The 72,089-nt window shown below is 31.6% G+C and overlaps 4 protein-coding genes across 4 annotated transcripts; all 4 read left to right on the top strand.

Moving 5' to 3' along the window:
- The first annotated feature begins 11,952 nt into the window (after window positions 1–11,952).
- Window positions 11,953–12,333, top strand: LOC134717642 (ankyrin repeat domain-containing protein 34C-like). Its single transcript, XM_063580136.1, has one exon. It carries the CDS (start codon window positions 11,953–11,955, stop codon window positions 12,331–12,333), a length of 381 nt encoding a protein of 126 aa, XP_063436206.1.
- A 22,238-nt stretch (window positions 12,334–34,571) lies between these two features.
- LOC134717641 (ankyrin repeat domain-containing protein 34B-like) lies at window positions 34,572–34,952 on the top strand. The gene has a single exon (XM_063580135.1). The coding sequence runs from the start codon at window positions 34,572–34,574 to the stop codon at window positions 34,950–34,952; it is 381 nt and encodes a 126-aa protein (XP_063436205.1).
- Window positions 34,953–50,273: 15,321 nt separating this feature from the next.
- Window positions 50,274–58,236, top strand: LOC134717640 (putative ankyrin repeat protein RF_0381). The gene is made up of 2 exons (XM_063580134.1): window positions 50,274–50,560; window positions 57,819–58,236. Exons 1-2 carry the CDS (start codon window positions 50,274–50,276, stop codon window positions 58,234–58,236), a joined length of 705 nt encoding a protein of 234 aa, XP_063436204.1.
- Window positions 58,237–65,534: 7,298 nt separating this feature from the next.
- On the top strand, window positions 65,535–70,814 carry LOC134718565 (uncharacterized). The gene is made up of 3 exons (XM_063581171.1): window positions 65,535–65,892; window positions 66,887–66,951; window positions 68,227–70,814. The coding sequence occupies exons 1-3, from the start codon at window positions 65,580–65,582 to the stop codon at window positions 68,827–68,829; spliced, it is 981 nt and encodes a 326-aa protein (XP_063437241.1). The 5' UTR covers window positions 65,535–65,579; the 3' UTR covers window positions 68,830–70,814.
- The last annotated feature ends 1,275 nt before the right edge of the window (window positions 70,815–72,089 follow it).

The raw sequence follows: 72,089 nt of genomic DNA, 5'->3' as shown, positions 1-72,089 counted from the left end.
TGAAATTTCAGCACATTATTCTATTAACATTCAAATCTGAACTAAAGGTCTCATGATGATTATAACGTAATTCATCGAACAATTGGACATATGTTGTGATGTGTTCCAATAACATTTAAGGTTAAGATAAAGAAAATTCACACTTCAAAACCATAGGAAGATTACCAGAGCTTTAAAATTGAATTAGAAAAAGTGTTGAAATTTATGCTGATCCAATGACAAATATTTGTCTCTGTTATAACTTCGATGCAAAACAATGGCTGATTGTGATGAAGGAATGAATCTGTTGTTCACATTATTGACACAAACATGGAAGTATATGAAACCAATAATATTCATAAAATACAACCTGTTGATCATTAGTAATGCAAAACATGTAAATGACCCAAGTACCAACAAAAATATGTAAAATGATCAATCAATTTTAATCCAATTCTTGATTAACCGTCTTCCTAAACGCCCGAGAAACTAGGCGTTTTTTTTCATACGTGGTAAACGTTTTTCCACATAAAACTACGTTGAATTTCATGTTTATGAAACCAGGGTGTTTTTGTTACGTTTATTTAGAGAAACATTAATCTTTGGACTTCTTAACTATATTTAAGAACGATAATGAAATAAATAAAAAGTTTTACATAATTGTTTTTTTTTTCAATTCTGGATAACAGAACACTCGATATCGGGTCCTTTTATGCAAAGCATGGATACACTTTTAAATTCGATTGTTTCATTCGCTATCAGCAGTTCTTGTCTTCATTGTATTTAGTATATCCCATGCTGAAGGTTTTGTTAACTGCTAAAAATATAACTGCTAAAAGCCCATATATTTACCTGCACGTAAAGAAGTAAACACATCCCCGGACCAAAACAAAAAACCGCTGATTTGTCGCGACTCAATTGATAGCTTCACGAGAAGATACATTATCAAATATATATGTACATACTATCGGAGAGAATATGTTTAAGGTGGAATAGGTATCTGTTGTAGTCTGTTTCATCGTCTTCTTCTTTGTAAAACGTGAAACTAATGCATAATAATCGAATCGGTCGAAGAGTATTATAACTAAAAAGGAAATTAGAAAATTGTCAAATCAATATTAGGTCAACATACCTTCAAGGAGTTGTCACATTAATTTATTATTATTTCAAAACATATCAAAATATATTTTTTGAAAGGTCGTCATACATCATTTCAGTACCGAAGTATTTACTACTGAGGTGATGATACATGTACTATCGAGGACTGTTAAATACTTTTCTAAATTCTTTAAACAGGAACACTTGTGTTACAGAATTATTTTAGATAAGTGGAGGTTGTTTATATAGCGCACCTTTTTAAAAAAGGAATTGATATATGTTTCCTTGCATAAAATGATTCTTTATTTCACAGTCAATTTTTTATGTGCATTGATTGTTTAAAATCATCAAACTTAAACAATTAGCTTGTTGAGATAAATACGTCACATAGAACATTTGTTCTGGAAAAATGGATTGTCTTAACACAACTCATAACAAAAGTAATGACAACATGTCATATTTTATATTTGGCGTTGTCAGTTTTTTTTTCGATTGTTGAGTTTGACTGTCCCTCTGGTATCCGGTGTCCTCCTTTTTTTGATTATCATCTTATGGTTATAGATCCAAATTATCCGGGAAAGAAATTGAAAGTATAGAATTTTCCCACCTCAAGATTAAATGTCATTTGTAAACCATGCATTAATTTCACAAGAGGATTGTTAATTGATACAATGATATTTAAATATAAAAAAAAATATGTCACAAAAAAACAGTTTTCCAGTAAATGTGACCTGATATTAACATTTTGTTTGTCAGCCTCTAATTTTTTATGAATTAACGATAAAAAAATCATTGAACTTTAAGACATACCTTTTAGCGACATTTTCATAAAAAAGAAATGTCAAAGAATAACATTCTTTTTAGTAAAAATACACGAGTCAACTAATTGCGAATTTGTTGAAAATGAGTATTCAACTTAACATTTTGTAGAGTACACTTTAACTTTACAAAACGGATTTAAAGATTCTACGTTGTAATAATAGAGCTAGGTTTAGGGGAAAAAAGCATCTATTGATTTACACAGAAAGTAGTGATGGACTGTCATAATCTGGTTGATATTGACACATTAGAAAAAAGGGGATACAAATCATTAAAATGACAAAGTCCAGGTATATGATTTTATCTTCTTTCTTTCAATTTTGGCTTTAAATTCCGTTTCGTAATTGTTGCAAATTGGTTATGACTTGTGAAAATATGTTAAAAATGGTTTTGAAATAAAATTATAAGTTTCATTTAAACTAATGATGTGCTAGTTTTTTATACAGCCTGTAATAGCAAAGTAACATAACTAAACAAACATACACAAGGGTTAACATGCAATGAGTAATTTTTAACTGAATGAACAAAAAGGGAGAAGGTTTGGTACCATTAAAACGTTTAACCCCGCTGCAAATGTTTGCACCTGTCCTAATTCAGACATCTAACGTACAGTAGTTGTCGTTTGTTTGTTTGATTTATACGTGTTTCCCATTTAACTGAATGAACATAGGTACATAAGTAAGGGTTAGCATATACTAAGTAATTTAATACCAATAACTGTCAAATTTATAAGAAAATAGAATATTACCGTGTTTGGTGAACAACGAGAAAACAATCAACCAGAGACGACTTCAAGAAACACACATAAGCTATGGTAGACATGCACAACGATTTCTTTTAAAAACATGTTTTACACTAAACTGTCAAGTATTGAAGAAAAAATATTATTATGTTGTTTTGTATTCAACGAGTAAACAATCCAACAGACACATACATGGAGTAGATCACAACAATAGGTCACCGTACAGCCTTCGATACATTTTCATAATTACGAACTAGATGAGTGTCTGAGTTTAATGAAAATAAATAAATAAATAACTTGCGTTTATTAAAAGTATCACAATTAACAAATTACTTTTCCCTCATATTTACCATTTAACGACTGCTTTTTATCATAGTTTAATGAAAGTACCCAAAGAACAATGGTGACCCTCTGCCACTTTTATTTTTTACCAGGACTTCGATTTCGTGATTCTTCTGTTAAATTTTAAAAACAGTACGGACAAATGTTACCACCCAGTAACGTAGTTGTTCACTAGACAAATATGTCTCTGGAGGTAAAAACAAACAATTCATTCATTAACATTATAATTGGTATATCATGCATATGTTTTAACATCATATTTTGTTTTCAAACATGGGGGAAACAATGAGAATTAATCGAAACTAAAGCTGTTTTTTTATTACAGGATAAAAATTAATTTTTTGAACAGCACTTATTGGATGAAACATTAGATCTGACCTGCGCTAGGCAAATATTAGGAACAGTTGTTGTTATTTGTTTTGATCTAACGACACATACTAAATTCTGAACACATATCTCCGTCCTTTCATTGATACAGCACACTTGCTAATGCGAATGGAAGAAAAAGAAATATTTTATCCCTGCATCATTCTATAAAGGATAACATGTTAAACCCGGAATTTCCGTAAAATGACAGCCTTGTGATACTTATAACACATGTATTTATCGGATTTTTGATCACATAAGCAACACGACGGGTGCAACACGTGGATCAGGATCTGCTTACCCTTCCGGAGCACCTGAAATCACCCTTAGTGTTTGGTGTGGTTCGTGTTGTTTATTCTTTAGTTTTCTATGTTGTGTCATGTGTACTATTCTTTGTCTGTATGTCTTTTTCATATTTAGCCATGACATTGTCAGTTTGCGTTAGATTTATGAGTTTGACTGTCCCTTTGGTATCTTCCGTTCCTCTTTAATTGTACCAATTTACTATTAATCCATTTTTTCTTTTATATTTTAGTTTTTGTAAAATGCATCTGTGAAACTATAAGATAGTATATTAGTTTCAGTTCAAGTTCTTCTTAAGAAAAATACTGATGTCATATGGTATCCTTTTCTTATCTTTATCTAACGAGAAACGAGAAACATTAGTTTCTTGTTTATTGAACTATTTAAAAAAAAAATCCTGGAAAATAAAAAATAAATAAAAATAAGATGTTTTCTACTCAGTATAGATAAAATGACCTCATCCCTACAATTGAGCCGGCTAGACGCGTTCACTCAAAAAATATAGCATAGTTGCGAAAGATCTTTGTATATAAAGCCTGTAGATACGATATGAATTTGATTTATATTACAATATTAGCTAAAGCTTTGTTTTTATTCATTCTCTTTATTATATTGTAGATTTTATGTTTATTTTAACTAGACGTGTTACACCGTACCATATACTATGGTATTTCCCAATGGTTGAAACCGCTCTGTTGACCTAAGTGGGTTGATAAGAAAAATAGTCTCTGTCCAACAAAAATCACATCACGACCGATTTGTCTCGGCTAAATATATATATATCCTGATCTTATCGTGTAAATAGTGTAATTGTTTTATCATTTTCACTGTATTAAATTGAGCGCCACTAATGTTAACACTTGTACCCAATATGCGTCTTTATGCAAACAAATTCGTCTCGAATGGTTTTTGTTAGTTTAGTATCTGTTATTAGTTTTATGTCCTTAACTAGAATCGTTATAAATAATATGCAGTTACAATAACGGCAGTTGAAAGTAGAGCATGCGTTTGATAGAGCATGCTCTGCAACTTCCTACTGTATTTGGCCTTTTTAACTGTTTTAAATTTGGATTCGAGCGTCACTGATGAGTCTTTTGTAGACGAAACGCGCGTTTAATGTATATACAAAATTTAGTCCTGGTATCTATGATGAGTTTATTTAGAAGCCTAATTATTAGATTGCGTTATTCTAATAACATTTAAATATTACTTAGGTTTATTAAACAATTGCACAAAGGTGATGACTTTGTCTGTGAATCTGTGGATACATATACATGATATACTAAATGAATGTTAATGAATGAAGTGTTTGTTTTTACCTCCAGAGACATATTTGTCTAGTGACAAACTACGTTTCTGTGTGGTAACATTTGTCCGTACTGTTTTGAAATTTTAACAAAAGAATCACGAAATTAAAGTCCTGGTTAAAAAATAGAAGTCGCAGAGGGTCACCATTGTTCATTGTTCTTTGAATCCCGGTATTTCTTTGATTGAGGTTACAAAATACAATATCAGCCAATTATTCTATTAACACTCAACTATTAACTGAAGGTGTTAAAAAGATTATAATTTAATTTATCGGAAAATTGGTCACGTCTTTTGTGATGTGGTGCAGTAATCTTTAATGTTAAGGTGAAGGTGGTACCTAACACTACAGGGAGATAACTCTGTAAAGTCAGATAAACGTTTAAATTACTTTGAGTTGTAAAGGAAATAATAAGCTTCTCAGTGATTAAAATTTGTGTTTGCCAAACTGCTATAAAACCAGTGTAATTTTTCAGATAAAATGGTTGGTTGAATTTTTATTTTTTTTTATTAAAGTGTCTGGTTCCACCTCAAAATTACTTCATTTTGGCATAAAAGATGAAGTGTCCATTACACTAGAATCAGATCAATAAAACAGTCACACCACAAAAAAAACAACACAAAAAAACACTTAACAAGTTATTTCCGGAATAGACATCTGCAGTGTGGAACACAACTCATAAGAAAAATGCATTTTCCATAAATAGCAAACGCATGCCGCAATCTGAACAGATAAGTAAATACATGATATATAATTCTTGTGAGAAAATAAAGGATAAATGTACAAAATATCTTTAAAGCATTGATTTCGGTGTTCACTACTACTGCTTTCATATGAAGAATAGAGCTTGCGCCTCCTCTTAGAACAAAGAATGGCATATATATATAACACATAACAAAAATCAACCCATTTTCGATGAAATCTAAAGTTTCAGCTATCTAAAACGTAAATTGTATTGCACTTTTTTCAGTTCTGAGAAAAACTATACCTCACATGAGCATTACTTACGGAAAAAACAGTTTCCCGACTTACTAGTATAACATTGGAAAACGCTCATCATTTTTATAAATTTTCTATTTACAAAACTTTGAATTTTTCGAAATACTAAGGATTTTCTTACCCCAAGAGTAGATTACCTTAGCCGTATTTGGCACAACTTTTTGGAATTTTGGATCCTCAATGCTCTTCAACTTTGTATTTATTTGGCTTTTTAACTATTTTGATCTGAGCGTCACTGATGAGTCTTATGTAGACGAAACGCGCGTCTGGCGTATAAAATTATAATCCTAGTACTTTTGATAACTATCAATACAATTTACCTCAATTTATTAAAATTTCGTCCTGACGAGGACACCTTTAGCTTACTATACTGTATATATTTTGCTTATGGTTTAGTTTCCTATAACTCTTTGTTTTTATCAAAATAAGAGTAATTGACGAATTTCTAAAACGACATCGTCATTGCTAATTTGTTAGCTTTGACAATATCAAACGTATATATTTAATTACGATACTATTTAGTGTTTTATATTATTCATCACTGCTTTGGAATAGATACAGGAAGTTGTGGTATGAGTGCCAATGAGACAACTCTTCATTCAAGTAACAATTTAAAACATTCAAATAGGAAAACCGACGGTCTAAACTATAAAGAAACGAAAAGTGAGAAACACGTATGTACCATTTAAACAGACGACAACCTCAGAACATCAGGTTCCTAAATTAGGACCGGTGCAAAAACAATTGCAGCGGGATAACATGATAACAGGTTTAATTGTACCAAACCGTCTCCCTTTTCTGAAACCAATAGTGTAACATCACAATATAAAAGACACACTATAAAATATCAAACCATGCATGTAAATTTCCAACGGAAATATAATTTAAACATGACTTTTTAAAATTCAACACATTTGTATGGTATTTTATAGGAAATTTATTATATCTAATTAATTTAGTTCCCACTTATCTTCGTGACGTATTTAAATCTAGACTGTTCCTTTCATCCGAATTTAATGTGAAATGTGGAACGTTCATCTCAATTAGAAGTATAATGATCTTTGAAATCTATTTTTTTGGCATTACGTTTATGTATTTCTGTATTTTTTTGGGTGAATGAAAAAAATATAAAACTTTTCAACATAATTAGTTTATAGCGACACTCTCATTAAAGTTACAGTTTTCTAGTAAAAACATATGAGTCGACTAATTGAGCATTTCCTGCTAAACAAAAATCGGCACTTTTGATAAATTACTTTTTCAACATTTTGTGGAGTACAATCATTTTTGTTTTTAACATATTTAAATGATATTGTTATAAGAATAAAGATGGCTTTAAAAACAAATATCAATTGTGTTTATAAAAGTAGTAACAGTTTATCGCCTACTTAGTTTCAGCACATGAGGCAAGTATATTTCATAATTAGCCTGACTTTTTCATGTTTTTGTATAATTACAGAATAGAGTACAAAATTATTGTTTTTACTTTTTTTCAAAGTAAAATATGAAAATGTACTTTATAATTTACTTCTGGAAAAGTTAAATAAAATAACTCCGAACATTTGTATATTGTTCATACGACAAAACATATTTATGATGACATTCACATTTCACCACGCTTAGTAAGAAGTGTCTATTCGTCTGACAAGTTTATCATGTTTACTGACGATTTCTCAGAGGAGATCTCATGTTTGATCCATTAGTGACATTTAAGTTGAAATATTACACAACTTTCATATTTATCAAACATAAGATCTTATAATCTTCCAGCAAAGGTAAATCATCAAAAATAAAACGTAAAAACGCAGAGTTCCCATACAAAATGGACACACATATCTTATACGAACAGAAAATATTGTCGTATTACACTGACGCGTACGAAGAAGAATATTTAATATATTTTTTTTGTTATAATGACGATTAAGTTGTAGAAACAAAATAAAAAAAAGAAAAGTTAGCTGCACTAACTGAAATATATATACTGTCACTTTTATTTTATGATATACAAATGCACGTGTCAGATTGATACAATAAACAGGCATGTAGACAGTACATGTAGTTATTCACTAAATTCATTTGATATCATTATTACGAGTTTTCTGCTTTGAAAAAAAAGTTAGGAAAAAAACCTGTGTTAGGGGTTAAAATAAAAAAAGAAGGAAATAAGGGCAACAGAAGTATACCGCTGTTCAAAACTAGTAAATCTATGGACAAACAAAAATTGGGGTAACAAACTAAAACTGAAGGAAACGCATTAAATATAAGAGGAGAACAACGACACAACATTAAAATGTAACACACATAGAAACGGACTTAGCATTAGACAAAATCCGAAGAGAATAACAAATATAACATCAAAACCAAATACATGAATCTTGGATAGAAAGTACCGTGACACGTCTTATAGTAATGTGTATACAAACTTAATTATAAGAGAAAAGAGACGACACAACGTTAAAATTTTACACAAACGCACGGCAAAGTAAAACACTATAACTCAATTGTATGATGAAAATAATCAAGTAACATATGACGAAAAAACAAAATATTAAATCTAGAATCTAATTATTATACTTAATTATACAACAAAACCAGATACAGGAGAGGTAAAACAATACTTCGAAACTATCACAGGGAGTAAAAAAAGAAATGAATCTGAAAGCAATGCATGCGAGGGAAAAATTACGATAAGTGAATGCACAGAGGCTATATTTAAAAGGAAATTAATTAACATGATTACGGTCCTAGGTGTGGACGAACTAAATGTTGAGTTTTATAGAAAATTGTGGGAACAGATAAAAGATTTTGTATAGTACAGTTTTCAACTATTGCTCTGAAAAGGAAATTAAACCAATTCCCATAAAAATTGGAGTCATATCTCTTTTGTTCTTTGAAAAATGATCCCCTCTCCCTTGATAACTATAGACCTATTACATTAAACTATGATGTTAAATTACTAGCTTATGCTTTAGCGCAACGACTTAAATCAGTACTACCAAAAATCAATCGCTCTGATCAAAGATGCTACATAAAAAACAGATTTATAGTATTTAACATTAAAAAAATCCAAGACATTATTGATTATTTTGAAAATTTAATGTAGATGGTGCAATTTCATTTTTAGACTTTACTTAAGCTTGAGCCTCATTTGAGTTACATTCGTATGTTTAAGAAATAATTCCTTCATGTCATGCTCTATGCTTATTTCAATATGGGTAGGCATTATATTTGTCGATATTTTACACTGAGCGTTAGCATGTTAAAATGAGCATAGAGCATGACATGAAGGAAATATTTCTATTCTAATAGGACAAATACAGTATTTTTATAGAATGAAGCGTACGAAAATACCGTAAAAATGTTAAGCTGTTCCCGTTTCCTCCCCGAGGAGTCTATACATTACACTTCATATTTGACAAGTTTAAAAAATACGAGCAGGAAAATATATGTTGTTCGATATAACATATATCATAAAAGTTTATGTTAGCTACTTGAATGTATATATTTTATAGGATAATGGTGGAAATTAATACGTTTAGCTGATTTTACATAGTTATTCCCCCGTAATGTTAGTTACCACCTTTTAACATACATATAACTAACCTTATAGATTATACTTTATTGAAAATTTTCCCTAGATATTTCAATAACTAATTTCAGGTATACTTATTTGAAGCTGTAGATTGGATAAATTGTTAATAGCAACAGTGCATTATTATGATTAATAAAAAAAAAAGAATATCTTTCTATAATGAAAACCCAATGGTGAGTTGAGAATAGAAATACGGTCAAAACATGTCTTCTTCCGACCGGCAGTGATATCCTTGTTTTGGCTGTGCTTGTTGTATCAAGTACACAGCCACGTCCGGTCAAAATGACGACGTTACATCCGATGCCTCGTATAGAGAGAGTGCAACACTCTTTACATGTTACGAACACTGCCAACAACTCTTTAAGTGGTCCATAGGTTGGCTGTTTCAAAACAAAGTTTCTGTACAAATATAAGTACCCCTCAATTTTTATTGGGAAGTCTTAATTTTCCCGACCTTCACCTCGACCGGACACAATAACATGACCTACCTATTGTCTTACTGGTTGCTTTGAACTTGTGGTGAACTTTCATAAAATAGTTGGAACTAAACGTAAACAATCCATCAATTTGTTTTGGAGCTTTCAGGGAAAACAAACAAAAAACATTTTTGGATTTATAGAGGGAATAAAAATATAAATGTACGAATATTTAATTATATAATTACGCTGATATTAATAAAGAAAGTTATATCCCATGCTCTTGAGGTGAATGTCTGAATATGATCTCTTTTCAAATACACATCAAATGTATTTAAAAAAAAATCTACAATTATTACAGTTCTAAAAAAAAAAACAAAAAAAACCTAATAAAATGGCATACTAAATATTTTACTTTTTCGAAAAATATAATAAAAATATGTTTCGTTTTTTTTTGTAATAAATGTAATTTGAATAAAATTCATAGGAAAAATAGCAAATGCAATATGTAATAAAACTTCTCAGATCATTTCTAGTTGATGTTTGCAAGGTGGGTGGAGTTAACACTACATTAGAAGCAACTGATGTGTATCAAGCGATTTTTCGATACACAGTTTGTACATTTTCTTTATGTAGTGTTGTCTTATGAATAGGTTGCAAAATTAATTGAATGTTTGTTATAGAACGAACACTAATTAAAAACAATCTGAGACATGGTTATAGAGGTCAAACTTGGGTGATCGAGAATCTATCAAACATGTTTATATATAAAAAAAGAAGATGTGGTATGATTGCCAATGAGACAACTATCCACAAAAGACCAAAATGACACAGACATTAACAACTATAGGTCTCCGTACGGCCTTCAACAATGAGCAAACCACATACCGCATAGTCAGCTATAACAGGCCACGATAAGACAATGTACAACAATTTAAACGAAAAAACTAACGACCTCATTTATGTAAAAAATGTTGAATGCTAAGAAATAGGACCAAAAGGGACTTTCAAACTCAACAAAATGTTTTTTGTTACTTTTTGGTTTGTACTTTCTGATATTACCAGCATCGCAAGATTGTCATTATATGTCAATTATTTGGTAATTAAAAATAAAATTGAGAATGAAAATGGGGAATGTGTCAAAGAGACAGCAACCCGACCATAGAATAACAACAGCATACGGTCTCCAACAGGTCTTCAATGTAGCGAACCGCAGTCCTTCAGCTAGCCCCTAAACAAATATATACTAATTTAGTGATAATGAACGCCATACTAATTTCCAAATTGTACATAAGAAACTAAAATTAAAATAATACGAGAATAACAAAGGCCAGAGGCTACTGATTTGGGATAGGCGGGAAACTGCGGCGGGGTTAAACATGTTTATGAGATCTCAACCCTCACCTATACCTCTAGTCAATGTAGAAAAGAAAACGCATAACAATACGCACATTTAAAATTCAGTTGAAGAGAAGTCCGAGTATATGTCTTTCGGTATAAATTAAATCAGATTCTACGTGTGCTTAATTTTTGTAATCATGTGGATTTGTTTTCTTCAGATTTGATATGTGGCATTGCATTGATAAAAAAATTCAACACTTTTTTATGAAGCTCAGCATATGCTATGTGTGTATGCAGGTGGAAACTCTTATAACCTTAACACATGTATGTGAAATCATAAAAAAAGGTGAATGCAATATGCAACGTCTCCAAACATGGAGGCGTTTTGAAAAAAATGAATTAACGCTGCAAAGGTTGATTTCAATTATTGGTGTCTTCTTTAACGTCAATCAACAGAATAAAATGACGTCAAATCAATTAACACACCTCTTAGATACATCCTGTTGACCGGCCTTGCGTTCAGGGTAATGTTAATTAACACTTTTCAAAGTATTATAAAGCATTGATGAGAAACGTATATTTTCTTTCCAAAGATTATCGTAAGTGATCATCACCTAACTGTTTTTACTGTCTTGTGCAATAAATAGAAATGGAAAACAGGCTGATGCGAGCACTAGAGCTAGGGGATTTTAAATTAGCTAGAATCATAATAAATGGTGGACATGACTTAAACTTTTGTACAAATTCTGGGACTTCACCGTTGATGCTTGCTTGTAAATTTGCAGCATGTGAAAATAATATTAGCATGAAGCTTGATATCATTTGTACACTCTTGGGGAAGAACGCTAACATAAATGCAAAAGATAACAAAGGACGAACAGCGTTGGCGTATGCCATGCATTCCAGATGTAAAGCAACAATACAAATGTTAAAAAAAGAAGGACTTGTAATAACAATAGATGCCAAAATCAATAGAAGCAAAGGTAACAACAAAATTATCTGGGATAGTTTTGACTTAGATGACGAGTAAGTGTCATCGATGCATTAATGACTCAAATGAACAATTTGAACATGATATTCTACATGGATCATTTTGAACATCAGAATCTGTATACATGATTTCAATTTTCAAAGTATACACACAGAGATTAGTCATCGACCATTTATACGACTGTCATACAAGTGAGAGGTTTAGTTACATAAAAAACAAGTTTTTATCCACCATTTTCTACATAGGAAATTGACTGTTCTAAGTCAGGAATATGACAGCTGTTGTCCATTCGTGCGATGTGTTTAAACTTTAGATTTTGACATTTGATTAGAAACTTTCCGTTAGGCCTTTTTCTCGGAGTTCAGTATATTTGTGATTTTAACTTTTACGTGTTTATTTGGAATCTGTCTTGTTTTAATAAAACTAAACTCCTAGTAGTTTTTCTCATAAATAATTTGAAAGTTTTTATAATCTTTATGCATTTTAAGAAGGCAGTAAAAATATGCAACCAACGAAATACATCTTTATATAACATATATAATGTATTACTAGATACACTTGCAACAGGCTGAGAAAATGAAATATTCTGTAGGATTCAAATTCTTTCAGATTGTTATTTGCTCTTGTGTCGTTTGATTGTCTCTTTAAATATTACCTCATTTCCATTCTCAAGGTTGTTGTTTGTACTACTTCTAATTCTGGATTCACATGATCATGATGATCTTGTAAATTCAAGTACAAATAACACTATATAAATTTCAGAGCAAATTTTGTTTAATGTCAGAATACGTTTTTGATACTTTAACACATAAGCATTGTATGCATCCACGGAGCACCAAAAGTACGCCAGGCTTACGTTACAAAAACACCCTACATACGTACAAGTAAAAGTCCATATAAAAGTCGAACGTTCTTGAGGCGGATACAACATGCCCTAAGCCTATCTCACACTTACAATGTATCTGTCACGTTTTGAACGGGCTTGTAATGTGCGTTGTAGGGAACGGAAATATGTTTGACAAACGCTAGAGCTAGATGAAAAAAGTAAACGCTGCATAAATAATTTTTGGAGTTAAAACGTTCACCTTTGAATTTCGACGTACTTCAAACTTATGCAACACACGTCTAACAAAACCTTATCATTCCTCTTGCGTGCACCTGCCTTAAATGTTCTCTATACGTCTGTTGTACGTTGGTATATACACCCATGTTTGACGCCAGCATTACGTTTATGCTTTTGAAATATAAGCAAGTCAATTGCAATTTAAAAATGAAGAACACCTTATTCTAAAAAATAAGATGTAGTATAAAGAATTTGTTCATTCAGTGTATGCGTCAATAGTATACTAACTTTTTTCCGAAACAGTCATTTTGAACTGAACTGCGTTTTAAAAACTGAATAATATATTTACAGGCCATTTACAGTCTTTCAGGTAGTTTGCAGGCTTATATATGTATTCACGGCGGTTAATTTATTACTTCTTTTCAGACAAATGACTTGTAGTCAATTGAGAACTGTTATGTCACTGTTAAAAACTTCTGACAACGTACTGATTATGATCATCGCTTTGTGACTACAAGCGAGTTTTTTCAACAATATTAAATAAACTGCAGTAAGTCTGAAAGAATGAACTTGACTTAAGGTAGATTGATGGTATACCGCCATCTTGGATTGTACAATCACAGTACAAAATCGGTCTAGTTATTTGTCTAAATCTGCAAATTTGGAGACAGATTTGCAATTCAATGGTTAGACTGTTATTTTTCTATTTAGGGAAACTTGTTAATTAATCTTATTATACAAAATATTTTATCAAATATAATTTGTTTTGTTAAAAATCATGTTTCAAATGAGCCATTTAAGGGGAGATAACTCTTTTAGTACAAAATTTATACTGGGCTAATAGGAATTTTTTTTATTTTTACAAGAAAACAAGTTCGGTGACACCATTTTTTCTTTTTATTTTCTTAAAACTTATTATGAAACCTTTCTTCTCAAAATTTATTTCAAAATTCTATCTCATAGAATTTTTTGTTTACACACTAATGTGTTTTTTCATGAACAAACAAACCAAATTTTAGCAATTTTCAACGACTCATAACTTGAAAAATAGCACGGTGACCCATACGTTTTACTAAATTTTTGAAAAGAACATAGTAAAACCTTCATTTTGGCAAATTATAAAAAAAATCTTTCTCAAAAAATATATACTGGTGATCTAACTTAAATAAATGATAGTGCAGAATTTTAATATGATGTTCAGGTAAGAATGTATAGATGAAAGTTTCGCCAGTTCTGACACAGACCATTACAAATAGTTGACGATGATAGAAACAGGAAATAAACTTTAATAATGAATACCGTCTGAAATGTTAGATGTGATCCCTTCGTATAATGTACATACACAATTGCATTCAAATAAAATATTTCAAGTAATACTAGTCGTCCCAGTTGACTTAAACAATATTTAAATACGTGCGCATTTGATATTATGAGTGTAAATTATTCTTAGATGTTACTTTCAAACATGGATTATCAATTTGATTCCCTTCGAGAATGTTAATATAAATTCCATGAAATAATCAAGGTTAAACTGGGAAATTTCGTTGAAATAAATGACTTTCAATAACTGTTATTTAAAGGAATAATAAACCTTAAGGTCGATTGCCTTCCTGTGTTAGATACCGTACATCACACAACGGAGTCAAAGACATCTAGCCAACACACAATTTTATCTGGGCTGACGTTGTGACTAACCTTTCGTCAATTCAATGCTATTTAACAGGGTACTATAAAGCATTGACGACAGATATAAAATTCATTTCTAAATAAAACACTACCAGAATCTTGTAACTATGCACTTTACATTGAGAATGGAAAACAGGCTGATGAAGGCATTGAAATCCGGAAAGTTTAAATTGGCAACCATTTTGATGCAAGGAGGACACGACGTGAAGTTCTCGTCTAACAAGGGTATTTCGCCACTGATGCTGGCGTGTAAATTTGAAGCACTTGAAGATGGTATCAACCCAAAGCTTGATGTAATTCAGAAACTACTGGAGAACAAAGCTAACATACATGCAACAGACAACGAAGGAAGAACAGCGCTAGTTTATGCCATGCATTCAAAATGTAAAGCAACAATCACAATGTTAAAAAAACAAGGACTTGTGATAACTATAGATGCTAAGACGAAGAAAGGTCACAACAAAATGCTGTGGGATAGTTTTGATTTGGACGAGGAGTAACTCTCATCAACATATATATGGAGACCTAAAACGTGGAGTTGTAATGCTGGTTCGACAAATCCTTTGTGTCTGTCAGAAATGAGTTGAACAGAAAGTTAAGACTATAGTCACCAAATTTTCTGAGACCATTACCAAACATAAGTAAGAAGAGGATCTTTAACGCCCGACACAACGACATGATGTCCTGGGAAGGAAGAGAATAAAGAACATATATTTCATGACATTGAATTTAATTTAGCGGTTAACATCAGTTATTCTAATGCAACAACGTTTGTAACGTTCATTTTGATTGGATAACGTCACTTATTTACGTCAATTGATGCTATGGAAAGTACGCGCAAGCGCAGACGGCATACATGTTTTAACGTTGTTTTCTGTCAGTTTCATTAAAATGGAGATAACAATATTGTATTTTAAGCTCCGACGGCATCAATTGTGGATTTGATGGTCGGAAATACCCGTTTAATGTCTCCGCTAACGCGTCGCCAGAAAACTTAATTTGCGACCATCAAATCCTCAATTGATGCCGTCGGAGCTTGAAATACAATACAGTTATCTCCTAATTCATCCACACGAGTGCTATAAACACATAAGACGTTGTAGATCTTTTTTAAACAAAACAAATCTTGATAAGATAAACGTTTGAAGACTATCGATGCGATTTGAGAGACTGAAATATTCCGAACATTTTAGTGGATACAAAACGAGGCAAGTTTGATCCGAAGAAATAGAAATGAAAACAGTTTGTCATTTTTTAACCAATTAAACTATTCATTGAGATGTGGTTAAATTGTTATTTTCATTTGATATTATATTATTGTCTTATCAATAATCATTATTTTGTTTTTTGTTTGTTTCTAAACGTTCAATATAGCTAGGATTGCATTTGGATATTGCCCTTGTTTGGTGTTTCAATTGTAATCAGAAATCGTCAATTACAAACATGTTAAAAATGTATATAACAACGGAAACATGCAGTTTTGAACCTCGATATGATGTTGTCCAGCTTTAATATTACTTACCATCATTTTGCCATGAGTTTAGATTGTTACAAATACATTTTCTTGGATAAAATGAAAACAAAACAAATTTTACCAAAGTAACCTTTGGTGATACATGTATGATTTTCAAGCAATATAAACAAGACGCTCCCAAAATACAGTATTCGAATTTATTTATCATTCAGGTGCGTGAGAGACAAACAAAGATAATAAAGTATAGCCAATAGCATAGGAATGCAGAAAAAAACACATTTAAACAGATTAAAAAAATGGTGGAAAAAAACATAAATAAAACACAAAACACATCAACAGATCAAGATAGAGATATTTCCCGATAAAATAAAATTGAGAATGGAAATGGGGAATGTTTCAAAGAGACAACAACCCGACCAAAATAAAAAAATACAACAGCAGAAGGTCACCCTTAGGTCTTCAATGTAGCGAGAAATGCCCGCACCCGGAGGCGTCCTTCAGCTGGCCCCTAAACAAATATATACTAGTTCAGTGATAATGAACGCCATACTAATTTCCAAATTGTACACAAGAAACTAAAATTTTAAATAATACAAGACTAACAAAGGCCAGAGGATCCTGACTTGGGACAGGCGCAAAAATGCGGCGGGGTTAAACATGTTTGTGAGATCTCAACCCTCCCCCTATACCTCTAACCAGTGTAGAAATGTAAAAGCATAACAATACGCACATTAAAATTCAGTTCAAGAGAAGTCCGAGTCTGATGTCAGAAGATGTAACCAAAGAAAATAAACAAAATGACAATAATACATAAATAACAACAGACTACTAGCAGTTAACTGACATGCCAGCTCCAGACTTCAATTAAACTGACTGAAAGATTATGATTTCATCAAATGAACACTGTATTTAGTGAATTTGTGCTGGCGTTGTGTAAATTGAATGAATACCCTATTATTTTAATTAAGATTGGCACGAATTATATTCTTTATTTTGGAAAATTAAAAAAACGAAACAATTTCAGGATAGTTTATCTAAAAAAGACAACCGTCTTTAAAGATGTATTAAAAATAAATAAAAAACTTTTGGCAGCCCTATCCCCAAAAATATTATTTAGACATGAGCATCTAGTCTTAAGTGAAAGGTTAATATTTTATTATCTGTATCATATCGGGTGAAATAGATGAATGGCAAGTTCATTTTACTATCCGTTATTGTCAGGAATTGTTTCAATAAAAACCGGAGGTAAACATGATTCCGCTGCAGATGTCACCTTCCTTAATTGAGATGCTCTCTCATTACCATATAATTCACAGCCTTTGGTATTCATACACAGTGTTAGTCAGTCTTGTCGGAACATATTGAATTCGTATTTGCGTATAAATGGTAATATTTCCCTAATATTATGGAATTTATGTTTTAAAATTCTTTACATGATTGCTAGTGAAGTCACAACATAGAAGGCCACAAGATACAACACATTCGACTTTCTTCTCTAAATATCAAATCAGAAACATTTGAGAAGAATCAAAAACATTTTTGCCAAAGTTGAAGTCAAACTTATCATACATATCAGACGTGTATCACATACAAAAGATACATTTGGAATCGTCAATCAATTTTAAACTACAAAAAAAGTGATTGTCTCATTAAAACCGTGATCCCGATGTCCTTTTATGATGCATTGAACGTTAACGCCTAATATATGTACGTAAAGTATACAATAGAAAAGAAAAGTATAAAAATAGAATAGAATAGAACATGATAGAATATTTTATTAATCCAACATGGATCCTAGCGTGTTTAAATTTTAAATTTTATACAATGGTTACAATGATTTTTTATACGAAAATGAGATAATAATAAAATGAAATACAACACAATAGAACACTGACTAATTATCGTATGACATGGAAGAGAAACTTTATATGAGAGACAATCAATAAAGTGTATGGTTTATTCCCCTTTAAACAGTATGCAGACATAGTGAAGAAGTGTGTTGGTTTTCTCTTACATGTAATTGGGCAAAAGTATAACTAGGAAGATTTGGACAATTGGGACTTAGAAATAAATCAAGTTCAGACAATATATTTTAAGTGATAAAGTGACAATTTGTTATCCGTCTATCTAACCTTTTATATTTCTTTGTGTTTAATTAACTCCATTGTTATATACAAATGTATGTTTGTCGAAACTAAAATCACTCTGACGATGACAAGTTAATGCGTTGGACACCAATCGTTTGCTATAGAAACTGTTTTCTATACATGCTTTTGTATGTTATTTTGTGGTCAGTTTAGGTCTTAGGTCTAATACTGTCCGGACCTTGCTAATAAAGTTTAAAGTATTGGTATTCCGTCTTTGAATTATTATAACACGGAAAACGCCCGGTTATAAAAGGATGGTGACACATAACCAATAGTATGTTTGTATCAAAGAACATCACTTGAACCTGGTTTGATAGCTAGCTTAACCTCTCACTTGTATGACAGTCACATCAAATTCCTTTATATTGTCAACGATGCGTGAACAAAACAAGTACTCAGATCTTTACTGTTTCTGCTTTTTAAAGTCCACTGTGTATACACCATGTATTTATATATGTATTTTTAACAGCTTGTTAACATCATTATGACAGCCGGATTCCTTACAACTGAAAGCCATTAATGGGTAACGTCGTAAAACAAAAAAGGACCATCATCAAATGATCAGCTTCATCTAGGTTAATCTAAGCTCGAAGTTCATGTCGTTATAAACTGAATTTTCAATTTCTTTTTGATAGAAATCCAGAAAAGTGTTTAAATATCTTTGCATGAAATTCTGCTGGTATTTTTGGAGTTGCATAAGATGTTTAAATGAAAAAGTATCATAGACATTTGACGTTAAGTGTGCGCTAAAACGCTGCTAAACAATTTAACACTTGAATGTGTGATTCAATTTTACCGACAAAAAGTCAACAGCTAAAACTCTTTTTTTGAATATATTAAATGTTAAATAATGATAATCGCACAATCAAGACTTTTTTTAGCTAGCAGATCAAGGATGGGAATTTTTGTTTTTACATATACCTAAAAGATATGTCGATAACATGTGAGTGACATTAAGGATGTACTTACTAGGTATTTTTTTTTAAATTAAGAAAATTAAAATTGATACTACGAGTCGAAAATGTTAGGGAACAAAATAAACTAGAAATATAATGGAGCACCTTCTGGAGATATTTTAATTTTTAATAAATGGCGGAAAAAGGCTGTATCGTACTGTTACCTAACATTTGCGTTGGTATTTATTTGGCTTAAAATCGAAAGAAAAGAAATTAAGTTTTTGCCTAAATTTTGATAAATACTTTTTTTACGAGTGATTGAAATCTTGTTTGGACAGACAAAATGGTAATTTGGGGCAGATTTGCTTTCCCTGTATTGCATTACATCTTAACAAATTTTTTTTTTTTTAAGTATTCTTTGATATCTATCTTTACCAGAAACATTGACACCCCAACGCAATTGACTTCTTAGGCTATCGAAGAAAATTTTTAAAAAGTTCTCCAAATAAATTGTTCTAGTTATACTTTGATTAACGATAAAGGTAACCTTTTTTCAAATATCTTTTTTCATTTATAAGTAGAGGTTGTAAGGAAATGTATAACTAACATAATGTTTGTAATTTATGAATAACTGACTCATTGGCTGATGATAATTTGGAAGTATAACAATTAACTATTGACGTTAAATATAAAGTGCATGAAAAAAGTTTTATAAAAAGCTACAAATAATATGTGTTCGAACTGCATAAATGCATCGAGATGTAAAAGGAATAGTTAAATCCAAACCAACTTTAAGTCAATGTCATACAAATACGTGTAACAAGCTTTATTACAGAGAAAATATCGTGTGTAATTACTGTAATTGTACTTATTTTTTGGCGGTGTCTTTATTTTTACGAATTTCGCGGATATTTTATTACTGCAAAAATAGATACACGCGAATCTAAATCAAACCTTTCAACTAAAGGCAATAATTATTAAATTGGAAAAATGCATACCCTATGTACCTGCGAACGTGTTTGAAATACACAATTCGCGAAAATAAGTACCCGCGAAAAAAAGTACAAGAACAATAACCAATTTCAACATTTTTTTGCTATTAATTTTCATATAAATCAAAGGAGTATTGCAGGAATTTATAATTAACTTCTGGAATGATGACACCGATGCTAGAAAATTAAAGTTAGATATGAGATACCAGGCATAAGATTACAAAAATTACCAAACACCGAAGAAAATTCTCAACGGGAAATACAGTAAACCAACTTATTTTCGCGAGCAATTTATTTTCGCGACTTTCGCGAGTAGAAAAATAACGCGAAAATAAATCGTCGCAAATATGTAAAACTCTGTTGTTACCTTATTAAAATAAACCAAGTCAGCTGGAAAATCCCGAAATTAAATAGCCGCGAAGTGGACTAGAAAGGATAAAACGCGAAATATAGTATTCGCGAAAATAATTTGGTTTACAGTACATTATCAATTGGTAAAACCAAAAGCTCAAACATAACAACTGTCATATGTCTGACTGGGTACAAGCATATGTTTATGTAGAGAAGAGTTTTTCGAGAAAGGGTTAATTTTACGGTTACCCTGATGATTTGTTTTCTTTCAGAAGTGTGTCACTGTCATCGTAGGATGATTTCTATTCTGAATAATAAATAAATACATAGTTATGCTTTTATGTCCAGCTTATATCGGCCAATACAGCAGAAATACAAAAATGCCATCCCTGATCCCTTAAGAAATATCTCTATAGATTTTAATGAACAATTCTTTTGAGAATTATCGTGATCATAACTTCATTATTGTCTAAATAGAATGTCGGTATATTCGACCAGCTTAAAGTGTTGGAAGGAGTCGTAGTATATAAGAAGTTAATGGCCTTTATATAACTATCAAATACCACCACAAAAATACATAATTTCCAATAAGTTTTTTAACAGGTCTCAATCTATATTATTGTGGTCAGCAATTACCATTTAACTTGACTTCAACGTGAAATTATGATGACAGACACGTTCATGATCGTATGTGATTGTAGTTTGCATGCACTTGCCACTTGTTTGACAAGTGAATATGACGGAGTGTTTTGGGATGAAGCTTATTGTATTTTATTGACTTGTATTGAGAAATTTAAACTCTATGCAATAAATGCATGTTTAACAATAACACGATATTAGTTTCCTCGAGTTGAAACAAGGGATGTTTGCCTTGTATTGTCTTGCGAAGTTCAAATTTGCCATTGTGTCTCAATCTGTGTACTACAATTTGTTGTGTTTCTTATGATTTCACTACCAAAAAAATTGTACAATTATTGGACAAAATGTTGGTCTACAGTAATGATTGTCAATATTCATAATATTGTGTTGCAATTAAAATTGTTTTTAGCGATCAGAAAAGTGAGAATTGAAGTTTCATATTAATCATCACCCAGTAGAAAAACCCATTAAGAATAGTTTTTTCGTCAGACACACATAATCACACGTTTTTCATTGTAAATATCAACGTAAATGCCAAATGCAAGGTGATAAGTATTATGCTTCCTGTTTATGACTTTGAAATTTGTTTAGCACAATTAGCAGTTATTTGCAACTGTGGAAATCATCATACAAATCCTTTTTTTATGTTTGAATAATTGGTTTTGAGTATGTGCTGCTGATGCTACTAAAAATTTTACACAGCATATGTGCTAACGAGGCAACTTATACACTTTACACCCTAATGTGTGATTAAATTTTAGCGACAAATAGATAACTTTTTTTTTAAATATTAAAGGAAAAATTATTTCGAAAAATCTGACTTTTTCTTTTCTTTAATTAACAGTTGAGGGACAGAAGCTTTCTAAATATCAACAAAAATGTATGTCGAGAACATGTGATATCATTTATCTTACCGATAATTGTTAGTGATAATAAGAGGCCAATCATTTGATATTCGGGAGAAGGAGATAGGGGACTGGAGAATATTGAAAATAAATAACTTCGTCTTAATAATTACAAAAATGAATAGTTAGTTCTGTTTGTTTTCATAGCGAGCGTCTTGTTAGAAGCAAGTTCTATCCATCTGATGTAACCTGTTTTTCGGGATCCAGGTTTCTAATGTGTTATGATTAGTGTTATTTGTCTAATGTTTGTCGCTTTGATTTTTAACTGTTCCCAGGTTTAAGGTTTTATTTTCTTTGATGGTACTGCTTCATTCCCTTATTGTTGCATTAATTTATTAATTTTGTTTAAAACTCATGGGTTGTATTCTATTTAAGGATCTTATATCTAATTTTACAAACTCCCTTTAAATATATTAATCCCAAATAGGAAATTCTGTCAAAAATATAAAGATTTGGTTTGACATTTGGTTGTTTTTAATTTATTTCAAACCGGAAAGCATATTTTAATTTGTACGGAAATGTTCCTTACCGTGCACAGAAATATAGAAACGATCCTGGTAAACTAAAAGATCCTTTAAATTAATTCATTTTAAAAGATTTCCGATTCAACGCCGTAATTAGATCCTTGAATATTGATTTTGTTATCAATAAATTAAAAGCAAACTAAATATTATTGTTTTATACATAAACACTTTCATTTATCTACAATACATCGATACCTCTACCTTGCAATGTAAAAGGTCATGCTTTTCTCTGACTGTTTATGACCTCTTTATAGTAAATCCATTGGATGTTGGATGTATACAATTGGTTAGTTAGTCTTATAGTCATATTTTCGTTTGTTAGTGGCTTTGAACTAGCCAGTAACTACGAGTATTAAATGATCTGTACTTGTGTTTTTTGTTGTTGTGATATACCCGGCCACTTGCACTCTGTGTTATATTTCTATTTGTATCAATCGGATGAATTTAGCCGTTTTCAACTGATTTTTATCCTTTAACACAATTGTCAAAAGTTAAGAGAGGATTGGTACCCCGCTAAAACATGCCTGCCCCAAGTCAGGAGCCTGTAATTTAGTGGTTGTTGCTGTTGACAATAAGCGTTATTTGTTTATGAGTATACGATAATGCATCCTTTTTCCAGAACTTCTTTTGACTTTCAGCAGCCTTCAACATTCCTCGCCGAAAATGTATTTTTTTTACATTATTTGTTAACGAGGCTAGTTTAAACAAAAGTTTGATACCCTATGCGTATGCAGGATATGCATGTAAGAATTAAGAATAATAACTTCTAGGGGATGATGATTGATTCTGTTAAAATGGTACATACTGAATTGACTAGACATATATCATTTAATTTAGAAAAAAAATTGTATTTTCAAATATTAAAAATTTAATTTTGAAAATAAATAAATAGTTCCTTTATTAAATGAAAAGGAAAATCATGTTCCGACAATGCAGAATTTGAATAGTCTTTCCTTAAAGTCACCAAAAATAAATAACCATTCCCAAACAAATCCTTCTGACATATCCCCCCCAAAAGGATGTCATATTTTCGTCCACTAAGTAAATAATGTACATTGTCCACATTTTGTAGATCTACCTTTAGCAGAAACATTGAAATCATAACGCAATTAATAGTCAAGGACTCTAATCACTAATTGAATGACTGCGTTGGTACTAGAAGATTAAAACATCAATGATACCGAACTTAGGATTTGTCGAAGAGGTATTATTGAGAAATCGTGATACCTATTGGTGGTCACAAAAACGAAAACGTTGTCGTAAACCCGAATGATTCCAACGATCGTTTCACCAGGTTTGATACGCAGTTTTCTTCATTAGAAAATGTTTACACCTAATCAATATTATGACAGTTTTTTATGGAACGCCGGAACTGTCTTATAGTGTAAATATTTAATGCGTTTTGTCGCTTTGCCTTTACGTCCTGTCATTTCTTCTTTATGTTATGTGCTGATGCCTTTATATCCTGACATTGCATCTCTGTGTTATGTCGAATTAGTAAATTGTTTCGTCAAACAATTGTATGAAATGTCATTGCTAAACCTTGTTGTGTAAAAAGTAAAATCACAAAAATACTGAACTCAGAGGAAAATCAATTTGGAAAGTCCATAATCACATGGCAAAATCAAAAAACAAAACTCATCAAAAACGAATGGACAAGAACTGTCATATTCCTGACTTGGTACAGGCATTTTCAAATGTAGAAAATGGTGGATTAAACCTGGTTCTATAGCGCTAACCCTCTCACTTTAATAACAGTCTCATCAAATTCCGCTACATTTACATGATGCGTTAAATAAACAGTCACAATTAATAAAATAGTCAAAATATGGGTACATCAGTCATCATCGTATAACAATTTTAAAAGGAACAATTTAACAGACACAAAAACATCTACTATCTACGAACACATGGATTGATTTGAGTGTCTGACGTCAGAAAAATTATATACGTCACATAAATTTGTCGTTCAATGTGCATACAAACAATTTTAAAATTTACATACTAGGCAATGTACGCATACAGGGTTAAAAAATCAAAAGTATGTAAGAATGAATTACAGAAAGAGCCCGAGATTCAAACTAGTCCAAAAGTTATACATAGAATTTATGAGAATCCAAAACTTTTAAAAGGAACAATTTAACAGGACACAAAAACATCTACTATCTACGAACACATGGATTGATTTGAGTGTCTGACGTCAGAAAAATTATATACGTCACATAAATTTGTCGTTCAATGTGCATACAAACAATTTTAAAATTTACATAGGCAATGTAAACTATGCATTACATTATGCTGTAACTACTATATATTCTGTGAATACTTCGGAGCTTTATGATCAACCACCTTGCGTCCTGTCTCAAGTGGTATTGTTATGTCAAATGTCCTTAACGTTTTGTTGTGATACACCATTGTTCTATGTAAATCTCATGATATTTTAGTCTTTTGGCGTTATGTTGTGTTTATACATATGTATCTCCAGTGAAAAACATAATACATCATGGTATAATTCATATGCGTTTTGCCGTACAGTTGATACTTTCTGTGATCATTCATTACGTCAATTATGTGCAAACAACTAATACGTTTTGTACAAACCTCGTTTACCTTATTTGCAAACATTGTTTACCTTATTTGCAAACATTGTTTACCTTATTTGCAAACATCGTTCACTCTATGTGCAAACATCGTTTACCTTATGTGCAAACACCTATTACGTTATGTGCAAATACCTATTACGTTATGTGCATATACCTATTAAGGTATGTGCATATACCTATTAAGGTATGTATAAAAACTACATCATTATGTGCAAGCACTTTTACGTTATGTGCAAATACCGCTTACAGTATGTGCAAATACCGATTACCCTATGTGCAAATGTCTATTACATTATGTCCAAACATCTATTACGCTAGGTGCAAACACCTATTACGTTATGTCCAAACACCAATTACGTTAATTCTAATCAACGCTTTTTTGACACAGATTAAAACAAAACGCAGCAGTGATATACACTTTGAAAATTAAGAAAATTACAAGTTTCAGCTTTCAAAAAAGCACTGAACTACTTCGCTGTATTCTTCTTCAAGGTAATATTCATTGGATGCTGAATGTGAACTGGTGGTAATATGTGTGCATCGGGTTGTTGATTTAGTATTGGAAATATAGTATTTTTATTTTATTTACATTGATATAAAAATGTTATATAAATATTTAGTTTTTTGTTCTTCTTGAAGAGTGTACGTTATACATCCATTCTTTTTATATTTTGTTCACTTTACTTGTTGAAAATTAAAATATTTACAAATATATAGACACGATTCTCGAGGTGTGTCTCTCTGGAGGTGTGCCTAAATTGACAAAAGTCATAAAATACATTTAATGTATTTTTGAAAACATTGTACAGGAACATTTTTAGCAAACAAATCGTACACATTGCAGATTAGCAATGCAAGTAAAGACGTATTAATGATTGAAATTTCAATTATGAATTTAAGTGTGTAATATATGCATAATAAAACGACCATGAATTAATAACATTTGATCTGAAATGTAATACACACAGTTAATTTTCAACAGTCTGTAACTATTTATCTCATTTAAGCCAGTTGCTTAATTTCAGTCACATCAGGAAGCAACCGTGCCCCCGTCTTAATCAAACTGCTTATAGAACCAACAAACGCAGCTCCATGATTTTCAAAAATTCTGTTTTCGCCACTGGTTATTGAATTAGAAATCAAAAAGAGAAAAAAAAAAAGGTTTTTTTTTTTAACATAAATTAATAATATGAAAATTTTGTTAAACTCGTTAGAAACATAAATAAAGTAAAAAATCTTTAATACTTATACACACGTACAGAAAATATGTGTTACTGCATGCGGAAGAATATCTCAAGAACGTTTGCGATATCCCATGCAGAGTTATCTGTCTTTGCTCCCTCTCTCTTCTTCGGACATTAAATGTTTTGCTGGAAAATATGAATGCCTACCCAAATGCAATCTTTTAGAAAAATCGAAAAATTACAGAAGAGTGTCCACCATTTACTTGCACAGCACTATAATTAATATAGTGCAATAGAATGATATATAAATGGATGAAAATTATATATACATGTAACTGTAATTTACAAATATTAAAATAATGTATAACGAGTTTACTGATTTGTATCACTTCTTCGATGAGGTTGAATTTATCATCCACGCACAGAAAAAATAAATATCTGTACTTTAACGTCATTTTCAGGTAAAGAGATGTGATTTGGTTTTCTAAGACAAGTGCTTGTGGTCATCCAATGTTCAGTACTTCAGTACTTTGATTCATATCTTTAACATAAAGATGTTCTCAAATAGTAATAAAACATAACAAGGGTTTTATATTTTTTTACAAATTTCTTATTGTCCTTATATTATCTTGATTCATTTTGAGAACTCAAATCGTATCAATGACAAACTGCACATTTAAAGATTTTTGAAAACTGGGAGTAAGCTGATAATTGATTCTTGGTGCTATAAACGGACGAACAAGAGGGTTCATAAATTCCAATTATACAAAACATGACAAGTGAACTTTCTTGATTTATAATCAGTTGTAGCAAGAAATCTACAGAAGAATTTTAGGCTTCCCTTTCGTATTAAAGTCTGTCATAGTTTTCTTTTCGTTATATAGGTGATTTTTTTTTAAAAGAATTTTGACTAAATATGTTGCGTCGATTTCAAGGCGAACAAGATTGCATCAATTCAAGATTGTTTCCGCACTTTGAGGATAATTTGATTTGAATCATATGAACTTCATGCCTCGCTAGCTATTTATAAAAAAAGTCCCGCTTTAACAGTAGCCGAGAAAAGATATATATCTGAAAATGCGTAAGGGTTCCGCGGAACCCAGTGTCTCGACTACTTTTACTGTTAATCGCAGGCTCAACAAAAATTAGGAAGAAAAACAATAAAAATATTCCTCTTGATACGATCTTTGACTGTAAGAAGCTTCTGTCTACGTTTGGTAAAAATACAGGCTAGTTTATGAATCTAATAAATGTTTTCAAAAAATTAACTTCAGACTGTAATGTTAACTGGAAGTCCATTCATAAGTAAAAAACAGGTACAAAATCTTAAAAAAAAATCTTTCCAGATACTAGCTTTTGATCACAAACAAGCGTCTATCCAAGTTTGGTACAAATCCAAAAGAGTAAAAGAAAGTTTTTAAGATTCTCAAAACATTAACCAGAGAGTGAATGTGTTGCTTCACATTGCAAATGTAATATTCCCTGGTAGAAAATATAAGTTCATTTATAAGTAAAATACGGAAAAAAGGTGTTTTAAATTTCAATTCTGGATACTACATTTATATTTTTGTATCTTATGATCATAAACAAGCTTCTGTCCAAGTTTAGTAGAAATCCAGTCTAGTTTAAGATAGTTTATATGACAATTTCAAAAATTTTAACCACGGGGTGAATATTTGTGGACGCTGCCGCCGACGACTACGGAATGTAGGATCGCTATGTTTCGCATATTCGACAAAAGTCGAAAGCTCAACAAAAATGGCAATATTTTACGGAAACTGTCAAAACATATTTCAGAATGATTACATTTACATGTAGATCCAATAGAATGTATTTGTATGAAATTTTATATTTTTTAGAATAAGATTTGTCAGAATAATGATAGGCAGCAAATTCCTTTTATGAACATTTGGCTTAATTGTGTATTTAGCTATATTTATCGATCCATTAGTGTTCATAACTTAACGCATCGAAGCTTACCGTTTATACCGTATATCCCGTAATAATATTCATTGAATTTATGACTCTCCGTTCGGAAAAAAGTTTATGTTTCTAATTTATACGACGATATTCGTTGAAATATTGAACAAAAAGATAAATGCATATCAACAACTGTGGAATAATGTATTGATTGTAGTTGTACTTTGTTGGTAAAAGTGACTGTCCCTTTGGTATCTTTTGTCCCTCTTTTATGTGTTCGAGCTTTAGAAACAGGACGAAAAGTGAGGCTTGCCGAATTTTCTCCTGTTTTGCAGCGGGAACTAATACATTTTATATTTATGACAATATACATATATTGTTTACAATTTACACCTGGTATTTAGTGAGAATAAGTTGTTCAAATCTTAACCATTGTCTCTGATTTTTACAATTATTGAAACGCGGACTCGAAGAAAACCCCAAAATGAACTATTACCAGAAAGAAATCCCCATTACCGATTGATCAACATGGAAGCGGGTAGCAGGATTTTTTTTTGTATTTGTACAAACAAAGCAAACCAAATTTTGTTTACCTGTTATTTGTATACAATACCTAGCTAATAGCAGGATTAAAGCGAAATTCTTAACTGTAACAATTGATTTTCAAAACTGTTGAAAAAATTAAATGGGTTAAAAAAATAAATAGATTAGCTGACTATGCGGTATGTTTTTTTTTGTTAAAGGCCATAAGGGGATCTATTGTTATTGATTTCTTTGTCATTTTGTCTGTCGTGGAGAATTGTCTCATTGGCATTCATACCACATTTTTTTTTAATAGATAGTCAGTATTTTCTGAAATTCAAAGAGAAAAATATGTTATGATGACCATTTTAGCAACGGAATAATTATTGATTTATTCAACAAAAGAAACGATATGCACATCACTTATAAAATAATAACAGAAGAAAACAATAACAATTTACTGAATTATGTATTTTTTGTATCGTTCTTGATGACACGATTCGAAAAACTACCGGACCAAATACGGATAAATGAAAGTCATTATCTGGAGTTTCAAGTTGCGGGATTAAATCTCGAGTATGGCCAGTGAAGGTGAAACAAGGCTGATAACCCTTTCTTTCAGAATAATATTTGCATGATTTGTATGGGTCATTTTTGTGGATTACAGGATAAGGCAGTTTTTAATATGAAAAACCAATAGTTTGTTTTAAAGAAAATGCAGCATTTTGTTACACCCGTCTACTTGTCTGATCCAAAATCAAATCAAATTTTTCCAACATCCCTGTGAGTTTTAAAACAATTGCCAGATAAGAGGGGCGGGTCACCTGACCAACCCTTTTCATGACACCCACCTTTTCAACAAGCCTTGTCAGGGACGGAGGAAATAATCAGTCTTAGAAAGGTTATTCAGAATAATATCCACAACTGTTAACATGTTAAAGGAAATAAACGAAAATAAAATCTTAAACATTTTGTAGGATTCCTTAGCTGCTACATGAATCGTGGGAGACGTCATTACATCTGTAGCATTAATCTAGTACAGATGAAAACCATACTGGGAGGGTAATAACAAATCATCCTGGTCTCTTGTGAAGAGTTGTCACACTGTCATTCGTACCACATCTTCTTTTTTTATATCGTTTTGTTCCTTTCGGTTGCACCTCTTTGAGAAACTAGAGTCGTGTCTGTATATTTGTTAATTTTCAACAAGTAAAGTGAACAAATTTTCAAATAAAACTGAGTAAGGAAATGGGGAATGTGTCAAAAGATCTCAAAGAGACAACAACCCGACCATAGAAAAAAAACCCATCATGGATGCATAACGCACACTTTTAAAATGGAGCAAACTAATTTCCCATAAAACTAGATATATAGTATGTATATAGCATTTTACACCAATCAATATAATTATGAAAATCCACAGTTTGTTAGAAAGGTCAAAATTTTAATTTTCTTCATTTTCAAAATGCATATCATTGATGCGGTTTTTTTTAAATCTGTGTCAAAAAAGCGTTTACCAGAACGTAACAGGTGTGTGCACATAACGTAATAGATGTTTGCACATAAAGTAAAAGGTGTTTGCACATAACGTAATAGATGTTTGGACATAATGTAATAGACATTTGCACCTTGGGTAATCGGTGTTTGCACATAATGTAAGCGGTATTTGCCCATAACGTAATAGTATTTGCACATAATGATGAAGTTTTTTATACATAACATGATAACGTAAAAGGTATTTGCACATAACGTAAAAGGTGTTTGAACATAAGGTAAACGATGTTTACACATAGAGTTAACGATGTTTGCACATAAGGTAAACGAGGTTTGCACAAAACGTATTAGTTGTTTGCACATAATGTAAAAGGTATTTGCACATGACGTAATGGATGATCACAGAGAGTATCAACTGTACGGCAAACTCATATGAATTATACCATGATGTATTATGTTTTTCACTGAAGATACATATGTATAAATACAACATAACGCCAAAAGACTATAATATCATGAGATTTACATAGAACAAAGGTGTATCACAATAAAACGTTTAGAACATTTGACATAACAATAACACTTGAGACCGTACGCAATTATTAACTGACTTACGTAAAAGAAGAATAGGCACAACATAGATAAAATATCAGAGAATGTAAAGGTGGTTGATCATAAAGTTCCGAAGTATTCACAGAATATATAGTAGTTACAGCATAATGTTAGGCATATTTTACACAACAAAGTTTAGCAATGACATATCATACAATTGTTAGACAAAACAAATTACTAGTTTGACAAAACACAGAGATGCCGTGTCAGGATGTAAAGGCATCTGCACATAACATAAAGAATAAATGACAGGACGTAAAGGCAAAACGACAAAACGCATTAAATATTTACACTATAAGACAGTTCCGGCGTTCCATAGTTTTTAACTATTCGATTGGTGTGTTTGCGCTTATGACATTTCCATTTGATTGGAGACTTCTCCGTATTTTTGTGTTTTCACTTTTTACAGAAGTTTGAAAAATCAAATTGCTCAACATTTGTTTCTATCAATGCTCTTCCACTTTGTACTTGTTTGGCTATATAACAATTTTGATTTGAGCGTCATTGATAATAGACGAAACGCGCGTCTGGTATATTTAATTATAATTCTGGTACCTTTGATAACTATTTAAACCTACTTTAGTCTAAGAGTAAATTATGTATTTAATACTATGATAATTGAATTTAAACCATCTGAATACTGCCACATTCTGTATATAACTGTACCAATTCAATTGTTTTCTGTCGTTTTTGTTTCCCGTTTAACGTTCTGTCACTACTCAATTTTGATTGAATTGTACATGTGTAACATTTGTTTTTGTCGGGCCCTTTTTGTATGCCAGCTATATGAAATTGGTTTTACATAATGTTGAAGGTTACGTGATTGACTATAAAAAATTTTGCTTTCACCAAAATGACTCTTGTGTTCATCTTTCTGCTTTTATCATGTTATATCTAATTTTTAAACATAAACCGTCTTAAATTGACAATAAGACTCTTCTAATTGTCCAAAATGGTTTAATGACGACAAATGCTTTTTTTTTCCTTTTTTTCTTAGAGTGTCATGTTAGGCATTAGCTTATACAAATTTAATATTTCTAGAAAATAAGCGCTAAAATACCAGCTAATAATTTAATTTACACATTTATCTACATTTTATAATTAGAAATACATATGTGTAAGCTAGAATTTTTATTTTAAGTAACATAAAACAAGTATACGGGCAATTTACCTAGAGATGGCGACCACTGCTAGTGTTTTCTCCAGTGTCATATAATGATTGAGGTTAAACAGATTGTATTCGTAAACAAAATTAATATTTATTTAGCTTAAGATATAGGTGTCAAAATTTGTATGTATCCAAAGATGTCAATTAATTAATTGCAGAAAACACAGTTCTAAAGAAATAAACAATATAATATAAAAAAATACAAAATACAAATGAAAAAAAACCCCAAAAAAACATGGTTTTTTTTTTGAATGGAAAGAAAAAAAATTTCATTTATTTACAAGGACTAGCGTAGGTTATGGATCCTAAGTTGTGAAATTTATAATCAGCCGAGTGATACAGACAATACCACTATGAAAAGCCACTACGTAATGAATCAGCCGAGTGATACAGACAATACCACCTAGAGCCGAGTGATACAGACAATACCACCTAGCGCCGAATGATACAGAAAATACTACCTTGAAAAGCCACTGCGTGAATTTGAATAACATACTCCACCTATACATTGGATTTGTTCGTACGTTCCTATGTTTTTATGAATTTCGTTGAGCGCTGGAGTCAAGAAAACATGGTGTCCTGTTCTAGTTAACGTAATTGTTTTGATTTTTATGCAATGCTCATTGGTTTGATATGCTAATGCATTGGATTAGTTTAATGTTTACATGGTTTATACTTTTGGAATATAAACAGTGCAAAATACCACATTAATATAAATGTATTTGCACATTCAGTTTATGCGTCAACAGTAAAACATTTTTTTTTTACAAAACAGTCATGTTGGTGTGAACAGCCTGTTAAAAACTGAAGTCAATTTGCAGGCTTATTCAATGCGGTGAATTCAACACTACTTTTTAAACCATTAGATTGCAGCCAATAAAGAACTGTTCCGTTTATATTTTGCTAAGTGTCAGACAAGCTACTGACTAGCACCGAATAATTGCAAGGGGTTTGTTTAAACAGCATTTAGTAGTCTATAATACTGATCATTACGAAAATCACTGATTGTGCAGACTTTGTTGATGATTTTAAGTCAAATTAATTTCTTAAGACTAAAATGTTTCACTTGTTTGTGGGTCACATAGATGCTCCACCAGTTCTTACAAAAGAACAGAAAAACAAGCAAAAAGTAAAAAACACCAAAAAAAACCTGAACTTAGAGAAAAATCGATTTGGAAAGTCCATAATCACATGGCAATATCAAATAAAAAAAACGCATCAAAAACGAATGGACAAGAACTCTCATATTTCTTAATTGGTACAGGGATTTTCAAATTAAAAAGGTGGATTAAACCTGGTTCTATAGCGCTTACCCTCTCACTTAAATGACAGTCTCATCAAATTCCGTTATATTTACAAGTGATGAAAAAACAAGGAGGCACTCGAAAATACAAGTCATACCGTCAGAAATGTTAGGAAATGATCCTTTCAATATTGTAAATATACAATTTCATATCTAATATAATATTTGAAATCATATTAGTTTTCCTACTTGGATATACATGATATAGAAAGATGTGGTGTGAGTGACAATGAGACAACTATCCATCCAAATAACAATTTAAAAAAGTAAACCATTATAGGTCAATGTGCGGCCTTCAACACGGAGCCTTGGCTCACACCGAACAACAAGCTGTAAAGGGCTCCAAAATTACTGGTGTAAAATCATTCATACGGGAAAACCAACGTTCTAATCTATATAAAAAAAATATTTAAGTACTTGAACATTTGTTGTGTACATTATTCGTAGATGTAACTTTCAATCATAGTTTATCAATTTGATTCCCTTATTCAAATATATTTCCGTGAAAAAAATCAAGGTTGAAATAAACGACTTTCAAAAACTGTTATTTAAAGGGCTTTTAAAGGTCAATTGCCTTCTTGTCTATAATAACTTACTTCACACAAATCAACAGAGTCAATGGCATCTAGGTAATCAACAATGTTAGTTACGATGACGTTGTTACTAACCTTTCCCTCAATTCAATGCAAATTAACGCTTTTAATTTGACTATAAAGCATTGAGACGAGAGATGGAAAACTCATTTCTTGATAAAACACTGCCAGAGTCTTATAATAATGCACTTTACATTGCAAATGGAAAACAAGTTGATGAAGGCATTAGAATCCGGAAAGTTTAAACTGGCAACCATTTTGATACAAGGTGGACACGACGTAAACTTCTCTTCTAACAAGGGTATTTCGCCACTGATGCTGGCGTGTAAATTTGAAGCACTTGAAGATGGTATCAACCCAAAGCTAGATATAATTCACAAACTACTGGAGAACAAAGCTAACATACATGCAACAGACAACGAAGGAAGAACAGCGCTAGTTTATGCCATGCATTCAAAATGTAAAGCAACAATCACAATGTTAAAAAAGCAAGGACTTGTGATAACAATAGAAGCTAAGACGAAGAAAATAAAAGGTCACAACAAAATGCTGTGGGATAGTTTTGATTTGGACGAGGAGTAACTTTCATCTACATATAATAAATCTATGAAGATTTAAGACGTGGAGTTTTAATGCTAGTTCGATTAAACCCTTTGTATCTGTCACAAATGATTGTACATAAAGTAAAGACTATAGTCACAGAGTTGTCTTAGACCATAGCCAAACATAAGTAAGATGAGGATACACAACGAGTTTATACCCTTGGAAGGATGAGAACAATAGAACATGTTTTTCATAAGATTGAATTAATTTAGCGGTAATCATCAGTTATGTGTCAGAACGAGTGAGGAATAAACATTTTGAAGTTGTCAACATTTTGAAGTTGTCGGTACACGTGTTATTTGAACATTTGAAGACCCGATTTAAAATTTAGGAAAGTATAAATTTCCCGAAAATTTTACTGTACACAATTCTTTTCTAGTTTGAGACCAAGAACATGTTATAGAAATAGTTTCTAATTTTATATTAATAAAATAATTTATTTAAATCTGTTTAGATTGTTCTTTTGATTGGATACTGCATTCTCTTATACAATATATTATAAAGTTATCTTTTTGTTTGTTGTGTTTTCAAAAAATCATAAAAGCTGAAATTGCAGCATAATATGGCCCTTGTTTTAGTGTTTAAATTGTGATGAGAACATCATTACAATCAAAAGATGTAAATTATATAGTTGTATAAAAACACATATTAAACGGATTTTATTTAAAAGGGCTAATATAAGAAACACTACGTGTAATAAGAGAAAAATAAATTGTTGATTTACACCTGTATAGAGCTCAAAAATGTATATATATATCGAGTGTAATACGAGGTTTATCCACTCTCGACAGTTACATTTAAATTTAAAACGCGAGGCTTGTCCGAGCGTTTTAAATATCTAAAATTTAATTGTCAGGAGTGGGTAAATATCGTATTACAAGAGATTTGGTATTGGAATCTGTTTCTCTTATGATTTTCTAACAAAAGTTACATTATGCAGGCAAACTTATTCCTGCTTTTCAGTGATCTGCGAAAAGATGTGTTCTTTCTATGTGACGTCATCAGGCATGGTCGCCTTTTTTCATGCCGTCACAGTAGGAATTTCAGAGAACAGCAAGAAAATTAGACATCACAATCGGATTTTTACCCATGAAGTACTGAGATCAAACGAACCACACGTTGATTTTATTTTTTAGAAAGGGATAAATTGACAAAGAATTAAATAAATATATAGAATATATATACAACTCGTCTAAACATCAACCCAACAATGTTAGATCTGTAAATTTGCTTTTGCAAATGTTTTGGTTTTTCCCTCGCCAGGATTCAAACCCATGCAACTGAGATATCGTGACACCACATCGCCTGCACTGTAGCCGTCCAGCTAGACCACACGACCACATAGGCTTCTCAATAATACAGCTCTCGGTGGCCGTGTGTTACCTTTCCTCGTCAGTTTTAATCTACAATTGATATTTCGTTCACTCACGATGTAGTATTTTTTTATTGGTATGTATACAAAATATTAAATTGTGGGAAAAACTCAACATTTCAGAAATCAAGCACACATAGTTGTTGGAATGAAATGATAATTTTTTTTTGATAAAATCACATGTACATACAAGATCTTTTAATACATTCTAACCTCACTGACAATATAACCAATTACACCAACAAAAAACATGAGCAATCAAATCGTCAGATATTTGAGTTTATCATTCTGTCGATTGATTTATATACACATATTCTTGAAACCACATTAAGAATCTCAAAAATACGCGCACTTTACATTGAGAATGACATTGTAGTCTTGAAAGTTTAACGGCGGACACGTGGTTTACTTCTGTACACACATGGATATTTCGCCTGCATTGCAACTAATACTGGCATGCTAATTCGAAGCATATGATGGTATGTAGTCATTAACAAACTCCTGTAGACTAAAGCCAATATCTAAGCAACAAACGACAAAAAACAATATACATTGATCTAACAAATTTCAGGTTATTTGGTAGTTTGATTAATTGCTGTAAAATTAAGGGATTTATTTAATAGGCAAAATTTAGTTTAAAAGTCCAATTTAATTTTTATATAATATGTTCAGTTTAGTCGTCAATTTGTTTTGTTCTTGATTATGCAGTTTAGAGATACAGAGATGAAACAAACTTGCATACCTAGAGTTTCAGATTAAAATTACAGACATTTAATCCATCGGATTGATTAAGACTCTATAAACATTTAATGCACTATATATTCGAACCTCATTGTTATGTGTAAATAAAAAATAAATCTATTTTGTCTGTCGTTTTGCATCATCCCAACTGCAAAACCCTTTTCAACCGAAAGCAAGTTACGTTTTAAGTCGTAGTAAAAATTATGAAATATAAACAAACAGGGACTAAACCTTATAGTAAGTTCTGTTTAGGGTCATACTAGCTAACACATGCAGTTTAAAATCTTTGTTTTAGTATGATGTCTGTAAAAATTAATGAATATTTTTCAACAGCTCTGTTTAAAATTATATAAGAACCTTTAAAAATGCATGATATATAAAACAAATGTGCTGCTAATGCTACTGAAAAACTTAACACTTGAAAGTGAGATTCAGTTTAAGCGACAAAAAGTCAACAGGGCGAACACATTAATATAAATGAAAGATCAAATGTTTTACCTTTTCAAAACCAAGTTGAAGGTCATAAACTTTCTAAATGGCATCAGATGATATGTTGAGAACTAGAGATATTAGTTATATAACACTTATGTATACTGATGTTAAGTTATTCAAAACGGGTTTTTAGGCTTACCTTTACCAGAAACACTTAAAACCTCATAGAATTAAACGCCCTCTTAAGAAAAAAATACCTTAACATTTTGTTGTTGATTACGTTTGTTTCAGGCAATTGGATATTGGGTTATTTAATCATTTCTGATTTGTACATCTTATAAAACGTAACTTTTGAAAAAGGTACGTCATATTTCATGTCAGAAATGAAGGTTCAGTACTGTATGCAAAACGCAAGTATACCCTTGAAAACCGTTCCATAGGAGAGCCTAACTCCAGTGTATTATAAAGCAGCATACGGCATAGTATGAAGATCATCTTTTTTCTTCATTCTATTATTTTGGCGTTGCAAATATTAAATCAATGAAGTATTTGTTTTTTTTATTTTTTTTATTTTCATATTTTTCTGTTTAAAAGGAATACGACAATGTATTTGCTTTTATATTTTCTAAAGTTAAACAATGCAACATTGTAATTTTGAAGAGCGGGGGAGGGGATTGGAGCAATGTTTGTTTTGTTTTTTTTTGGTTTATGTTTTCTTCTGACTACCCTATATTTAAGAAATTTTGAAAGCTCTATTGGCACTCATATCATATCTTCCTATATCTATTTTAAAACATGATAGTCAGCTTCATTTAGGTTCATACAAGCTTGTACATGAAGTTACAATCTGTTTTTGTTTAATTCCTTTATAAATAATGACTTGCTCTCTTATAAATTATGTTGGTACCTTTAAAATTGCATGAAATGTGTAAAAGGCAGTATAACAAACGTTTGACGTCAAGTATACCACAACATATGGTATTATCATGCTACTAAAACACTATAGTTAAAATCGGTGTTTTTGTATGCTTCTAAAAAATCTATAAACTTGAACGTGAATAAATTTTAGCGACAAAAACTCAACAGGGCAAACACTTTTTTTTTAATAAATGAAAATAATGAGTATCGCACAATCTGATTTTTTACCTTTCAAAATTAAGTTGAAGGACAGAAACGTTGTGAATGTCATCACAAAATATGTCGAGAACTTTGGAAATCGGTTATATAACACAAATATATTCGAAGCGTTTCTGTAGGGACACCTTTACAAGAAAAACTAACCTTATGCAATTAAACGCACATGGTCTTTTTGAAAAAGAAATACATTAAAAGTTTTTTTTATGTAGAAAATAGTGGATAATACATTATAACTGGTTTTATAGCTATCGAAACCTCTCATTTTTATGACCAATGCATAAAAATCTATACAAGTGAACACCAGGTTAATAAATGAAACTGCTCAATTGTTCAATGATAAACATTGTAATGGAATATTACACAAGTTGTTGATAATGCATTACATTTGTACATGATAGGCTGTCAATTTCATTTTCCATGGCAAGGTCTAATACTTCTAAATTAACCTATATACTGACTGACTGAAGTTAAGATTTCAAACCATTTCAAACATATATCAAGACTAAAGCCTGCATTCAATCAATATGCCTGATAGACTCCATTCAAAAAAATAAATACAGAACCCGTTCGAATATTATTTCATAACCAAATCCTGTTGAAATAAACATGTTTAAGATCTGCTTAGATTTTTTTTATCCCAGTCATAGATTACCTTAGCCGTATATTTATTTCATTTTGAGGAATTTTGGGTCCTTAATGCTATTTAGCTTTCATTGGTTTTATATAAAAAAAAAATAAGAGAAGATGTGGTATGATTTCCAATGAGACAAGTATTCACAAAAGTGTTACGCGGAACTATTTTACCATTAACGTTTTTTTCACAGCATACCCTACGTATAAATGTTTCAATTACTGATGAACTTTCAAAACGTAAATTTAAATGTGAACTTACTAAACCATTATCTAAAGTACATAAAATGTGTTCAACGAAAATGAATTTAACATTCATCTGATCTAATTTCGATGTTTGGCTTCTTGTTAGATAGATGGTATAGTCATTGCTTATATCTGGAAGGGGGTTTTATTTGTCAATAAACAAATTAGCATTACAACTGATGACGTTCTAACAAATCGTATTCTTTTTTTTCTTACTAATTTACACGTTTGAATAACAATACAGCAAAGAGTTGGTCGACCTATATTTAGAAAACATACGTTTTTATGTTACGACCTAGCACAATGCTGGTTGTTTTTCATAACTGTTAAATGCTGTTAATATTTATTGATATGACTTCCTCTGATGGTTGACTGTTATCCCTCTGGGTTATGACCAGCCAGTGGCCAGTATGTCGGCATAAACAAGAAAATAAGGAATATATCTCGTTAATACAAAGCTCTGATTCTTTCCCAGTCTAACCTATACGTTTATCTGTTTTTTTAAAGCTTTTAGCCTTTTTTAATTATTATTATGGGAGTTTACAATAGTTTTTTCCTAAGCATTACTGAAGAGACATTAGTAATCGAAATATGCATTTAATGCGGTCAAATTTATCGTGTTAATAACATTACTTTTAATAGGTCGATACCTTTGATGGTATCACCAAAGAAGAAAGTACTACTTTGGTACTGACATAACATTACTTCTATTGTATTGGTCGGAATTAAGGACCTTTGAGTGGTTTTAAACACAGATTGTGATTTGATCATGATAAATAAGATGCTACCCATTTTTACAACTTTTCAACAAAATTACAATATCATTAATAAATTATTGATATCATTTGTTAAGAGATGTCTCTATTTAATGATTTATTTTAGATAATAATATTATAAAATCAATTAAATTAAAAATGGAAATAGGGAATGAGTCAAGGCGACAACAACCCGACCATAGAGCAGACAACAGCCGTAGGCCACCATTGGGTTTCCAATGTGGCAAGAAACTCCCGCGCCCGGAGGCTCATATCAAGGTTTGATCGGCAAAGTCTGTAGATAATAATATCATTAATAAATTATTGATGTCATTTGCCTATAGATTATAAATTGGTCTCTAATTGATAACCTCTAATGTATTATAATATTTTTTTATATCAAACGTGGTTTAGCAAACGTTCGAAGATAATATGTATATGACAAGAACCTGTTATCATTCAGTCAACGTTAAACTATTCAGGACATTAAAAAAAAGTGCCTATTAAATATTGTATCAAGGATCGAGATGTGAAAATGAAAAGTCACAGTTTTCACGTTATTATTAAAGCATGTACTTTGATAACATTTTGTCAAGATCATTTTTTAATTATATCAAATTTTGAGGACATCATCAGGATATTTGTATAATCATTTAGTGCCTATTTATAGATATCGTTATGTAAAAACCGAATCGACTTCTGTATTTAAATGTGATACGTACAATTGTATTTTCAAGTGTTATATAAATTCACAGCATTTATAACATGTATAATGTTCAATTGATTCAGGATCAAAACACTCCTGTCTTGTACGACGTACCAAATTTTCTAAGATGTATGTAAAAATAAAACTTTTAACAAGTAAATTTGCAATCGTTTTCAACTGTGTACATAGAACCGGAGCAGCCATGAAAATGAGTACTTTGTAAGAAAACAAATTGCAACATTGACTAAACTGCAGTTATATAACATGTATAATAACATATACTAAAAGCGTATGAATTCCACTACGGATTAAAACCATCATAAAAATGAGGCACAGTTGTATATCGCTGTTCATAAGTCTAAAATTCGGTTAGGGACAACACGGGTTACAAATTAAAACCGAGAGAAACTCACAAACTACAACATAAAACAATGGAACAACAACAATACTAAAGTGCAACAAAAACGTAAGCCCCAGTCCCACTAGACCACAGTCGTTGTGAGGTCGCGTTATGAGTGGCATGAACATGTAAATTTTCGTTGCTTTCACGATGCTACTACGTCCTCATTACGCTTCTACAACAATCCCGCGACGATTAATACAAAGATACCTCGGAAACAATACAGTCATGCCACCAAAATCGTCTAGAACACGTGGGCGTGTTGGTAGGGATTGATGTAGAGGCAGAGGGAGCTCTGATAGTAACGAATCCTGGTCAAGCAGAGTTTTCGGACCGACTAATCCAACCTAAATTACAACCTTTTGCTGGTCCATCAAACTCAAATGACGATATTTTAGGAAACGATAGAAGAAATGACACATAGATAAAAGGAAGATGTTGTATGAGTGACAATGAGACAAATCTGCACCCAAGTAACAATTTATAAAAGAAAACAATTACAGGCCAAGGTATGGCCTTCAACACGAAGCCTTGGCTCACACCGAACTACAAGCTACAAAGGGCCCAAAAAACTACTGGTGTAAAACCATTCAAACGGGAAAACCAACGGTCAAATCTATATAAACGAGAAGCAGGGTTAGGCCGTTAAAGAAAAAGGACAAGAACTACATACAGACAAATGAAACCTGGAGATATATAATATATTTTATGTGAAGATGACAACGAAAATGATGGTCGTAGTAGTCAGGTCGTAAGAAGAGCGTCATAAGGACGGGCAGGGCGTGCTAGAATCGTACTATGGTCTGGAACAGCGTGATGTAAACGTGATATAGTCGTAGTGGAAGTGTATTTGGGTCGGGTTGAGAACGTGATGGTCGTAGTCAGGTCGTAATAACGTCGCTGTGAGATCGTTGTGCAGTATCTCCGAATAGAATCACGCTTTCGCTACGCTCTGGCTACGATGGTACAGCGACCTTTGCGATCTTCCGAAGACATTAGTGCGCTCTCACTACTCTTCTACTACGACCTGATTTTACCACGACCGCACCACAATTGTTTGGAACATGTTCAAAGTTGGCCACGCTCATCACGGTCTTAAAGACCTCACCACGATCGTGATACGACCTTACTGCGATCCACACGATCGAACTACGATCATCAAAATTTACATTTTTTTTCACTGATCGTAGTGCAATCGTGGCCTAGTGGAACTGCGGTAATTATCACAAACATCAATAGAAGCGAGCTACTTTATAACAACTGTCATTTTCCTGACTTGTCATAGAACAGGAAACAAATCGTGGGTAGAACATGATATTATGTCTAGCCGAACCTCCCAACAATACTAACTTTTAACAAGTCAATCTAAAATCTATCATTTATCAAGGATATAGCCTCTACTGCTATAAATTGTGGTATTAAGATCAATCCAACGAATAAACACCGCTTTAAAGAATTGGCATCAATGGACTTTATGCAATGCAAAGGACCTTGCCAAAATGTGTACAACTCATGGGAAATGTGCGGGTCAATAAGTAGTTAAAATTAGAATTCACATCTCCATATAACATATACGATTACACCTCATTATAGTGTTAAATTAAGAGCAATGACCATCTATGAAAACAATGGAAAAATGTCAGTTCCCCTGTATGAATAAAAATGCTTCAAAATTATACGATATGACAAAAAGAATGTAATAAAAAATGTCTCCACAAAAGACAAAAAAATAGTTTGGCCAAACAAGACCACATAAACATTATCAGAACATCCCGGACTAAATATAAAAAGAGACTTTTAGTTTGCTAGGGCGTCGTTTAAAGCATGTTTTTTTTTTTATCAAAACCAAAAGTAACTTTCATCTTGAGGCGGAAAGTAAAGAGAAAAACTGACTACCTCGTATTTCCTGTTAATAAATGTTGGTGAATATATACCGGTAATTTCTTACACCATCGGACAGGCTATACGTTTGATTACAAACAGGAAATAATTGAAGAACCTTGTGGTAATGTTATAGTCTATTATCGAAAAAAGAAGTAAGTGACATAAAAGAGAGGTGGAAGATATCACGGATATATTCAAACTCAAAATAAACACCAAACCGACCAGGCTATGGCAAAACAAAAACTTACAAAAAACCTACACAAACCCCGACAAAATGCTTTAAATCTGAAATTAGTAATGTATTTGTAATGTTTTATCACCATCTTACTAGGTTACAAAAACTTAGTAAAATGTACTAGAATATTTGAATTACATAAGTCAACTGTGAATATCTCTCTGAAGACACATTAGAAATGATATGATAATACACGACTATTAATCCATTTCTAACTGTTGATATGATGTAGAACTATCAGGACATGTAAAGCTATATTGTATCTACACTCGGGCATATATTGGCATTTGTATGATTTTTACTTTGTTTTTAGTTGAACCTTTCAATTGTCTACATATGAGTCAAAAACCACGAGATGTGTGTCTGTCAAGTTATAACCCTGATATCTATGATAAGATCGTACAAACATTCAATACTGTCAGCCTTTTTTATATTGATATGGAATAAAATGTGAAGGGACACTGATATTGTATGATAAGTGTTATGAAGAACTATTTTACCATTAACGTATGTTTGAAGCATACCGTACATGCTTCAATTAGTTTATGTACATACCAAAAGTAGATTGAAACCTGAACTTATAAAACCATTATCCAAAAATTTAATAAAATGTGCTCAACGAAAATGAATTTAATATTCCTCTAAGATAAATGTGCCATGCAATTAGTCAAAAAATGAACCAGTTGCATTTTCTTAGAGATCAGATTATTTTAACCGGCATCTAATTTAATATTCATTGAGTATTTGTTAATATCAAAAGTGAAATAGCCAAAGATCGGTGATAAAACTTGTTAATATGTATTTAGCATTAACAATTGATTATATATTCAACATCACGATTTTACATGTATTATAAAGTATCAAAAAGGGATAATTAAAAGTCAAAGCTAAAATATAAATTACAATGACATATCAATTCATAACATTCTGAGCTTTTCATAAAAATCAATTACTTATTATTTTAGTTGTTAAGGACAGCATAAGGACAAAGTATTATCACATAGTGCATTTTAACAAATATATTAAGGTGAAAATACTTATGTGTTAAACAATTTCCACATAATTATACTTATATTTTTCTATGTTTAATAAATGTACAATGGGCATTATAGTTTATCGCGAAAGCCTACGTATGTTTCAATACTAATTAGAAATTTGATCTTGCTTTTTACTTACAGGGGTTTCAAATCTAAGATTTATATACAAATCTTATGGACTTCAAACAAAGTTATTGGCACTCACCAGAACTCCAAAAATTTGGATGGAACCATTTTCATTATACAACAAATGACTCTTGACGTAAATGAAGGATATTGCCTATACTGCTTTGCATAATAGTTATAAACTAGAGCCCATGAAACTTACCATATCAAGAATGTTTTTTAATTTACAAAAATTCACTAAACTACAAGAATAAAACCTTGCACATAGCCCTACACATATATTAACAAATCAAAATGAAAAACTGAAGTAGTTTAAACAAATAAACACAGGAAACAAGCCTGAATTTCAACAAGGGTCATACAAATTCATAGATCGAAAACAAACTGGAAACGCCATGTCTAAAACAGAAAATAAACAAACAGACAAACAACAAAACACAAGACACAACATTAAAATCTTAAGAGTCAGCAACACAAAGACCAGCAAACAGCATGGGATGATCTCAGATGCTCCTGAACGATAAGCTGATATTGCTCAACATATGGCACTCGTCGTGTTGTCAATGTTATCACAAACCTGGTTAATAGTCTAATTCCGTGGTATTGGTAGAAAGGGAACAGGGTTGTACTTACGAAATAAGAAACACAGATACCATCTGTGAAACGTATATTCCATAACGGTCAACCAACCCATGATGGCGTCCGTAAAATTAAAAATTTTAAATGTTGGAAGGAGTTGAACCACCGGACAAAAAAAATAACTTACATTCAAAAGGAAGATCGGGATAAAGTTTATGAAAATGATAAAAAGAAACGTAAATTTAAAAAATCCTGTGAAAAAGATCGTGAATGGTTAAATCATATAATCCGTCACGATGTTATGAATTTTATATCATGTGAAAAAATTTGCAGTGACAGACCTAAATAAGAAATGTACTTTTGAAACAGATTCTTCAAATTTTTAGTTAGATTCTGTACTTACTCATAAACAATCAGAACAAAAATAAAAATATGCGGGATAAAGGAGAGTAAAACACCTAATGAATCAAAGGTATTGAAAATAATTCTAACATTTTCAAAAGGATCAGAACTCTCTCTCTTTTTGTTGTGTAACATATGCAAAAGAAAGCATGAAAATAAAAGGAAACATGTATCATTTATATTAGAATTTGTCAAATGAATGTCATATTTGCACGACCAATAGATTTGAAGCCGGACCAGCAGATTTTTCAATCCGCTGGTGCTACTGGCCAGTACACAAACAAGATTAAATTCGACCCTTAACTTTAACATCAACGTACGTTTGAAGTATACCCTAAATGCTTCTATTAGTGCTGCACATGCCAATAATAGATTTTAATCCGAAATAACCAAACGATTACCAAAACGTAAATAAAACGTGTCCAACGAAATAAATTAATATTCATCTAATCTAATTTCGATGTTTTGCCTCTTATCAGAGTATGTTATCGGTATACATGGTATAGTCACTGTTTATCAATAAACAAATAAGCATCACAACTGATGACGTTCGAACATATCGTCTTCGTATTTTCATACTAATTTACACTTTTTGCATAACAATACAACAAAGAGTTGGTCGACCTTTATTTAGAAAACATAAGTTTATGGTTACGACCTAGCGCAGTATTGATTGTTTTTTTCATAAATGTTAAATGATGTTAATTGTCAATGATATGACTACCGCTGAGGCAATACCTCCGGTGGTGGACTGATATTTTCCCTTGGTTATGACCAGCATGTAGCCAGCACTTTGGTAAGACAAGAAAAAAGGACTATATCACCTTATTCAAAGCTTAGATTCTTTGACAGTGTAAACTTTACGTTATAGTTCTTTTTCGTTTAAAAAAATCATCGCCTTTTAAATAGTTATGCAATATTTAAGGATTCTGACCCTGAGCATCACTGAAGAGACATTTGTTATAGTCGAAATATGCATTTGAGGCAAACAAATTTGTAGTGTTTATAATTTTACTACTAATAGATCGATACTTTTGATGTTATCACCAGCCAAGTAGACACTACTTTAGCACTGACTTAACAATACCAATATCTTATTGTCAACACGACTGTTTGTTTATTTTAAAAAGTTTGGTAAACTGCGGGGAGAAAAGTAAATATCCATCACACAAAGTACTGATTCCTTCCCGTAATATGGCTTTACTTTTTGTCCTTTTGTTCTTTTGGTTTATGAGCCTTTCCTCTTTTAATTGGTTTTTACATGTTATAATGTCGGTCTCGAGTATCCCTGAAGGAACATTAATTATCAATTCGCATTTGATGACGAAAATTTAGTATCGGTTATGTCATAACTAGTCTAGTACACATAAATCTATATTTATCTGTATATCCCCGTTAGTATCTCGAATAGCTAGTATGTCGGTACTGGAATGAAAATATATCATGTTATCCCTATTTGCTGTTTGTTCTAAAATAATTTAATTTTGAATGTGTCGCGTCTACTGATTGGCTGATGTTATTTTGTTATCATCCCATAGACATAAATTAAGTCATACGACCATGACGTCATCAACGTTTTTCCATGGTTTTCTAAGGTAAAAAAATGGAATTTAGAATTAAATTATAAGAAATGACTAATATTTTTTCTGTCTATTCGAAATAACATGAAAAAGTGGTGCACACTGTTAAAAAAAACCCGTTACGCGCGTTATTCAGTGTGCACCATTTTTTTCTGTTATTTCGTCATAGACAGAAAAAATATGACAGTCAGTCCTTTAAAATCTACACGACAGGGGCTTTATGTTGAATGAGATCAGTTTCCTTTCGTAACATCCAAAATACCTTAAATTTGTTTTAAAGGTTCTGTGTTGTTCTTGCTTTTATTTTAGTTATAGTTTTTTGGTGTATTTACATATATATGTATTGTCTATTCTTCATAAGAAAAGATTCATAACTTGCTTTTGACGATTAAGCTTACAATAAAAATGAAAATTTCTTTTCTAAATTTCACAAATCGAGCAACCTGAGTAATGTTACATAATAACTTTTGAGCATCCGATTAATCAGAATGATATCAATATATTTTTTTTGTAGAATTTTATATTAAGCTTTATTTTTATCTCGATAAAATCACATATGTTCACTTATGAAATAAAAGTTGAAATGTCAATATAAAAACATGTGGTTTGATTGCCAATAAGACAACTCTCCAGAAGTCTGTCTTTAAGCGTGCTGTTAATGTCAGGTTATAAGTTCAAACTATGAGTAATGATGCTCGACAATGAGCAAATAGTGTTAGCACATCTAGATAAAATACACAGCAACATTTAAATAGTTTTCAAGTTACACAAACCACACCTAATAATCTATCATTTAATAACTGTATTAGTTTATCTAAGTGATCAAAGTTATCTAACACACATCTTAAGATATAAACATGATAATGTAAAATTTTAAAAACATCTAAACTTTTGTCGTGTCCGTAGCGCTTTTGTATGTATTCATTATGAAATAAAATCTAACCTTAAACTTAGAATGTCAAGAATATATAATAACGATCTCTAAAATAGATAAATGGATAATATTAAACAAAGGGTTCCAATTCAAAGTTTTAAAGTCTAAGTCATCTGTTTGTGGAATACACGGACGGCGTCACAAGTTTTTTGAGTGATAGGTTTCACATAGATGCTGACGGAGGGGAGTCATTGATCGTAGCCACAACTCAGTCTTGATACCCTCTATTATTACATGACCGACTTGTACCTGACATCATTGTTTTGATTCGAGCGCTTCACAAAGGTCTAATACAGGAAAAAATGTGCGTCTGATGTACCAATTTTAAATGAAAACTATTATCTTCGATGAGGTCGTTTACTCACTATTCCAATACTGCTGCTTAAAGACGTTTCGTTCCTAATAATATCCCTCTTCCAATTGTCAGAACTTTTGTATTGATAAAAAAATATAAAATATTATTTGTTCTGAACATTCATTTATTTACGAAAGGACACATAATTAGAAAGACTAAATTTAAAAAAAAAACACACGTCTTGTTTACCAAATCATAAGCTACGGTTTTTTAATTAAATATTTCTACCATCAACTAATGTCTATGACATACCATTAATGTTTCAAGCATTGTTGCACATACGATAAGTAGATATAAACTTACCAAACCAGAATTTACCAATAAAAAAAACAAAAAGTAGATAAAATGAGCACAAAGAAAATAAAAGTAATATTCTTCTTACCACATTTCGATATTTTGCTAGTTATTATAGTGTTTATTAGATACAGTCAATGAACTATTTTTTTACTGACATGTTAATTATCAGCAAGATATCAGGACTTAATGACGTTCTAGCATATTTTTTTTTATACTTATTTACACATTTGAATAACAAGACAACATAGGTTTGTTTGATCTGTATTTAGAAAATACCTAACACAGAGTTGATTGTTTCTATTACTTTTAAACACTGTATGCAAGTTAGTGTTATTTCTACCGCTGAGTAAATACCTCCAATAATGGACTTTCATTTCTCTGTTGTATGACCAGCCCAGGTGGTAGTATTTCGGATTAGAAAAAAATACAGATATTGTGTTTAAGAAACATAAGTTGTCGAAATAAACTAGCTGTGGCGTAACATTTGCTTCCTTCTGGAGCTCCTTTGATCGCCTAGTTTATTTAAAAGAGGTGTTCATCCTTTTTTGTCTAGATGTTACTTTTATGTTTGTTTGTTTACAGTCTTGTAAATCTTTTATCAAGAAAAACAAGTTTAGGTTGATAAGTTGTACACACTATCATGCAGATTACAGGGATAGAAGCAACGCCGATTTTGACAAATTTGGTAATGCCGTAGGGTATCAGGGTGAGATTAAACTATGTTTGCTTAATACTTAATCACTTGATAAAATCAGAGTAAATAAAAAAAAAACCACGACAGGCGTCACTGTTAACGGCAGTACGGTGACCTGTAGTTGTTAATTTCCTTGTTACAATGTTTTTTGGGAAGAATTGTTCCGTTGGCTACTGTCACGCCACTACTTCTTTTTTATATCTAGAGCAAATGATCTTCTATGTTGTTTTTTTATTGTATAAGTATTCAAGTTATTCACATTAGTTGTGGAAATGATGTTTTGCGTTAACTGTTGTTTTTCAAAAATGTTTTGTGCATTTAAAAAAAAATTCTATGTATTCTGGAATGGTAATTTAATTTTAGGAATACGCCTTCAATAAGTACAATTTTCAGCTTACAAATTTTATGGTGTAACTGTTCCAATATTTCTCTTTCTTGAGAGTTTTTAAACACAGAATGTGATTTGATATTGAAAAATAAGACATACCATTGTATATTTAATCTGTTAACAAAAGTACAATAGCATTAATAAATTATTATGTTATTTAAAAATACAAAGAAGAATCGCCAAAGTTCTTAAAGACAATTAAAGAATTTTCTTTTACATCTATGATCTAAAAGTGAAAAATAAAAGTAACAGTCATACCTTTATTATTATCATGACATATAGAATCATAACATTCTGACGATTTTACTAAGTTCATTTATTTATTAAAACATATGTTAAGGACATCATCTCGAACACCAACCTACTAAAAATGACAGAGTCGTCATGTATTATCGACGAGATAACACAGAAGCGCTTCCGGTGGCTTGGACATGTTTTGAGAAAGGAAAACTCAAGCATAACAAAAACAGTCCATAGATGGACACCACAGGGAAAGAGACCAAGAGGACGTCCCAAAACAATATGGCGGAGGACAATAGAAAATGAATTAAAAGACCTAAAAATGACATGGGGAGAGGCAGAAACAATGGCAAAGAACACACCAGAATGGCGAGGACTTGTGTTGACCTTATGCTCAGATCGGAGCGAAGAGGATACGTAAGTAAGTATGTATGTTAAGGACAGCGTTAGGACAATAGTATAATCACCTAGTGTTTTAACAGATATTGTTAGGTGAAAATCAAATCGATTTTATATATGTTACATGTACACATACAGTAATATTGGCTAATGGGATGTTTTTGTTTAAGACCAATGACAAAAAAACATAACTTTGCATGACGAAGTTGCAAAGTTGATGCATGCGCAAGAATATGGAAAATACTATCATCATACGAAATCAGTCCAATATTACTTCTCAAAGCTTCCCGACAATGATAATATTCATGTTCAGTGTAAACTATGGCGTAGGTGAAGGATATACGTCGACTTCTATTATTTATTTTTATGAACCAAATCCAACATATGAAGTATAGAATGGACGGCAATGGACAGTTTACCTTCACCTGGAAATTTGAGACCCGGTATATGACCTTGCAAAAATATCAGGAACTATAAAGGACATACTGTAAGGCTAAATAAAATGGTTAAAACTAGTATACACAGATAACAACCTTTTATATCATCAACAAAAAAAAACAAAAGATATATTCATCACTACCTCAACACAAGGTAAAATTGCAATCAATGGTCGATAGAAATTGTTGACTATTTCAAATATCTTATGGACTAAATCAGATCCGATGATGAAACAAACAGACGCAATCAACCAAGACTTTTTGCAGGAGGTTCCGTATTTGCCAGATTACAAGGAAGTTTATAATTATCGGTATTAATTCCTTCAACACTGATATCAATTGTTCTGTATAATCAAAATGCTGTAACATTTGACGAAGTGACATAAAACTTAAAGACAGTCCATTTCAAATGCCACCATAAACAGAAAACACAAAAGACCGGCAATTGTAAGAACATCACATGAGGTATACGAAAGAATTTTTTGTTTGAATCAGAGTGATTCTTTACAAATAAAATTAAAATTGAGAATGGAAATGGGGAATGTGTCAAAGAGACAACAACCCGACCAAATAAAAAAAAAACAACAGCAGAAGGTCACCAACAGGTTTTCAATGTAGCGAGAAATTCCCGCACCCGGAGGCGTCCTTCAGCTGGCCCCTAAACAAATATATACAAGTTCAGTGATAATGAATGCCATACTAATTTCCAAAATGTACACAAGAAACTAAAATTAACAAAATACAAGACTAACAAAGGCCAGAGGCTCCTGACTTGGGACAAGCGCAAAAACGCGGCGGGGTATGATTTATCCCTGATCAAGACTATATATTTACATGCGCCATTCTTTTAAAATGAAACCAAGTAATACCAACTCTTTCAAAGTTTATTTTATTTTGAATAGGGAATACTTGTGTAAATTGTAGAAAAGTCAAACACTTAATACTATTGCAAGATGAGAGAGTCTACGATTGTATGACTCTAAAAGATCGATTTTTGGATATTTTTACTATCCCCATCTGATACACGCCACTTCTAGAATAGACAGTTTCACAATAAGTTTAGAGCCCGTCTTTGATTGCTGATAAAATAGATGTTAATCATTTGGAAACAGATTTCATGGAGAACTTGGACAACCCAGCAATATACCGTTGTTCGAAAGGACACTGATGTAGTTTAGGCATCCACTTCAGTGATGGAAGAACCAGTTCTTTTTTTTTTGTTGAATTCCAAAGGAACATAGAACAGACCTATGCTTATCCATGATTTTCTCTTTGGTAAGTGTCGTGAGGGTCTATGTTGAATTTCTGGTGAATTGTGAATACCTAATTCATTTATCAAGCAGTTTATGTAATTATATTTACACACAAAAACGATGTTGTTTGGGGCTTTTTTTATATGCGGGGACAACAACATATTTGTCATGGAGGTAGGACATGCGTTTTGCAACATTTGGTCCTTCAAATGTTGAATTATTCGAAACATTATGGTGTTCAATATAAATGCCGGTTAAAGCCATTTCGCGTTTTTGCTCCTATTCTATAGAATGAATACGCAAAAATTGAAAAAAAATATTTTCCCGTTTTCGACTTTGCAATTTTAAATTGAATTTTTTTCCTCGGTATTTTAGGTTAAGATTACTATTCGACTTTGCAAATTACAAAATATTTCCGAAAATCTGTAATTTTTGTTAAATTTTTGCCTTTTGACCCCAAAATATCAATCGAAACATAAATAAATGTAGTTTTTTAAAGAGAAATGACTTGTTTCTAACACACAGTCAAATCCTATCATTAAGTACTTGATAGATGAATCATAACATTATTGTTTTTTATAGAATCCAGAAATGTATGATTTTTGATGATTTTTTGCATTTTTAACCCAAAACATCAATTCAGAAAAATAATAAAAACTAGTTATGTCAGAATATAATTATAACATATTTAAAGATATAATTAAATAATCTTTTTTACGTTAAATATCATCAACAATGAATAATAAAATAGTTCCTGAAAGCTGTGATATATGTTGATTTTTTGCCTTTTTAGCCAACAATATCGACTAACAACATATATTAATATATATGTTTTCTTGGTAAATGAATTATAGCTTAAACAATATAAAAAAGAAGATGTGGTATGATTGCCAATAAGACAAATATCCACAAAGGACCAAAATGACACAAACATTAGCAACTATAGGTATCCGTACGGCCTTCAACTATGAGCAAAGCCCATACCGCATAGTCAACTATAAAATTTCCAAAAATGATAATGTATATTTTGATAATCCATTTCCTTAATCATGTTAATGATGAATCAGAACAAAAAAATCATGTGAATTCCGGAAATCTATGATTTTTTAAGATTTTCTGCATTTTTACCACCATAATGCAGAATAAGTGACATTTTGAAACTTGTTTTCATATAGCAAACAGGCCGATAGTCAATTACTTACCGATGAAATCATATTTTTTTTTGGACAGGGTAATTTTTGGTACTAAGGGAACTCCTTTGCTTTTTGCAATGTTAAGGACACTAGTTAGTGTTATGATGAGTGTCATGAAGACGAAAACCAAGTCATGCTAACAAGTTATAATCTTTGTTTTTTTTTATTAATTATTCAAGCATTAACATTAATCAATTTATATTTATGGCATACAATAAACGCTGCAACCAATGATATGCGTACAAAATTGATATTTAAATCTATGACTAACCTAAACAAAACCTCAAAGATAGATAAAACATGTAAAATGAGTCCGCAAAAAAGTAATTTAATATTCTTCCTACTCAACTTTAATCTTTAGCATTTACTTAAAGTGTGTTTTCAATAATGTTTCTGTTTTTATATTTTTATTATTATAGATATACAAATTATCTGCAAATTTAATGACGTTCTAAAAAAATCGCTTTCGTTTTTTTTTTATACTAATTTACACATTTTGAATAACATTACAGCATTGAGTTGGTCGACCTTAATTTAGAAACATATGTTAATTGGTAACAACCTAGCACATTGCTAATTATTTTTCGTATCTGTTTATTGTTTATGGTATGAATACCGGTAAGTCAATACCACTGCCGGATAACTGTTAGTCCAGTTCTTCGATAATTTTTTTCAATATGTTTTTGAGTTTTAAAAATATTTTGCGGCACGGATCGCAGTAAAAAAAATGTGCATCTAAAGCAGTCAACGTGTTTCCATCAATGTTATGACTACCAATGGATCAATACATGTGCAGGTTGACTGGTTGTCCCGAGGATATCACCCAACCAGTAACCAGTCTCTCGTTTGCCGCTCAATTTTTGATTTCTTCTATCTTAAAAACAAGGACACATACATTTAACTCTTCAGCTTACAAAATTGTATACACAATATATCTATATAGTACGGATTACAAATTTGCCGAGATATATGATAGGATAACAACACAGAGATGTCAGTATATATTCAGGAAACTGCAAGGATATATACGACGTACTTCACGTATGCCGAACATGTCAGGTTGGGGTTTTTAATATATGTGCTGTAAAAAACAAAGCCCCACACACACATACAAACACAAAATATGGTATCTAAAACTTTATTGAAACCATTTTTTAATGGAAAAAAAATTGTCAAGATAAAAAAGTTGGATTTAAATGGATTACTCAAAATACTAAAGAAACAATAAACATGTAATGGAAATGCATGCTGCATTGTAAATGTTCAACAACTACCTGCACTGGAAAATAACATTAAGTCAGGGGTAATCCGTAATATATTTCTAATTCAGGTCTCAGACAGGACATATACTGTGACATTCCCGGCTAAGGTCGTATATCCCTTTCGCCTTCGGCTTAGGGGATATAAACTCTAAGCCGGGAATGTCACAGTATATACCCTGTCGGAGATCTAACTAACTATGATATTATACTGAAAATGATAAAAAAAATATGCAAGAAAAAATATTGAAATATCAGTACTCTTCATAACCGATCATGGTGAATGTTCTTGCTACCAAATACAAGACGTGCTATAATTTCAACAAAATTATTGTGTTGTATAAAAAAAAAAGTTGATGCTTGCTTATCTTATATTTTGGATTATTAGTTATATATTGTCGTGCTCTATGTACTGTTCGTCTGAAACTATTGCCCCTTTTAATTATTGTGTATTTTTCCTCATGCATGAATGATTTTGCACTGGTCTTCAAAAAAACATTACAAAAATGAAAGAAAAAACATTTTGAGTAATGTGATACAATTAAATTGAGACATGATCTTTTCATATGGTTAAGATAGATGTTGATTATTTTACATAATTACTTCGGGTCTTTTGCATAATCTTTGCATGAGATAGCACAAATGGTAAATGTGTAAATGAAACTTTTTTAAATGTCAAACAATCCTGTGAATGTCTTGTTTTAGACTCTAGCATTTGAATATGTGACTATTTTAGTTACAATGTATCACACTACTTAATTCTCTGCTTTTATCTATTAACATTTCACGTACTGTGCCTGTTTCTGTATCATCGACACATCAGCATAAGCTGGTATCAGTTTCTGACAAAAGTCATATGTTATAAGGGAAATTGAAAGTCATTCCGAATCTTTAAACTCAGTTATTGAACCCAAGAAGGAATCCGATGTACAGTAGTTGTCGTTTATATATGTAATTTATACGTGTTTCTCGTTTCTCGTTTTTTTTATATAGATTAAACCGTTGGTTTTCTCATTTGAATGGTTTTACACTTGTAATTTTGGGGTCCTTTATAGCTTGTTGTTCGGTGTGAGCCAAGACTCCGTGTTGAAGTCCGTACATTGACCTATAATGGTTTACGTTTTTAAAATTGTTATTTAGATGGAGTGTTGTCTCATTGGCACTCACACCACATCTTCCTATATCTATATACTTACATATTAAAAGAGTGATACTTGTTATTAGATAAATAACATCTCAATGGTTCTAAGCATTCATTTAGCATTCATTTAGAATTCATTTACAGTTGTTAATTTAAATGTGAAATTATATTCATCTCTATCGCTTTTTGTACCAGATAATCTATCTCTTAATGCTTAGTTCCCATAGTACTTTAAAAATTCTTACATATTTTGAACAACTTTACGAAATTATCAGTGATCAATGCTATTCAAGTTCATGATTGATTTTTGCCTGTAAACTGTTCTAAAGCATGCCCTTGATCAGTCTGATGTAGACGAAAAGGTTGCATCAAATTTGGTAAAAGTAAAATAACACAAACACCGAACTCAAATGCCAATATCAGAGAACAAACACAACTGCCATATTTTTTAGTACCCATTTTTCCTAATGTAGAAAATATGTAGATGTAACCTGGTTTTGTAACTAGCTCATTTCGTGTTTTTTTGGGGTTTTTTTTTTCATAAAAGATTATAAACTATACACAATAGTACAAATTATGTCAAAAATAAGAAAAAAGCTAAGCAATCATGAAAAAACTTAATGATTTCAATATTTCTTTATTGATGTATACACGTTGTCTCTGTATAATGGTCTCATATTTGATAATATAGAATCCCATTCTTTCCCTAATTGTTGACACACTTATAGTTGTCTTACTTCAAAATAACACGCTGCTGCCTTTGTTTTACACATATTTTTGTATCGATTTTTTGTTTGATAGCCAAACGTTTTGTCCTTTACATGAAAATATGTAAGAATGGTATCTTCTTAGAAATTTGTGCGAATGTTTGTTCACCACTAGGAGAGGTTTGATAGATTTTAGTTCCAGCATCTTTGACATTATTAGGATAACACAAAAGAAGTACACTCGCTTATCATTCTTACCGCCCTTCTTCTCAATTTTCAAATTTCGGTATCACAAATTAATTGCTGTCGAAAGCTAATATCAATGTCGCAGTTTGGCATTGCACAAGGTCATATTTTCTCTGACCGATTAAAACGTCTTTACAATAAATCAATTTGATGTTGGATGTGAACTGATTTATATTGAAGTCTCATATACATAACATTTTTTTATCAGTTGTTTTTGGATTTAAACTAGCTGTCAATAACTGCAAGTATACTCAGATCTTTACTCAGTGTCTTGTTGTGGAGATGTAAACGCTAGGTTCACTCTGTGTTTTGTAAGATGTATTCTTGGTGTGTCCTTCTAATAAGTCAAACCTTTTTAAACTGAATTTTATAGATTTTCTTACCCTTTATTGTTATACCACGATCCCATGTTTGAGGTTGAGTTTGTGTCTGTTCAAAGCCAGGAGTGTATTGTTCATTGCTTGTCGTTGATTCGTGTCTGGCTTAAAGGTTTTCGTAAAATGATTGTTTTTTTTAATTCAGCCATTCGATTTCTCAATCGAATTTTTTCATATGTTGGTTCTTTTCAATTCTACCGTACAGTATGGGTTATTTTCATTTTTAAAAGGCTGTAATGTTGCCCATAATTGCTACATCCCGTCCTTTCAACTGTGATGTATGTTTTTCCCATTGACAATCATATATGTACCATATCTCATTATTTTATAGCTTATTTGCACCAATTCAAGTAAAACCTTGATAGTTTCTTATTATCCCCATCTACATATTTGTATATCCCTTTTGAATAACCTATTGAAGAAAATGTTACCTTTGATAATGTCATAAGTAGGCTCTATATGATTTAAAATTGTGCTAACGCTTATTTTTCGACTTCCTGTGATAACAAGTTCTTGAATGCTTGCTCTATCAATGTAGCAAATAACGTCACCAATCAACCGTCATCGTATGTTTGCTAACCAATTAACACATTTCCAGCGACTATAAAACATTGAGAAACAGTAGTCTTCATGCATTACTATCATATACATTTATGATTACAGATCAAGTTTGATGATTTACTTCAAATCGAGAATGGAAAGTAAGCTGATGTCAGCATTAGACTCAGGGATGTTTAAGTTGGCCAAGATTTTGATAGATGGCGGCCACGAAGTCAATTTCTGTACCGATACAGGAATAACACCATTAATGCTCGCCTGCAAATTGAAGGCACGTGATCGGGACATCAACGAGAAGATTGAGATTATTTCAACACTTCTAGAAAACAACGCTAATATTAATGCAAAAGACAACGAGGGGCGGACAGCGTTAATGTATGCAATGCATTCAAGATGTAAATCAACAATACAAGTTTTAAAAAAGCAAGGTCTTGTTATAACAGTAGATGCACAGTCAAAGATGAGCAATGTTACTGCTAAAATGATATGGGACAGCTTTGACCTGAATGAAGATTATTCTTGAATTAGAGTTCAATGCATATCGAACGAACAACCAATTTCATGAAGTAATTCAATTTTATTTGGATCTTATCCTTAGCATTTGATGCGATTAGTATAGACTTTTGCAGTACAAGTACGGAAACATTAAGAAGAGATGGATAATTTGAAATGAACTAGAAGCAAGATTTATTTTATAGTTGTTATAGTCCATGTTGGAAGTATGAATTTGTAAAGAACGGAATAATACATAGGCAGTTTGAGAACAGACAATGACAAGAACTAGCTTAGAGAGAATAATTTACACTCTTTGTTGTGTTTAATTGCGCGAAGGGTTATATCATATGACATTTGAACAGTTTGTCAACTTTTGAACAAATAAAAAGAGTTTGAAAAAATATTAATGTTTTCAATATTTCTTTATTGTTACATACACTTTGTCAAAGATTCGCATTGTATTGCAACATATACCCCAACTATCTGTGAATATCATGTGTCGGGTTTTGTATGGCATCATACTTCTTAAGTCGAGATGAATTATATTTCCTGAATATCCTCGGCATATATTTCATTCATTTAATTCAGACTTTGAGTATATTGTATATATCTAGTATCAATGCAGTTCAACCCAAAGATCTAAAATATTATACTGTGCTGGAAAGAATTAAACCATCCATAAATTCAAATGTACGACCACTATAAAGATGTATCACCGCCTTTCGTTATCTTTTTTAGTTATAATTTCAACTATATTTTGTATTTAAAATATACTTATGCATTAAGATATTTTTTAGAGAAAACAACAACATTATCAAAAGTAGAAAAACTACGTTATATATTAATATATATATATATATATATGTATATAGATTATACCACTGCATCGAGTGTAATACGATAAGCCAGAAAGTTAAATTTTCAAATTTAAAAAATTAGGCTGGCCACGCGTTTTAAGTATTTAAAATTTAACTGTCGGGAGTGGATAAATATCGTAGTATACACAAAATTTGGTGGTTGAATCTGTTTATCTAATGATTTTCAAACAATACGCAGGCAAACATTTTCCTTCTTTGCAACTAATCTGCAAAAAGATGTGTTCTTTCTATGTGATGTCATCAGGCATGGTCGCTTTTTTTCATGCCGTCAAAATAGAAAATTCAGAAAAAAACGAAGAAAATTCGACGGCACAATCGTATTTTAAGCAATGAAGAACTGAGACCAAACGAACCACAAGATGTTTAAATGTTTTTATACAAAGGTGCAGAAAGGGATATATTGACAAAGAGTTAGAGAAATATTTTTAATTTTCGTAGCTTATTTTTTTGTGAGACATGCTTCTATAGAATATGGCTGGGAAAAGCACTTTTCTGAGCGCATAACTTTCTATTTGATCAGAGACAGTTGAGTTAAAAAATGCATAGCAGTAGTGATACAGTTTATCAAGTTTAGAGACTAGGAGATTCATAGAGCGGTTACACATCTAATCGACACAATGATGTAGTCTTTTCTTTGGAAACTTGTGTTATCAATCTTTTTGAATATGTCCTTGTTTTTAAAATGTTTAATGCCTATAGCTTATTAGTTATCAAAGGTAACAGGATTATAAATTAGTACGCCAGACGCGCGGTTTCGTCTACATAAGACTCATCAGTGAGGCTCATATCAAAATATTTATAAAGCCAAACTAACATTTTCCATATTAATTTGCTGTACATGTCGTTCAAACACAATTATTAACCTGTTATCTTCGGTATTTTGCATTTGCATGACTATATGTTTTTTTTCGCAATTGCCCCCCAAAAAAAACTAAAACAAATAATATCACAAACATTTAAAATGCGTCAAATATGATAGGTGGGATATAACTCATTAGAGTCATTTTATATATGAGAATGGTCAATATAGTTTTTGTCCTATTTCAGTCTATTTTTATTTTTCCACATGTTTTTTTTATCTTTAAAACTAACATGAGTTGTACCATTAAACCCATCTTAGATACCTTTTCTACCAGGTTTTAACTTTATACTTGGGCCAGACGTGCGTTTCATCTACAAAAGACTCATCAGTGACGATCGAATAATGGACGAAGATAAAAAGCATTGAGGACATACAATTCAGATTTTTTAGTCAATTACAGCTAAAGTAATATATTCCTGATATAGAAAATCCTTAGTATTATAAAAATTCAAATTTTTGTAAACTGTCAAATTGTTATCATGCACATATTATTGATAATTCCTGTCAACATATAAGTGCTAACAACTGGGCTGAGACACCATCGGGGAATAAAATCTCCATCAGCAGTTGCATCGATCCAGTGGTTGTAAATAAACGCAACATGGTAACCCGGATTAAAATTTTATTTTGCACCAGACGCAAAAGGTTCATAGTGTCGCTTGAAAAAACAAACAATTAAAAGGCCAAATGAAGTATGGAGTTGAAGAGCTTTGGTGACCAATTTTTCGGAACCACTTTCGACAATTCCCGTATTTTCAGTGAAGCACAAATCCAAAATATAAGACAATCCAAAAACTATTAAAGCATGAAGAGCTTGTAAATGGACAGGTAGTATAATAAAAATTAGAGAAAGGAATCAGAGCTTTGCATGAGCTAGATATTTTTCTTAAATTAAAATTAAGAATTTCGTTACAGCAAATCTTAACTACACAATATTCATTTTACTTGACAGTACTGAAGAACTGGTTACAATTATGATTCAATAGACATTTACATATCTGGTTACATCAGTGTTTAATAGTACATATCCATTTCACTTACCATTACTGAAAATCTAGCTACATTTATAATACTACAGACATTTGAATGTCATGAATTTCTGAAAAGTCAAACTTGACTTTACAAACTGTGATAAAATCTTAGTTTTCACAGTTTTTTCCATTAAATATTGTTGACAATGAGCAAACATTGAAAACATATTTAATGAAAAAGTAAAATTATCGCGATATATAACTTTTTTTTGTTCTGTTAACCGTACAAGGACAGTGTCCGTTAGTCAGCCATCGAAACATGTGATGAAGGATTTTTATCCAACCTCAAATAATTTCATGTTTTATACAAAATGAAGCTGAAAATCTTGTACATGCCAGGTGTTTGGTTTTTTTTTAATTTCCGTCATTAAGGACCATTAAACATACATACTACATGTTAAAAAAGGTATAAATTCGTAAAGACGTATAGATGCTCTATAACGGGAAGAGACTTCAAGGCCACTTTTTCCGGAGGGAGTTTGAATTCAAATAGAAAATGTCTCAATAAATCAATGGAAGACAAATGAACAATATGTGATAGTCATATCAATAAATATCAAAATCACTGAATAATTATTGAGTTGTATAATAACAGTCTACAATTAGTGGTCTCGCACTTGGACTACCGTCATATTATTGGCAACAATCGTAAAACACATTTCTTTTATTGGTAAATTAAACATGGTTGACTAAAAAATATAAATTCCATATCAATATTTTTGCTCCGATTGTGTTCACAAAGAACAAACAAAAGATGATGCACAGACTTTTGTCATAGTCATGATTGCATATATTGTGAAGAACAGGGATATCTTGATTGTTGAACCAACTTTGCATGTAGTTTTAGATTCAAAATTAAAGACTTATTGCAATGATGATAACCCAATTGGGAATGGAAATAGGAAATCTGTTAAAAAAACGACAACCCGACAAACGAGAGGAAAACAACCGAAGGTCAACAATGGTACAAGACTCTCGAAGGCCACGCGCCCCTCACCTTTAACATGCGCAAAAATGCGGCGTTGTAAAAAAGTCCGATGTCTGAATAGTTTGCAAAAAATAAAAATCACAAAATAACTGAACTCCGAGGAAAATTCAAACCGGACATAGATACATAATTAAACAAAGGACTACTTACAGTAATTGACATGCTACCTCCAGACCTCAAATAAACTGATTGAACCGATTTTTAATTGGACATTTGATCACCTAATATATTCTGACTTATTGTTGATACCGTGTAGGTCATTGCAGGTACATCCAATGTAATCTACTGACATCAGAGGACCGCATGAATCATTTTTCCTATGACATCGACATATTCACTTCAATCAAATTCACTACGTTCAAATAGGAATTGGATTTCTTTGAAAAATATAAATTTAAGCCCCAGTCCCACTAGACCACGATCGCACTATGCTCACCGCGATCTAAAATAAATTCAGATCGTGGTGAGGTCGCGGTATGAGCGGCATGAAAATGTAAATTTTCGTTGCTTTCTCGATCCTACTACTTCCATATTACGCTTCTACAACGATCCCATCACGATTATACCACGTTCTCACCGCGCTTATTCTGCGACATTACTACGCTTATTAAGATCTTTCTACGCTCATCACGTTCTCACTACGACAGTTCCACGAGTTATCCGATTACAACACGATCTTACCACGCCTCTACTGCGATTATAGCAAGTTCTTACCACGATTATACTAAGTTCTTATCGCGATCTTACTTCGTTCTCAGCCATAACGTCAATTTCAATACAGTTCCATTCCTTCTATTTCTGATTAATACGTAGATTTCGCGGAAACAAAAAAGTCATTCCACCAATATCATCTAGAACACATGGGCGTGGAGGTAGGGTTGATGTAGAGCCAGAGGGAGCTCTGATAATAACGAATCCTTTGGTTAAAGTGATAAAAAATTTATCAGTGCTCGGAGCACAAAAATCATGCTCGAATCGTGAAATCCAGTATTTTGATTGGTTGATTTTTTAGTACAAAAAATGACTCGAAAGTTTTATGACTTCAAGACCTGATCAAGCAGAGATGATCATGTCGGACCGAACAAGCCAACCTAAATTACAACCTATTGCTAGTCAATAAATCTCAAATGACGATATTTCAGAGAACGATAGCTGAGATGACACAGATGTGTCAATAGATATAGGAAGATGTGGTATGAGTGCCAATGAGACAACTCTCCATCCAAGAAACAATTGATATAAGTAAACCATTATAGGCCCAGGTACGGGCTTCAACACCGAACAGCAAGCTACAAACGGCACCAAAAATTACTAATGTAAAATCATTCAAACGGGAAAACCAACAGTACAATCTATATAAAAAAAACGAGAAGCATGGTTGAGCCATTAGAGAAAATGAAAAAGAAGTTCTTTTTTGTTTACATACAAACAAACAAATCTAGAGAGATTTGTTATATTTTATGTGAAAATGACAATGAAAATTATGATCGTAGTATGAACGTAGTCCGGTCGTAAGAGGAGCGTGATGAGGACGTGCTAGAATCGTACTATGGGCCCGAACAGCGTGGTATAGTCGTAGTGGGAGCGTAGTTAGGTTGCGGTGAGAACGTGATGGTCGTAGTGAGGTCGTTATAATTTCGCTGTGAGATTGTAGCGCAGTTTTTTTTAATAGAATCACACTTTCGCTACGCTCTCGCCACGCTTTCGCTACGATGGTAGAGCGACCTTCGCGATCTTACAACGATCTTAGTGCGCTCTCACTACGCTTCTATTACTACCTGATTTCGCCACGACCGCACCACGATTGTTTTGAACATGTTCAAAGTTGGCCACGCTCATCACAATCTTGAAGACTTCATCGCGACCGTGATACGACCTCACTGCGATCTACACGATTGTACTACGATCATCTATATTTTCATTTTTTTTACAGATCGTAGTGCGATCGTGGCCTAGTGGGACTGGGGTATTATGTGATAAAATCTATGCAATTTTTTTAAGTAAAATTGTTACTGCACTTATCGTTTATAAATGATATCAGTGATTTTTTTTCAAATTTAAGATTGAACCTGCTTTAATGTAGAGAAACATATTTAGAATTATGTATAACAGGAACAAAAAAGTTTAAGAAATTTAAAAAAATAATTATCTATACATACTTTTATCATTTAGTATACGCATAACAATCAGGAATACACATACTTTAAAAACTTGTTTATGTCACCTAAATACCAACATTGCATTGCAGGTCTGCCTTTAATGTATGATATCAACGTTCACTTTATTAAAGATACTGCTAAAAGAATATTGTTTACATATTTGAATTGTTTTCCTAACAAATACATAGATTTACAAATTGATACTAGCACAAAAGATAAACGAGAAAATTTCTAATTTTCTGCTTTTATTTCCATATATATATATTTTAATCTCCATGAATGGTCAACATGTTAAACCAAGATAATATGAGGCGAGTAAACTATCGTTGGATTCGGTCGCAGTTTTATGGTTTTTTGTCTCATTTGTGTGAATATATCGGTTTGACTGAGCAAAACATATAATACACAATTACCCTACTTTGACAATTCTTTTTATATAAATACATATTAACATTCGGGCCAACATGATTTAATGTTTATTGTGGGATATCAGACTAAAAAAGAAGATGATTTAATTAAGGGATATTTTAAACTCAGAGAAAATCTGTCAATTGCAAAACAAACCAATACACGAGAACAAAATATACAAATCATTACATAGATAAAATTAATAGTTCTCTATTGCACAACCAATAGGATAGACGCGTTCAACATAGTCACAAAACTTTGAATAACTTAATGTGAAAATATCATTTACACAGTGGATTGTAAGGATTATATTAGCTTCTTTAATTTACCTAGGGGGCTCTTAAATGAAATGTGTCTCACCTTGATATACAAAAAAAAACAAAACAGGTCGACATGAGAGAGGCATACATGTTAGAATAACCCATGCATGTCCATTCTACTGTTTGTAGTGCACAAGTGTGCAGCCGATGTAGACGGAATCGAACTTGAAATTTTAAGTTTGTGTTCAGAACATTTTATTACGTGATCATTTTACCTACAATAAACTATTTGCGGTGTATACCTTTTCTGTAAAGTGCCAACAAGAAGCAATTAGCCATTACTCGCGATCGTCCAAAAACATCTTATTCGATCATTAAATGAATTTTAAAAGTCACAAATATGCATGAAATATGCCATTTTGATCGAGTATAGAAAAACCTCATATTACCAAATCAGCTTTACCGCAATAATAATGAACTAGTCTATAGACATATAATCATTATAATTTTTAAAAGTCTTGTTTGTGCATTATTTAGGAATGACCCTGAATTCCATTATCATGACATACACTTTATATGGTTTATTATAGTTAAATCCTTTTAATTTATGCTCATTATGTTAAAATTATCTCAAAATGAAAAGATTTTCAATACACTTATTGAAATGCATACAACTAATGATCAGTATAAAGACGATTCAACTAATGTTTAAATAAAAAGCCAAACTTGTCTATAAACGATAGTACTAATATTTTATACAGTTAATACAGTAACCACAAATCATAATGGAAAAGATTTACATTTCCAAATTGATGAGTAATCTTATATATATTAAGGATAATATTACGTTACCACAGCTAAGTAGGACAATAGATATAATGATAGAGAAAGGACATATTTATATGGATGAAAAAGACAGCATCATGTCAAAGAAATCAGTTGATGAGTGCTGTGATTGGTTTATTCGAATTATTTGTAAGCGCGGAGGATCCTCATTTGCAGATTTACTACATGCGTTTAGAGTAACTGGAAATAGTCATGTAGCGAATATGTTGAAAAGCACTGCAGTTGAATTATCAATTACACCGATAACGTCAGGTATGTCAAATTATAATCCTGGTACCTTTGATAACTATTTACATCACTGGGTCGATACCACTGCTGGTGGACGTTTCTTCCCCAAGGGTATCACCAGCCCAGTAGTCAACACTTCGGTGTTGACATGAATATCGATAATGTTGTCATTTTTATAAATTTTCTGTTAACAAAACTTTTTTTGAAAAACTTAGGATTTTCTGATGAGTCTTATGTAGACGAAACGCACGTCTGGTGTACTAAATTTAAATCCTGGTACCTTTGATAACTAATTGTATTCATCTTATATTATTCCTATTTGTTGTTGAATTTAAATTTTTAATTTCTTACAAAATGACTGGAAATGGTCACGAAACAGATATGTTGAAATCCCCAGAAGGTGACTGGAAAATATAAATAAGGTCATTTCGGGTCTTCATCCAACCGAAATGTAATTCCCGGCCTAATAAGGGCGTCCTTAATGTTGTATGGATATTTTAATTAACGCATCCACGTCATGTCAGAATATGGACGATAAATCCCATGCCTCGTATAAATTTAACGAGGGTGCCAAACTGTTTGCACGGTGATAAAACTATCAAAAACTCTCTGAGGGTCCATATATAGGCTATTGCAATCCTAATTTATGTCGCTATTAAATTTTCCTAACATTCATCTCGGAAGACCTTTATCAAAGAACATACATATACTGTTATCATAACTCATTTACTGTTTTCCCGAACAAAAATGGAATAATTCAATATGTTCAATGATTCAATATGTAAAATACACTACACATGAATGATCGATATCACCGTTAAAATATATTTTTTTACACCTTTTATAATTTTTCATAGTTGTATTAAGTACACGTTAACCAATAAAGACGCCAAAACTACTTAAAATGTGATTTTCAAATAATTGAAGCGAAGAATTACATTTACTTTTAAATTAACATTTAACTTAGTATATATTAAAGTTTTTAGTCTTTGGAGCTAAAACTTTGCTAATCATTCAGGTTATCAACGAGCTCAGAAGACAACAGACAGAAAGACTGACGAAGCCTCTGATCCAAGTGCTAAGGTATATCGATAGCTATTTTTTTGATGAATTTTCATCATCGGAGGAGGGTGAAAGAAACATATACATGTGAACATAGTTAAATCTATAATTGTAAAACTCTGTTTCTGCAAGATATGTGAGTCGTTTGGTTTCTGTTTCATTAGTAAGATATCAGATTTCATTCCGTTGCAAAACAATTGACAAGTCGAAAACTTTTCAATTGGATATGTTACATGCGTTGTTTTTTAGGACCAGTAGATTTGTTGCCGGACCAGTAGATTTACGGTTCACTGGTCCGGCTGTCCAGTACACAACAAAGCCTAAATTCGACCCCTGCTTACAGCGAGTCAAGTTTTCGACTTGACAATTGATTTGCAACTGTATGCGGGGTGTACATGTAATGAATATCCATCTACTGGTCCGACGTAAATTAAACTGGTCCCGGACCACCGGACCAGTTCTAATTTCGACCCCTGGCTGTAAGGCAAACTGATTGTTCCTATCCTTTTCGTTTTGTGGTAATTGAATGATATACCTTACATGTACATCCCGGTCCCCCACTATCACTTATTTTACTTATTGTGTAATGATGTGTATGAGTATAATCTGTTCTTTTACTTTACATTTATGAAATATTTACTCTTAACATTAACCAAACAAATCTCGATTAATTGTCGTTTATTGTAAGCTGTTCAATGGGATATGTTAAATGCTTTGTTTGTTTTCGTAACATGGCTAATATTTTATGAAATTATATTAATAACACCGACGGTACTGTATTTTTCTGCACTAGATGTGCATTTCGACAATTAATGTCAATACAGTGATTGTCGAGGTCAAAGTATTTGAAAATCCAAAGCGTATTTAAAAAGATGAAGAGCTACAAACAAATAAGGACAATAAAAGTATATCCAAAGCAGGGCTAGAAATCAGAACTTTACATGCGGAAGTTACATTCCTGAATTAGAAATAATTACCAATTTTTTTAACAAAAAACACAAAACCATATGTTCATGCCATTTAACTTGAATTTGAATTAACCTCTTGACTTGACCAATATGCTGTGTCATGGCGAAGAACGAACATGACCAAATGATTCAGTCAAAAGGCTATCGATTTATATCGGTTAAGTTTCTCAAAGTAATTAAGGTATTTTGTTAGATGTCTGGTCAAAACATTTTTTTAACAAAACATCGATAAACTGAAGACGTAATTGATTATTTCATAGAATTTGTTTCTCAATATAAGTTTGAAACTAGTAAATTTTAAAATTTAGCTAATTCTTATTTCAACTAGGTGAAAATGAGAAGCGATCAAACTGAAACCAAAAGTGAGTGTAGTACAGGCGCTGTTTCTCTGGATTCAAATGATAGTACCGTTGGACGATATCGGTCATTGAGTCACGAGGAAGCAGTGGATAACGGGAAGGAAAGTTTGGTAAAATGTCTGCAACTTGAGAAGGAATTAAAGCAACACAAAGAGGAGTTAGAAAAACTTCAACGTGTTGAAGACATGAACTTTTATTTAGAAAATCAAGTTGATAATTTGGAAGATGACATTAAACAGTTGAAGCAGCTTATTGCAGATAAAGAGAAAGAAATTATGAGACTGAAGAACAAATTAGGTAAAATACAAACGCATCAAGAGGTTATCCGAAAGGAAGGCGTCGAAACACGACAAAAGTTGGACGGTGTTGAGAAAAACCTCAATCAAAAGTTAGACGGTGTAGACGAGCGTCTAGTTGGTTTTGATAAACACATTACTTCCAAATTTGATAATGTTGATAAGCAGCTTAAACTTATGATGGAAGAGTTTCGAAAAGTTCGCGTCACATCAAATAAAAGTTATACAAAGAATAAAAACAAAATCAAAGCAAAGGAGGTTAATATTGACAAATAATGCATCAGTAGATATGAGTAGAACAAGCATTTTAATAGTATTTTTATGTGTCGAGATTTTCATTGAGTGTGATATTTTATGTTTTTGTTACGTAAAAATCTGTATTAATATAAAAATGACATTCATTGTATACTAAGTGTATTATATGCATATTAACAAGTCTATATCTGCTTTTATTAATACACTGTGTGCGATTTTGGAAAACCCGCATTAAATGCGATTATTTATGTCATGTAATTGTGTACAAGAAATTTTATTTAATTATCCAATTTAAGTGTCGTAACAGAATATTTTAATTGCGTTCAATATACACAGGAGTTTTTATCTATTCAACCAAATTTTTAAAGTTTATACATTTAGATGAAAAAAAATATTCTTGCTATTGTCAAAAGAAATGAAATATTTTGAAATGACACAGGTCATTCCCTAATCCTTTCTTGTTATGTAATTCATGCGATAGTAGTTTGAAATTAACATAAAAACAAGGTTTTTTCATATTCATCTTTTCATTAAAAATAAATAACAAACTACCAACCAAGAAGTTTGAATTACTTAAACGGTTATTGAGACGCAATCTACTTAAAAAGAAAGTTACACTAATAGACTGAAAATACTTCAATTGATAACGTTCTTAGTATTTCTACTAGATCATATACGTTTTTAGATTTTTAGAAGTATGCGTTTATATTAAAGCCAAAAAAATCTTATTTAAAAAAAAACAATCGTTACATGATAAATGTAATGTGTAGCATCTATATATATATATCAGCTATATCTAGGATCTGTTAATTTAAGTCTTCTAAAGCCATAAACAATTGCACTTTTGAATATTTTAGAAAAAAAATATATTCTAACATTGTAAGCACTGTGAATTCATGTATATCGAATGGCCGATATACTATCTAAAATCTTCTAGTAAATCTATTTCGGAAATTAGCCCGTAGCTGTGTTAAGATTTATTTTGTCATGTCCGTTTTGATTTTTTGAAGTAGTAGATCAATCGCACACTTTGATTATGTGTTTCAGGTTATTGAACAGTTTGATTTATGTCTGGAAGAAATCAAGGACATCTTAAATATTATTTTAAATAACTTAGTAATAAATGGTCGAAAATACATTCCGGACTACCTTTATCTGAAATATATGTTTAATGAAACGCATCCTTCGTGATTTGATTAAAAGACTATAATAGAAAGAAGTAAAATCACAAAAATACTGAACTTAGAAGAAAATCAATTCGGAAATTTCATAATCACATGGCAAAATCATATAACAAAGCGCATCAAAAACTGTCATATTCCTGACTTGGTACAGAATATTCATTGATTTTAGAATAAAACATATTATTTTAAAAGTATTCGTATCGAGATTGTAATTGTGTATGTATAACACGTCATGTTGTACTTACTAAAAATCTATATTATCATTCAATAAATTGTGTGCTTTTTGTATTATACATGTTCTATGTTAACAAGTGTATACATTGTTTAGTTTATGCCTTTCTTAATACACTGGGTGAGATTTTAGAAAACCCAAATTAAATGCGCTTATCTATGTCATGTAATTCAGTAAAATGAATCATATTTAATTGTCCAATTTAAGTGTCGTAACAGAATAGTTTAATTGCGTTCAAAATACAGAGGACTGTTTTGACTATTCAATCATATTTTAAAGTTTATACATTTAAATACAAAATCTTCTTGCTAGTGTCAAAAGATATTAAATATTTTGAAGTAACTGATAATGTCCTTATCATTTCTTGGTATATCATTCATACGAGAGTTGTATTGAACTAAACATAAATACAATGGTGTTTTGATATTCATCTTTTCATTACAAATAAATAAAAAAAAAATTCAGAGCAAGAAGTGTAATTAACTTAAATGATTATTGAGGTGTATGTAAAAAGAAAGTTCAATAAATAGACTGAAAATTCTTTCATTTAATACGTTCATAGTATTGCTACTAAAACATATATACAATAAAGTAATTATATTCTAATTAGCATGTGTTTATATACAGGCCAAAAGTTTTTATTATATATATATATATATATATATTATATAAGAATAAATGTGCTTTCCGTGCTTTCCTTTACATGATTTACGTGTTATGTTGCGTTTATCTCTTTGATTATAAATTGTTGAATGAACTGTGCAGAATTCTATGTTTTTGCGTTATGTCTTTGGAAGTTGGCCCTAATCTGAGTATTTTTGTTTGAAGACTTTTTCAAATAAAATTGAGAACCGAAATGGGGAATTTATCAAAGAGACAACAACCCGACCATAGAAATAACAACAACAGAAGGTCACTAACAGGTCTTCAATGTAATGAGTAATTCCCTCACCCGGAGGCGTCCTTCAGGTGGCCCTTAAACAAATATATACTAGTTCAGTGATCATGAACGCCATACTAATTTCCAAATTGTACACAAAAAACTAAAATTAAAATAATACAAGACTAGCAATGACCAGAGGCTCCTGACTTGGGGCATTTGCCATGTATCAAACAGAAACATCCAACTTTCCATAAGAAACAAATGCCATCAGGAATATGCAGTTATTCCATTCAATGGTAAATTGAATCTTATTTGTTTTGTAAACCAAAATTTGTCGGACATTAGAAGACACTTAAATAATTCAGAAGTAATAAAAAAAAAATGTGTTTTAAAGAATTTTATTTTCGCTTGATCATCATAGTAGTTTCCTTGTATGAGTACTCAAATCCATGCCAAGCGTACCAGAACATCCCTGTTAGATTTTCTGCATGTCCATTAAGGTACTCTCCATTCAGGTTGGAATATCCACATGTGCTGTACCACCATGCTCCATTGTGTTTCGATGGACAATTATGTCCTTGGTTGTCACGGTCAAATGTGCTGTATGGCATTCCATTGGCAAAGGACAAGGTATCACCTGTAAAGAAAATAACATATGTGCTGTATGACATTCCATTGGCAAAGGACAAGGTATCACCTGTAAAGAAAATAACATATTTGCTGTATGGCATTCAATTGGCATAGGACAAGGAATCACCTGTATAGAAAATAACATATGTGCTGTATGTCATTCCATTGGCAAAGGACAAGGTATCACCTGTAAAGAAAATAACATATTTGCTGTATGGCATTCAATTGGCATAGGACAAGGAATCACCTGTAAAGAAAATAACATATGTGATGTATGACATTCCATTGGCAAAGGACAAGGTATCACCTGTAAAGAAAATAACATATGCACTGTATGTCATTCAATTGGCAA

This window comes from Mytilus trossulus, chromosome 5, assembly GCF_036588685.1.
Source record: "Mytilus trossulus isolate FHL-02 chromosome 5, PNRI_Mtr1.1.1.hap1, whole genome shotgun sequence".
Classification (NCBI taxonomy): Eukaryota; Metazoa; Mollusca; class Bivalvia; order Mytilida; family Mytilidae; genus Mytilus; species Mytilus trossulus.
The sequence above is the reverse complement of the archived record's forward strand: the minus strand, read 5'-3'. Positions and strand labels throughout refer to the sequence as shown.

Bases quoted from the DNA above. Each gene is read 5' to 3' on its own strand.
- LOC134718565 (XM_063581171.1), top strand. From the start codon at position 65,580: ATGGAAAAGATTTACATTTCCAAATTGATGAGTAATCTTATATATATT. The intron at 65,893-66,886 runs GTATGTCAAATT...CTAATCATTCAG, and splicing joins AATTACACCGATAACGTCAG to GTTATCAACGAGCTCAGAAG. The intron at 66,952-68,226 runs GTATATCGATAG...TATTTCAACTAG, and splicing joins CCTCTGATCCAAGTGCTAAG to GTGAAAATGAGAAGCGATCA.
- LOC134717642 (XM_063580136.1), top strand. From the start codon at position 11,953: ATGGAAAACAGGCTGATGCGAGCACTAGAGCTAGGGGATTTTAAATTA.
- LOC134717640 (XM_063580134.1), top strand. From the start codon at position 50,274: ATGACAGAGTCGTCATGTATTATCGACGAGATAACACAGAAGCGCTTC. The intron at 50,561-57,818 runs GTAAGTAAGTAT...TTATGATTACAG, and splicing joins GATCGGAGCGAAGAGGATAC to ATCAAGTTTGATGATTTACT.
- LOC134717641 (XM_063580135.1), top strand. From the start codon at position 34,572: ATGGAAAACAAGTTGATGAAGGCATTAGAATCCGGAAAGTTTAAACTG.